The sequence below is a fragment of the Achroia grisella genome, unplaced genomic scaffold (genome assembly GCF_030625045.1).
Source record: "Achroia grisella isolate CSIRO2021 unplaced genomic scaffold, CSIRO_AGI_Agris_v1 utg900, whole genome shotgun sequence".
In the NCBI taxonomy this organism is placed as follows: Eukaryota; Metazoa; Arthropoda; class Insecta; order Lepidoptera; family Pyralidae; genus Achroia; species Achroia grisella.
In genome coordinates, this window is record NW_026713059.1 from 5,493,111 (window position 1) to 5,565,199 (window position 72,089).

At 31.6% G+C, this 72,089-nt stretch overlaps 1 protein-coding gene across 1 annotated transcript; it reads right to left on the reverse strand.

Moving 5' to 3' along the window:
* Positions 1-5,725: 5,725 nt before the first annotated feature.
* On the reverse strand, positions 5,726-47,224 carry LOC131853192 (carbonic anhydrase-related protein 10-like). Its single transcript, XM_059204020.1, has 11 exons — positions 47,002-47,224; positions 43,236-43,473; positions 28,022-28,072; positions 23,502-23,638; positions 22,173-22,364; positions 16,755-16,850; positions 14,812-14,878; positions 13,360-13,514; positions 7,294-7,425; positions 6,831-6,879; positions 5,726-6,654 (listed from the first exon to the last, which is right to left on the reverse strand). Exons 2-11 carry the CDS (start codon positions 43,297-43,299, stop codon positions 6,632-6,634), a joined length of 966 nt encoding a protein of 321 aa, XP_059060003.1. The 5' UTR covers positions 43,300-43,473; positions 47,002-47,224; the 3' UTR covers positions 5,726-6,631.
* Between the last annotated feature and the right edge of the window lie 24,865 nt (positions 47,225-72,089).

Genomic DNA, 72,089 nt, shown 5'->3' on the forward strand with positions numbered 1-72,089 from the left:
GTTTCTATTTCAATATCAATGAAATGGACACTATAATAGAACGGTTTTTTATACTTTTAATGGTTGATAATATTGATAATTTGAGATTTGTTGTTCTGTTGAAAATCAAAATTGTTTTAGATACTCTTAGAGCTAGTAAGTACATTCTAAGCCACGATTTGTTTTCTAAGTGACCGCAGTAGGAAAAATGAATAGTGATTATTTATTACCTCTTTGGTTACATTAAAACATCCTTGTACGAATGCTTGTAGCTTTGCCCGTTGTAAAGTTGTAGTATTGTGTTGTATACGAGTGTACGTAGTAAAAATATTTTGTAATAAATGTGGCCCACGTTGCATTCACCACAACGTTAGCTACTGACAATAACTACTTTACTAGTTATGACTATTCAAAAGTGCTTAAATTAAGTTTATTTGAATAAATGATTTTCTATTCTATTCTATTCTAACTTTGACTATCCCATCTGAGGTTAGAATCGTAAAGATATTGTTATAGATTGTACTTTGTTTATAAGTTTAAGTTAACCATATTTTAACGGGCATTTTTAACTGTTGATCTTATAGTGAAACTCTTCATATTGCCTACATATATGTTGTATACAAAGTGGCAGCGAGATAAGCTACAGCTGTCTCTCGTATTTTTTTATTTGATATTGTCATTTCCTTCTTGGAGAGTTACTTAGAAATGAAAATTGACACACAAAGATTTTTTATGTCCTCCTGAATTGAATGCGCGATCATCGTTGGCAATTGGTTGACCAAGTCAGGGTAATCAACCACTAGGCCACGATGCTCTCTGAATAATGGTAATAATAATATCAATATATTACGTGACATTGAGCTTTGTTAAAGTTAGTAACCGTTATTGTTGTACTAGTGAAATATAGTCGAGTTGTTAATCGAACAGCGGGTTACGACACATAAGTAAGTACATAGAGTGGGGTTGAATAATTTACGAGTGCAGTAACTTTGGCCGCGACGGGCTACAGATGCGGGGTACATATATCAAACAGACCCGAAGGTTACAACTTCAATAAAACTTCACTGAAACTTATTCAAACGCGTCGGCCGGTGAAAGCTGTTTTTAACTTCTGCCCTCGAGGGTACGGCCGTACAAATAAAGAGTTAGTTGAGGTATGAAGGAGGATTACTTTTTCGATATTTCAGATAGTGTTGTCAATGTAAGATAGTTTTATTTATGTATAGGATAAATTCTGTTGCTTTACAAAATTATTTACAGAAATAATTTGACTTTTACATTAACGTGCTTTAGTCCCAACTCTCAGACTAGAATTATGCACACAATGTGATGATTTTATATTTTTATTAAATAAAAAATAAATTGTTAGTTTTATCAAATTCACTGTAGATAAGTTAAAAAAGTCTAATAAAAATGAGTTACTGAATTAATTGACATATTTAATTTAAGTAAAGCAAATGTGAGTAAAAATAAAAGTCTAAATATTTATTACACTAAGAATCTCTTCTTCTTACTTGGATTTTAAATACAATCAAAAGAATATTCAAAAGTTATAACTCTCTTCGAAAACTTATTTCTGCTACATATTTTCGACCTCCGTACGTTATCAGCAACTATAGTTACTTCGGAATTTTCCAATAGGATATTTGAATAACTTTCCTTTGAGGTATTTATTTGGCTGTCCATTCTACGTATATTTTAATATTCCTAAGTTATTCATAAGTTATAAAATCTCAAAGGTTCGACTTGACTTCCATCTAACGAAACGGTAAGGCTCTGAACGAAACTTTAATTTCAAATTCTTACTATCTAATCTGAGCTTCTAAATGTAACTAAATTTTATATAAGCACCCACATATTTATTATGTAGAATGTCATAAGCAAATTCTATGACATTAAATTATCTTTCAATTAATCATTACATAGTATATAATATTACATAGTTATATAGTATAAAACGAAGACTGTCGGTGTTTGTGACTATGTATGCTTATATCTTTAAAACTACGCGACGGATTTCGAAGCGGTTTTTTTAATGTATATAGTCATTCAAGAGGAAGGTTTATATGTATAATACATGTACACCTGTGCGAAGCTGGGGTGGGTAGCTAGTTAATTATAATGAACAGAACTGACTCAAATTTTCAGCACAATTAATTAAAAAAATATTGTCAATAAAATTCACGGAGGGAAGATTTTTATGGGTAGTATTTTTTTTAGTAGATAATAATGGAATGGTGCATCCGCTTGCGCTAACGATTTACGCTGGCACCAGTGGAGGTAGAATGAACATGAAGTCAGCTCAGTTAGCTTATTATGACAAATTCACAGGGAGTTTATCACGATAGTTTACAGGAGGAACCGCGTGGAGGTCCAACTGTCTTGGTACACTGCTAGCAATTTTTATCACATTAGTCCACATCACTAACAAACCCTTTGCGCCCTATAATGACTATTAGTTTCATTACTGCCCATGGCTACTATGAGGTCTCCTTGAAAAAAATGTTGTTAATTTCTGGTTATTTTAGTGCGGTGGACTAGCAGACCTGACATGCTTGTCCTCTAAGATGTCCTGGTGCACAATTGAATAGAATTGTCGTAAAAAATAGTGAATAAGATTTTGTAATATCACTAACATAGTCAATTATATGTTAGTAACTTGACAGTAGTTCTTACAAGTATACAAACAATACAAGTGTACAAGTGCACAAGTTCCACAACATATTTGCATAAAAGTCCAAATGGCTTCTGTATCTGTTCGAGCGTGTTGCAATTGCTATGAAAAGTTTTAACTCCAACCACTTGAATTAGAAATGGTTGCCAGCTGCGTGTATTATACCATTGGTATACGAAATTATTTTAAGAAAACATGTATTATCTTTTTCTTATATAAAATGTGCTATAATTATTATATAATATGAAGTACTGTATGTATTTAAGTGTGTTACAGTAATACGTTGTTGTACGTAGACAGGATGTTTTAATGGATGATAGTAAACTGACAAACTGTACCTTGTATAATTGATGAAATCCTATAAAAATAGGAAATGTTCGTGCAGTGCTTATTAGATAATAACTTGACTAATCAGACAATGACATAATTATTCTCTTAATTAATTGGACGTACTGCTGATACGGTTTATCTTGAAGTATCCAGATAACTATGTCTAAAGTGCATCACTTCAAGACAACTGTGGATAAATTAATGATTTATTTTGTTGTATTTACACTTGTTAGGCAGTTCCAAGGCTTCTGTGACAGAAAATAGTAACAAATATTTACGAAAAATTAAAAATATTCGGCTTAAATATCTACATCTAAAAAAATTTAAATATTGTTGGCAGAATAATTTACAGTCCAGTAGGTTTCAATATTTAAAAACAAATATCTAAAGATCCCCTCAGTAGATGTTAATGCATATTTAGTAGCAATTACAAAGTATACATAAATAGAAAGTTTTTGACATCGGCTGGATGTGTCAAACATTTGACATTTGAGCCATTCTGACTTCAAATCTGTGTCATCGTCTGAATATAAACCAAATAAACTAGACATTGAAGTACATTGCGCTCACACTCGAATTGGAGTGCACACTCAAGACGCGCTTCGCGTAGAGTGTTTAGCGGGCTGTGTAAACATGCTCTCCCCCTGGATTTATAATACGTGAATTGGTTTAACAAAAACATTTTTATTATTGCAGTAAAGGTAAAATATTATTCAGCTTCCTTGCCAAAGAAAATAAAAGATAAGACATAGTAAAAAGTATCTACTCTATTACGTCATTTACTTCTGCAGTAAAGGTCTAACTTTGTAATTCATATAGCGTGAAGAAGATTATAATTTTTTTAAAGTAACCTTGCTTGTTATTAATTAAATTTTCATTGAAAGTACATATCTTCCTCTTTGCGATGTACTATTTAGCTTGTCTATTTTAAATTAATCTCAAGTGTTGTTACTCTTTTAGCACTCTTTCAAATTTAATTTTTACCTTTTTTACAACTATAGTTTGTAAAAAAGGTAAAAATGTCGTTACGTTTAATAAAATAATAGTTTACTACATTTGTTATACTATCATTGTGGTAGCTACCGATCAATATTAAGGATTTTACTACTACGCTAATTAGGAATAGGTAGGTACAGGAACCAATGAAAAGCCTAGTCGAATATCAGCCGCTCGACAATAATAAGTTGCCTGACAGTCTAACCCAAAAGTTGACTATAACTGACTAACATCTCAATTTTTGTGCAATTCTGAATGTTCACCAGAAAATTAATAAAAAAAACTGTTTTATCTTCACACGTATTTCAGTTCTACGTATGCACAATAATTAAACTAAATTTATGTATGTATCTGAATAGCATTTAGAATGCAAGTCATTTGAAGTTTATGTTTCTATGCTACTGAAGTGACAAACAAACTTACGTTATGTAATGATATATGAATATATAGGTTTATAGCACAGCCCGTATTTATCTGGATTAGTCAACGTACTCTTTGCCTTGTACCTTAATAATTCTTTCGAAAGAAACGAATAGATAATCTATATACAAAAAGAAATAAGACATTAAAGTATAAATGGAATTACATACTGTAAATTTAAATGCTATTTATTATAGTTAAAACTTTCATTTAGTAAACTAAATTATATTATTTGTATTAAAGTCCGAATTGTTAATTGAACTTTATGCACAATCACCTATTAGTTGTCAACCTACAATTCGACATTCAGATGTGTCTAAGCACGTGTAACATTTTCAGAGGAAGACTACTCTCAATTATATTATTTGTAACGAACTCAATTTGTGTAAGTCTATTAACGACGACCGTCGGAAACTTTTCCAATAACGACAACTCTGGTTCCTGTGCGGGAAATGGAGCGATTTATTTCGCTGTATCTTAATCTTCAGTTTATATATCGTTTAAAGGAAAACAGTATATTACGTTTCGTAGCAGGTATATAATTTCTAATTAACTAATAAATAATGTCTTTACAAAAAAAATCTATTATGAGAAACGTTTTGGTCATCGAAGCATTAAGTGACGTTTCTGTAAACCACACCAATACTGTTATTTATACAAACCATACTAGAGGGCATGTTACACTAGACTTGACTCGAAATATGTCTAAAATATATATCAAGAAAAGAAAAAAAAATATATAATTCATATTTTTATTTTCTAGGCTTGTATTCCTCTGATAAGTTTCAAAGTTTAAAGTTAAGATATTAAAATTTGGGTATTTAGAATAACATTCGAAATTTAAATCTTTTACATAGGAGAAGAATAATAGAATCTTACAATACTATGGCTAAGCTAACATAAATTGCTCACTTATTTTATTTTCATTCTACTGTATAGGAATAAAATTGTTTAATATTAAATACAGCAGCGGCCACAGCTTGGATAACCAATAAAAATAAATTGTAATTTTCATTTCACCTTTATATTGTATGAGTACAAGTCCCCAATCTAAAGGTAAAGGACATTGTGATGGAACTCGATTAAATTAAGTTACTACAGCGAAAAAGAGAGCAATTTCGATTCTCATAGAATTCAAATGAGCTTTTTATTCAAACATGAGAATGGAGGAAACACTAAAACAGATGGTTTCATTCCATTGCATTAGAGAAACGTAAACGCGAACTCTTGATGGCTGACTGCGTTAACATGTAAAATATCCGGCGGAACATTATGTATTTTATCTTAAAAACTAATAGAAATCAATAAAAGAATGTTTTGGGGAGATATAATTTATTCAAATAATAATAGTTCTAATAGGACCTTAATAAGCCAGGCGATATACATTACAGGATCATGGAAATTCAGTAACATTACATTGGTAGCAGTAGTATGCCTACTTAACGACATACCTCTTATTAAAGCTATAGATGTCATAGAGTTACATTAAAATACTTAATTTCGTTTAGTATTTATAAGTACAGTCATAAAAGTTATCTAGTTATTCTAATTTACGTAATCTTATAATTTGGTATGATAACATCTCTAAATTCTGTTATATATTGAACATTATAACACATAGCCGTAATATGAGAAAACAAAATTAACAGATATGTTTTTATTTCAACCACTAAGTTCTATTCACAGGAGATAGATATGTACGTATGTAACTACATATATATAAACTAAAACATATTCTGAAAAGATTGATATAATAATACAATAGAGCTAATTTTGTAAAGGATACAAAACCGTATAGTTTATAATAATTTATATTATTGGAAATAGAGTAATTTTATTTAATTGTACTCTCTATTTAATAATACTACTTCATTAGGTACTAAGTACTGACAGCGAGATCGACATTATAGTTTAAACAATCTATCCGAAAATATGTATGTATGTCCTACCTAATTAGAGGCCTTTATGAAATATCAAGTGTAACATCTAACTCGATTAATCATCACATTAAATTTTCTACCGGAAGCTACTCATACTTCAGCGCTATCCAATGCCTTACATATTTACTTACACTTACCTACCTAGTATTAAGTTTAGCTCCATTTGTCATAAGCAAGATATAGTCATAGAACTGTACAAAATATATTTACAATTACTTATCTTTTATTAATATCTTCTACGTAGCGACTATTTAGTGTACATGAATGCCTACCGTTTCAACTTAAAATTTCTTCAGTATTGTGTCCAGCTTTTAGCTGCAATATAAAAAATAAAAGATTAGCATAATAAATACAACTTTTGTCAATGTGAAAATGTAATATATATACATTTTAATGTTGGCGAAAATGTCAATATCAATTTGCAATTATTTTAATGTTTACAGTAGGATACAGTTAGTAATTTGTTAAAAGTAAATGAATATGTATTCTACCTTTATAATGCATGTCTCGATGCATACTTGGGCAAGTCTTTCCAGGATACTGCAAAAAGCATACCATTATTTAGTTGTCATATTATAATAATAATATATATTTATTTCAGACTTATATTTTCTGTGTGTAATTGTATTATTTCAAAGTAATACAATTAGTAAATTATATTCAGAAAAAATAATAGTACGAATAAATTGTCGCTGTATAAGACAGCAAGCAACACAGTTACTTTATTATGTACCTTAAAATTATTTTGCAATTCTAGAGAAAATAATTTTATGGACTGAAAGGGGGTTCTTGTGCTTGAATGTTTTGAAAGTTATAATCATTATTCGAAGTTTGATCGCAGTCAACTGGACCCAATGTATAATAGTATCCTGCTCTTACGAGAAGAGACCACTGTCCAGCAAATGAGACGGTAATTATAATTATTATAATAATGATAAATTAACATGAAATTACCTTGCTCAAATCGAAGTCGATATTGGTTCTCACGGCACGGTGATGCAGGGGTTGCGGTGGCCTGAAGTTGTTACCAAGGGGTGCCTTCGGATGCCGCGCATCTCCTTGCATTAGTCTCCTCAGGCCATGCAACTATAGCAAGGAATAAAAATATTCAATCTGTAAGTACCTAACGGAACTTAGTATGTGCATATATAAAATTGAATAAAATAAAAGAGAAAATCTTTATTGTTTTTTATCAATTTTAATAATTGGAAACTATTGTACTGAAACCAAGTCGCGGTCGAACTCATCAAGTAAATCATGGCAGCCGTTCTATTATGGCAATAGGAATATAGGTTCATAACTCTTATCCGAGACGATGTACCTAGCACCCACCTGCGCTAACGGTTTACGCTAGCGCCCTGCTAGTGGAGGATGATAAGATGAACAGATTAGGTCAGTTAACCCATCGTAACACATTCGCTAGGAATTCATCACGATGGTTTCGTTAGGGAACCACACGGAGGTCAACTTGACATGGTACATTGCAAGCAATGGGGTAATCAGTATGCATTACTAGCAATATCCTTTCCACCCAGTCAGAGACATTTTCAACTTCAATTCAATTTTTCAATATTGTTGTCATGGTAGGCGCATCATTTAACATATATAGAATATAAAATACATAGCCACCATATCACTGGGTATCATAAAAGTAAAATATCACAGGGGGTAAATGTATCATTAACTCTCGGATTAATATGGTTTATTATTGATGTTCTCATCATCAGACAATCTGTAAGAAATATAGATTTATATTGAAAGATTTTTGGTGTAATGTTGGCTAAATTTGAACTCACAATCTAAGTCGCTATAGTAAATCACCGTACTACGATACAAAGTTTCCTGTTCGTATACATACTGATCTAATCTAAGTTAATCGAGTTACAAGTATGCATATAGAATAAGAATATTTAAAGAAAGAAAGAACTAAACCATTTTTTTTTAAACTACGTAATATTATAATACTGTACAATATACACATTTGTATTCTTAGTGGGCAACATGACCGACACTTAGCAGATATTGTGATTGTGAGTTTATTATCGCATGCTAATGCATATCTACTGTTATATTGCATGACATATAATACAAATTAAAGGTTTTATTAGAAATAAGAATGCTACGATGTTACACTCACGTATATAGTAAAGATTTACCCAATACAACCGACGAGACGGCCGATTTCGAGTAAATTGAAATTTCTTCGTTTTATGTGTTAGTGTTGACTGGTGTACGGGATTAACGGGCGCGCCGCACGCGACCACTATCTCATTCCCATCGCTGTTTACGCCGTATTAAACAATTTGATTCTGATTATAGACTCTGCGTTAACTTTGATTTACCCTTAGTCAAACTGTAATTTTCTCTTTTTACGGTTATTAGACGCTATAAACATGTTTACAGAAGTTATTTTGTATTATGACATTAAACATGAAAGTATTACGAATTGAAATGCTACCTCGTTATTAACGTAATTGTTAGTGGTACTTTACTTTAAGAAGCTAGAGCATGCGTTCGCTCAAGTATCCGTGAGATACCCAGCAGTTTCTACTAGCACTTAATTTCCCCACCAACAAACGGAAAACATAAACAATGATTTATAATAACAGCCACACAACGCGGCACTTTCAGTTTACTTTTAACACGTACATAATTCACCTCGGAGTCTTTGTCTAAAGGCGAGGGACGTGAGTTGTTTATTGTAGCGTGAGCACAAATGAAATGTTATTACGCTGGCCTCAACCACGCTCGAATTCATGGAGTTACCTGATACTTAACTAGATGTTCACTTTGGGTATGGCTGGAAAGTCAATATCCCAAGAACGTTTGCTATATTTTTATATACGGAATGAACTTGCAGAATGTGCGTAAAAACATATAGCATGATAAGTATATGATGGCTTATTTAGCAGAATGTTATTTCATTATTCCGTTCTCATTAACTATTGTTTAAGCCATGTTTATTATGTGCAAAACACTAAATTTTTTGACAATTCCTTAATAATACTTATGTATAAAAGGCTATGTATGTGGAGGGTGGAACTAATTATTGTACTTACAGAGACAATTCCAATCGCTTACTATTAATTGAACTAAGTGGATTGTACTTCAACTTTATATACTGTACATGCCCAAATTTCTCACGAAAGTCAAATAATGAATCTGGTTAAAACAAATTAAAAACTCGTCATCACTTTTCAAATATATTAGAATATTTTCAATAAATTTTATTCATTTTCCTTACAGGAACTATTAATTATATCACAATGTGAATGCTGGCAGGCTGTATGTATATATAAAAAGCACAGTTCTTTTTAGAATCAATTAAACATTCAAAGACTTTCTAATATTATTGAATAAATCAATACTTACACCTACAAATCTTGACTTGGGAACTAAATCTAGGTTAATCTATGAATTCTAATGAATAAAGCTGCTAAAACTAGGCTGAGGCTTATAATTTATATTTTAATATCCTTTTCTATTTCACGAGGCAATAAATTTACTCTATTATTAATTCATTCTTCCATTTATCTAATACTACGCTGTTTCCGGCGACTTCCTCTGCTTTTTTTACATAACGTGTAGCCTATTTTTGTCATCCCGATATAAATTAACTTCACGCTAAAATTCTTTATAATCCACTCAACATTTTAAACGTAAAGAAGTAACTAACAGAACAAGGCTAGGGTAAAGTATAAATCCGATCCTGACAAATACCGTGACCAATATATAAAGGCTAGAAACTACTGTAATAAGGTGTGTAGAGGCACAACGTCGCCACATTCATACATCTGTTGAAAATAGTGATCCGGCTAAAGTCTGGAAATTTCTTAAATCTCTAGGGGTTGGTAAAAGTCACAGTTCCAATTCAAATTTTTTCAATATTGATATAGACCACCTTAATAGGCATTTCTGTTCTTCCGCTGTTTTTGACAACAACACTAAAACAAATACTCTAAATCTCCTTTCTACCATACCAACCCTTAATATTCCATGTTTCAATTTTAGTCCAGTTACCGATTGTGATGTTGAGAAGAGCTTACTATCAATACATTCTGATGCTTTAGGTACTGACGGCATTGGGCGTGCTATGGTCCTTCCTATCCTTGATGTGATCCTTCCAACAATGACCTTCATTTTCAATAACTCATTGTCTTCAAGTGTTTTCCCTTCTATATGGAAAGATGCTGATATTATTCCTCTTCCAAAAAAATGTAAACCTTCTTCCTTTTCTGATTACCGACCTATCTCCATACTTCCTTTCCTTTCAAAAGCCCTTGAAAGAATTGTTCATAATCAATATCCTTTCCATAAATGACCTCCTAAACCCTTTCCAATCAGGTTTTCGGGCTGGCCATAGTACGACTACCGCTCTACTTAAAATCACCGACGATATTAGATATGGTATGGAAAATTCGCAAGTGACAGTTTTGGCATTCCTAGATTTGAGTAATGCATTTAACACCGTTGATATCGATGTCCTATTGGCTCGCATGCGTTCAATCAACATATCTCCAACGGTAACTGACTGGTTTCATAATTACCTGTATGGGCGTCGGCAGCGCATACGCGTTGAGAATACCCATTCCTCGTGGTGTCAAACTTCTGCCGGCGTACCTCAGGGTGGCGTCTTATCTCCGCTTCTTTTTGCGTTATTTATTAACTCCATTACTATGCAACTTCATTCCTCCTACCACCTTTACGCAGAACCTCCAGATCTATTCGCAATCTTCATTAGATGATATTGACATTGCCATAGATACGATTACTGCAGATCTGGAACTCATATACTGGTGCAAAAACTTCGGTTTAACACTGAACGCCTCAAAAACACAGGCCATTATTATTGGTAGTCCACGGTATATTGGTAGAATCAATTTGCACCCTACCTCGAATAGTGTTAGGTGGTACCTACGTTGAATATAGTGATAGTGTTAAATACCTAGGCATTTACTTTGATAGGACATTGTCTTGGTCTGTTCAGATTGCTGAAGTTAGTCGCAAGATTTTTGCTGCCGCGGGATCACTCAGGAGGTTAGGCAACCTTTTGCCGGTCAGCACCAAAATTACGCTTGCGCATACCCTACTCCTTCCTATCCTTGATTACGCTGACATCTGCTATCTGGACCTCACCGAAGACCAATTAAACAAACTTGAGCGTCTTCAAAATTTCTGCATCAGGTTTATATTTTACGCAAATATGACCACGTTTCACATTATCGTTCACAGCTCATCTGTTCGCCTTCGCCGTGACTGGCATATACTCTCTCTTCTTTACTCCATTCTTTCTAATCCTGTTACTCCTAACTATCTTAAAGAAAGATTTTCATTTCTCGGAGAGGCACAAAACCATGGCTTGCGTAGTGCATCAAATCTCCTCCTTAAAACTCCTTCACATAGTTCCTCGTTCTACAGTAAATCCTTCTCAGTGCATGCTGTTCGCCTTTGGAATTCTATACCTTACTCCATTCGTAGCGCACAATCACTACCCATTTTTAAGAGCTCGGTTAAATCCCATTACCTTTCCACTTAAATCTCCCTGTATTCCTTCTTGCTATGTGTCTTGTTTCTTTGCATATGACATTGTTGTTTTGTACTTGTATTTATATATTTATATATGTATGTATATATTGCTTGTAATTTTTGTAAATTTATATTTTTATATCTATGTATGTATATATTTTATATATAGTATATATAATGTGTGTTATTTTCTAATATTTATTGGTATTATTATCCTATCCCTATTATTACCTTTATATATATATATTCTTCCATTCTATTCATGCGCCACCTACCACTTTTGTTGTATTTTCTCTACCTAAACTGGAAGAGATTGCTTTAGCGATAAGACCGCCTTTTGTACTTCCATATCTCTTTTCTGTCTAAATGTATTAATTCGATTGGTGCAATAAAGAGTTTATAATAACAGACTTTCAAAATTAACATTGAAATCAAATATATGCCGTTTTATTCCGTATTCGATTAATATAGGTATTTGTATAATTTGTCACTAAATATAACTCTGTATCAATTTTAGTTATTGAGATACCATTACTGAGACTGCACTATACATTTTATTTATAGCATCTCTACATCATAACAACTTGCAATTTTCATGCTCTGTAAGCACATAATTGATGGCTAGGCCATTATTCAAATACATTAAACTTGATGCTTGAACGGATGCTGCCCCTCTATTGTATTGATTGGCATCGACTTGATAAACAATTAGTTCATTGATATCATACGAACATAATACTTATTTGCAAATATAATTTATTTATTTTATTATAATTTTGAAACATGTTATTAGTACATTACATATTTAATTATTACGTTTATTATTAGTACGATAGAGATAATTATAAAGAAGAAAACAGTTACCCAACCGCCTATGGTCTTATTTTATAATATTTTATACCATGTAGTAGATTTTATAATTGTGTGTGTACTCACATTTTGTCGAGTATATTTGAATTATTCTAATGTAATTAGCGCTCATGTTTTAATTAGTTTTATTAATAGTACTTTCCTTATCCGGAAAGTTATTATAATTTAAATTAACGAACAATGGTTTGGTGTTGATCAAATCAACATTACACTAGAGATGCCTTAACATAAGCATTACTCTACACTACATTCTCAATGTTTATCGCAATGTGCTTAATATAATACATATTTAATTAATTAAAGTTAGAACTAATAACTTCAACATAACAGCGACAATAAGGTAATGCCATAACATTTGATTTTACACCCATTACAGTACTTATTAATTTTTAATAAATCTATGGATATATCAGACCGGTGTTAAACCAATAAAAGTGTAAGTACCTACTGAATTATTCATGGAAATACTTAAAGATTTTGTAATATATACATGATATGCGTACATAGGATTTAGAAAGATATTAGTAAATATTTATATTTTGGGGATATCAAAACGGCAATCTTCGATATAAGAATCATTTTCTAAAACCACGGCACCATCAATGTGGATTCGTAAGAACTTACTTGTTGCTTGGTAATGTATATTGGCTTGTTGACAATAACCCACGTTACGGTCTCGAAGCACGCTGGAGCGGTCGTGGAACCGTCATATGTCATATAATATTCGGTGTCAGGCAGAAGACCCCGGACCGACAACTTATTGACTGGCATCTCGGCTCCTTTGAGAGAAATACAATCATTATAAAACAAGATTCAGTAAAGTCATAAATTTTTTGATCTGTGACATTTGTGTCTACTTTTGGAAATGTTTTTATTTTTGTCTAATGTTACATTGAAAAAAATTCAATATGTATTCTTTTGTTTAAATGGTTGAAATTAAAATCTTTATAAAATCATATCAAGCAGTTTACTACACAAATTTTCTTATAATTTCATTACTACTAGCTACTAGTCATATTAACAGTTTGCTTAGAATGTAAAAATAGTGTATATTCAAATAAACTAAATCACTACTGAACGATCATTGTTTACGACTCTACCGTCTCAACGAAACTCAAGAAGTAGGTACTATATATAGCTTCTATGGTTATATGCGAATTCCTAGTGAAGGGTCTTTTCTTCATCTGCTATAAAGCATAATATCTTATCATGTGGCAGATTTAAAGAATAAAATGACGAGTGTAATCTCTGATTAAAAATCCGTATTCCTAAAATATTTTGGGCTATATTAGGCATTTTTATTTATGAATAATCAAGGACTGACCAGCCGCTAGCTATGTGTGGAGTGAAGGATATTCTGTGTGTAGCGAAATCATTAGAAATTCTATTATGATGATAACTATGATAACACCAAAATATGTTTTCATTTTCTATTAGATAGACATATATTGAATTTCCTTGCAGTTTTGGTATTAAACTGATACAGGTATATACTACTTATAATAATACTTTTTAGTAAGACTTTTTAGTTGATAACGATTTAAAGAAAATAGTAGAATTACGAATGCCTATTAATTGAATATGTTAAATTAATGATATTATTATGAAAATATTCTATTGTGTATTAAATAAATGCTATTTAAGGAATTATCGATCGATACTTATTATGATTGCGTAGGAAGTCAGTGGAAGTTTACAAGGAAAGTTAATAGAAACAACACAAAGTTACTCGATAGCTGGAAGCGTAAATACGATTTATTATTACCATTATTTTATAAAAAAAAAATCGTCATTATTATTCTGTTACCTCATCGTTATATTATTGAAATATATTTAATTAATTCGTAATAAAGATAAAGCCAATATTTATTCGATTATTTTTAATTGTAAGATACAAGTTATTGGCACATTTTTTATACAAAAATAATTAACGTACATATTAATTTAAAAATAATCATACATTACTAAAATCTGGGGCATTTTTAGAGAAGTTGTTGCTGAGAGATAATTGATTAGACAACATTATGAAACTCGATTTTAATATCGTGTGTAAGGTTTAGTTTTTTTCAAACTTACCACCGTATTTAATATTTTCTAATTCCTCCGTCAGTACCCGTAATTCTGGATTTGATAAATCACCAAGCTGCAATAAAAAAACGAGATGATACATAAGTGTAAATGTGCCTACAAATGGATCTCAGATTAATACAAAATCTTATCTTACTGAAATGACAAAATTAAAAAAAAAATTGTTTTAATTTAATTTCACAAAATAATTGTTATGCATATTCACGATTTCCTCAAAAATTCTTGAACTAAATTAATTTATATTATTTTTGTCATTATTTATAAGTATTAATTCTGAAAACATTCATAGTTTTCTAATTTTTAATACATATTTATTTATGACAGCTTTAATAAACCAGTATCTTATCATCATGACTTTACAAATTCAAAGCACGGATATAATTATAAAACCATGCCACTTGGAGCAGTTTCTCAAAGAAAACAAATAAGTATAGAAATATATTCTTTAACTGCCATTAAATAATACCCAAATTGGTGGTCCAGATAAATACAGATAGAGAATTCCATTTTCAAGATTTGAATTAACTTTTTTATTAGTATCGATTCCGTGATATAATTAGTATAAGTGCCCAGTTCTAAAAACTTTTAGTACGGTTCACGTAATACAAGCAAAAGCTTTCTCGACTGAGAACTTTACTACTACCTACGGACAATATTAAATATTTATAACGTACGAAAATAACAATTCATTACATTACAGTACCCAAATCTAAACGGCACTGGATTTATTTTATTATTTATAACTACGGTGATATTTTTTTATCACCGCCTATTATTTATTGCCAGTATTATACAAAATATTAGTAGTTCTTATTATTTCAGCTTACGTCAACAATACACGTGCAAAATATAATGAACGTGTCGGTAAACATGTCCCTTTTGGGACAATATCGGAGGGATAAACACCCTTCATTAAGAAAGGTCATAAAACGATCGAATAGATCCGACAGTCGGGTCATTCAGGAAATATGTATTAGTTATATATAAATTTACAAAGACAGCCATTATTATGCATTCATGAATTTAAAATATCCTAAATCTCCAGTTTTAGACACATTTAACATTGCTAATATTTTGTTGGCTGCCTTACACACTGCCTGTACAGAGATGTTTTATACAGCGTAATAACAAAATCTGTCCCTTTACTTTGCATTAAACTATTTGTGTTAGCCCCTAAATATAATTCACACAACAGAGAGAAGGTTAGCCGGCAGTTAATTTAAACTATAGTGCGTTGTTGTGTTAATCCCTCCAAGTGACTGGCGATATACTTTGCTACCATCATTCATTCAGTTCTTAATTTGTACTAATAGCTTTAGCGGCTAATCCAATGGAGCGCAGAAAATTCCAATTTCCTTAATTAACTGCGCTCAGTTTGGTCGGAATAAGGTTGCCGGCTATGAATAGGTGCGGCCGCGTTGATAGCACTCCATCTATAACATCAATTACGTGAAAGCGCAGTCGCGAATTTATAAAAATTGCAAATCACTTACGGAGCCATCAAATCACTGACGCGCCTTCATAAAATTATTTTTATAGTATCTTTTCAAACGATATGCCTCGTCATTCATTTTTGTATTAGATACAAAACAGTATTTATATTAAATACCTGCCGAAGGAGATTTGTGTGCACGAAACACGCTTTCGAGAGTTCCCGTGAGCATCTTCAAAACCCTAATTTAGTGTCTATATTACATAAGGAATCCCCATGTATTTTTAGATTTCGATGATTTAGTAATATTGGCTTTAATGCACAGCCAATATTACTAAATCATCGAAATCTAAAACTGTGGTGACAAAAATATTATGAGACTAATGGAGAAGTAAACTGTGTAGTTGGCAGAATAAATCGTTAATTTCTGTACACACATAAAAACCTTATCTTATTCAAAATCGGTTGAAAAAATTGAATTAAAGCTAATAATATTTACCTGTAAAAGTAAAGAGATTGAAACAATTCCTTGAGCTTTGTGTAGAGCTTCAGAGAAGTTCGAATAAAGCTGTGAATTGAAACCAAATATTTGAATCTGAAACAAAGGAATGAGTAATGATTATTACCTATATTTGTAAGTAGAAATGAAACTTAAATAAAATTTACGGGCATATTAGAAGTAACTAAGGTAATAAAAATACAGACACTTTGAGAAAAATATATGTTAGTATAATCCTTTGCAGTTTCTTTCTTTCAGAGTTTTTATTTGCTGTAATAATATAAAATTTATATCATTACAGCAAATAAGAACTCGGCATCCCACTAATGAATTAAAATTTGACCTATATATAACCTATATCGGAGATGTTGATCAACGACTTACAAAGTTGAAGTGGGCAATGAAATTATACTTAGCTTGGAGAAAATGGTAGCGGATCAAGGCCATCACAGAATAATAAGTATGTCACTATTACTAGTGGTTGGTGACGAAGTGAAGATAGTGGACATCATTTTATGAGGACAAGTCAGCACAGGACCATAATAAGTGGAGCAATAAAAAAGTATAGTATAGAGCTGTCACTAGAAGAGAGCATAGTAAAGAGAGATAGAACATGAGGATATCCAGGTTAAATAATTATTGTATAATATTTATCTATACATATAAATGAAACTGAAGTGTCTGTTTGTAATATTTAAATAACCACTTTTATTACATGCATATGAATATAAATACGGGACATACACAAAATTAACATTTTTTACAATTTTTGTCTGTCTGACTGTTTGTTCCGGTTAATCTCTGAAATGGCTGGACCGATTTTGACGGAATTTTTTTTCCAGGTAGCTGATGTAATAAGGGGACTCTTATTTTAGAAAAATAAAGTTAAATACAGCTAGTATACAATATTTATATTAATAATTATTGTATAATTATAAACTAACTATAGATTATTTATTTAATATTTTTACACTTATCGGAATGTGTTATAGTTTTCAAATATTACTTTACGTTTAATAATATAAGCACATAACGGCAGCCAGTCGACAATAGGTTATCTTATCCTGAATTATACATGCGAAGACTTTTGTTTTCTTGTCTATAAATAAACTCTATCAATTCATATGCTTCCAAAGTGGCAATATATAAAAATCTAAGATATTGTGTGAATAAACCGAACCACACAAGAGTAAGCACATGAATTCGGATTTAACGTGGCTGCGTAAGAATTTGTCACATAAATAAACAGGAGGCACGGTTGAGTTGGCTCGCAGTCGTTCGTCGGGATTACATTTGGGATTTGAGCGTCTCAGGGTGGCGGGCGGCTCGGCGCGACGCGGCGCGACGCGACGGGCGCGGCGGCACGGTCCATGCGTGTAAAAACATCTGTTACGCTCACTTCAGAGATCTCCAAAGAAATCTGCGATAACATTTTAACGCGCGTAACGTGTTTATTCGGCGTTTCACTACTCTATATTCTCGGGTTTAGATTACTTGCGTTTTATTATTGTTGAGTTTAGTGATCAACTCAATAGATTTATTTATATGGAACATGTTAGCCACTGATGTTTACATTTTTTATTTAGTTTTTTTCCGTAACCACCCAATTAAGATAATAGTTATATTTAAGAACTTAGTCGTTGTTCTTTTTAAAGTAATTCTGTTGACATAAATATTTATTTTTTTAATATGCTATATTTTTTTCCAGAAACTAACAAGTAACGTCATGCAAATTTTTTTTTAGTAACTAACATGTTTTTCACAGTATCTTTTATAAAATTTACATGAAAATGTTCACTTAAAATGCTTATTCCTATAAATAGAAAAAAAAAACAGATAAACAACTGTATATGACGAATGTAAAAAGTTAACAGGTAAGAAAAGTATACTGGTACCTATGTACTAACTATATAGCTGTAGTTAATAGAGAAGTACCTGTTCAACGGTTGATATATAATTCTGTGTGTAATTAATTACAACACGTATTTGTTATTCATGAGTGCATATGCAAGCAATTACAATACCTATATTGATCTAGATGTTTACTCAGTCGAACTTTAGTAGAACGGCTATATTATATTAAGCACAGTACTGTTTGACTAATTAGTTTTGTTATGAGCTCGTTGTATATTAGAAGTCAGTTAAATTTTAATTGACTTATCGTACTTGAAGGTACGAGTTGAATCATTATATTTTATTCAAATCAAAAATCATTAATTTTATAGGACACTTTAGCAGCTTATGAACGTAAAACTTTTGTATTTATATTTTTCCCTACCGTCCAGTATTTATATACTACTAGCTATTCGCCCCTATTTCACCCAGGTGTACATGTATTATACATATAAACGTTCCTCTTGAATCATTCAATACATTAAAAAATCATTCAAAATCCGTTGCGTAGTGTTAAAGATTTTAGCATACATAAGGACGAACAGTCAGCGACAGCGACTTTGTTTTATACTATGTAATTTAATTATCCACAAAAAATAATCACTATATTTATAAAAAGTAAATTAAGTTAGTAAAAAGTAAAGTTTAATAACTATATCAACATTATATATTATTTACTCATTAACAGGTTTTTAATTATAAGTAACTATAATATGAATTTATCCTAATTATTATAATGACAGCTTCGGTGGTCTAGTAGCTTATCCCATTATTTCCATAGTTGCGGGTTCAATTCCCCGCACGACACAATAATTGCTATTCATGAGTCTGATAGTTTATATCCTTCTGGCTGTTTTCCGTGTATGTTATATATATCCGTATTCACAGAAAAAATATCTACAAGTATTTATATTAGTTGTCCAGTATCCATAATACGTGCTTTCCTTAGCCTGGGAATAAATGATCCTGTTAATTATTCAGGGATATTATTATTATTTATTATACTTTAGTTAGATTCAAGTAAGAGATAATTATTTGTACCATACAGCTTACCAACTTTTTCATTTTTTCTGCCACTAATTGTTCAAGTGTCACTCTATTACAGAAAAGTATTAAATTCATCTACCCATTTTCTTAAAAGTAAGTGCAAGAAATGCACTGTAATATAAAATTGTTCAAAGAGAAAAGCAAACGCAATGTGACAAGTTTCAGTTGTTTTTAAGCAAATGGAAAGATATAAATTGTAGCACTTTGCCAGTGTGGAACAGTGGAACTCGATATTTATCTTTTCAGTGGGTATTTGAAAAGAACATTTCTTAGTGTATACATATCAGTCATCGTTTCAAGAACTAATCTAGTTAAGTATGCGCATAAGTATGCGGTTCATTGTCATTATCAGTGTTGAACAAAGGTCTCCCCAAAAAATTTCCACAACGATCGGTTATGTGCTGCTCGTGTCCAACGCCTTCCGATCTTGACCAGATCGTCGGTCGACCTTGCTAGAGGCCTACCCACGCTGCCTTTTCTGGTTTGCGGTCGTCACTCGAAGACTTAACTGCCCCAAAGGCATCTGTCCCACTAGATGTGTGCCTATTGCCACTTTCGTTTCGTTTCACAATTCTTCGGACTAGGTTATTCTCATTTCTGATGCAATCACGCAGAAAAACTCCAAGCATAGCCCGCTTCGAGTTTCTCTGCCCGAAGAATTGAGAATCTCCATTGCTCTCTGAGTGACTCTGAGCTTACTTATGAGGCGTGGTTAGCGACCACGTCTCTATACCGTAAGTGATCACTGGCAACACACATTGGTCGTAAACCTTCGTCTTGAAACACTGCGGTAAATTGGACGAAAAGATGTATAGGAGCTTACCGATCGCTTCTCATATGCGGCCCATCTGATGGTTATCAGACTTTGAACATGTCTCTCTTTCATACCCGTGGTACCGTAAGTATTTAGCTTTATATAGATAGACTTTATACAAAGTCGTCTGCGTTGGTACCTCTATCCCATATGATCACGATGTGATGTCGGTGCTGTTCTTATAAATAGACAACTGCCACGACGACGGTTGACAGTTACCAAGTGGATTTCCACTAGTGGTTAAAACTTCTCTCTCTCTCTCTTATTATTTTATATCTCTTTTTTATAACATTAATATGGTCTGTTCATTAATGTTCCCGTCTAATAAATTATTTCTTTCTCGAACTTCAAGGACATAAGAACCACTAAATACATAATTATAGGCCAATAAACCAGCATCATAAAACATCACCCAATAAACGAATCATCACTAAGAAGTCAGTAATTTAAACTGATACATCAGAATGGTATTCCACCAACCCTTATGGGCCGCAAACCCCCAGGGGTGTCGACCTTACGCACTTTACTTAGACGTATACCAAAATGCGGAACATCATGGTAATGATTAGATTAATAGGTGTAAGACGTTCTCATGCTGAAGACATTGTCCAAAGCCTCTTTGTAACTTAAGAGGAACTTCTTACTAATAGAATGGCAACAAAATATGTTGCCATCATATCACTAAGAAGTTTCTATAGAGCAAGAGCCCACGACGGCCAGACATACGTCTTATTAGTAAATCTTAAAGTTCTTGTATGTGTGTCCCCAACACAGGTAAGAACGATCCCCAAACATGAAACCAGGATCGTGGTTCCTTTGGCAGGTAACAGGTAACAAAGGTGTGAAAAATGTCATATCAAATTCCACCATATTTTCATATATTGTTCGTAGCATTATTATAACTTGTGCTGCTCATTGCCAGACACTTAGTGTGGTTCCAAGCCCCCGCCGGATCCCCCTATACCATACTATTTATAAATAAACTTACGTCATTTTAATAAAGCTGAACTTTATATATATTATTGAGAGAACTATTAAACTGAGTTTCCTAAATTGCAAGACAGTTTTCTTGGTTCCTTATCCTACCAGACTCATTGAAACCGTATATTCGGCCTAGTCTGGCCGTCATGGGCTCTTGAGCTACTACACACACAACAAAAAATAAGTAAGTATTATGTAAATACATAATGCTTAGATAATTTTTGGAGCATTGCTGAAATATTATTTTAGCAAATTTCGTATACTAATTCCATCCATAAATAATAATAATAACATATACTTTCAGATTTTTTACCTTTGAGTTTCAATAAATTACGATTCGAACTTGGTAGAGAAAATATATAACGAAAAAAGTTGAGAGCGTTGTTAAAATATATGTAAGATTATATTTCAGTGAAGTAAGCAGTTTGATATTAACATTTTTATATAAAATAACGTTTCTAAGTTCTATGTTCTTATAACAATATTCAAATAGTTTAGTAATGTAATACTTAGTTTTGGTATGTACCTATATATAATATATAGTTAGTTATTTAACTGTGTTTATACACGTGATTCCATCTGTAAAGTTTCCAGACAAGTTTATGTATATTAACTGTTACTACGAATGTACCTGCCATACAAAATTTGCGTTGAGATGATACAATACAACACGTACTACTCACCTCTGCAGGAAATGAATAGCCATTGATGGCGTGCTCTGACCCGAACTGATCGTGCAATCCGTAATGTATATGGATTTCATGGAATTGGTACTTGTAGGAGAGCGGTCCTCCAGTGATGTTGATGTGATGTCGGGTCTCATTCTCCACGGTGAAAATTACAGAGTGGCCTGTATTGCTTATTAATCCATTTATCTAAAACAAGAATAACAGTTAAATGTAATAAAGCCACTCCTACGTAATACTCTGTTGGTTTACGTTTAAAACGTAATAAATTAAAAAGTTACGTAACACCAATATTTGTAATTGTCTAAATACAGCTTAAACAAACGGACGCGGATTCATTTACAGAGCCTCACATTTAAACTCATTAATGATTAAAAAATATTGGGGTAGAATTTTATTTTCACAACAAAATTAATATCCTATACCTACCACTGAATGTAATTTGAATAAATTTATTTGAAAGAGTAGGTAACTGAGTGTTGTATTATTATTATTATTACAAGCTGATATGAAATTTATTTGTTTTATGCTATGAATGAATATAAAATCGTGAACATATAAAATTTAAAATATTGTTGCAGGAGTGGAAATATTCAAGTTCTTATACAATACGCGACTAAATAGAAGAATTCTTATCATTCATAATTCTTATTTCTGCTATAAAGAAGCTTACTTTGGAAGTAGTATTTTGGTTTGAAAAATTACATCAATTCGATAGTACCTAAAAGGTACGAGCGCAAGCATAATAATCTAAAAGAATAGGAATGTATGAAATGTTTTTCAGGGGCGTCACCGTATATTCGATGTTTTTATTATGTCTACGACTGTAAGAAATGATGAACCACTTTCAAATGGAAAACTTATCGCATCTATTATAGATAGATAAAATTTGTTCGTACATAAATTACGGTGAAATAATAGTTTATGTATATTATCATAAGTTAAATTAGGAAAAAAGTTACTACTTTCAGTGGACCCGTAATCAAAATATTTTACAATAATCTCGAAATATCGGGGAGCTTACTAAAAGATTAATACTTTAAATTATTCGACATACATCTGTACAAGTAAATAAAATTAGAATGTCTGTTTGTAATTTCAAATTAACAACTTTCATTGTATTGGTATTTATATGTTGGTATTTGAATCAAAAAGCAATTTTAAAATTTGTCTGATTTCTAAATACGCAGTAGAAATCAGATGGATATTTTAGAAATTTTATTTATTTATTTAAAAAAAACGTTTAATTCCACGCGGACGAAGTCTTGATAATAATACATTTATAATTAAATTAAGATAAGATTCATTATTCATAAAAATACTTACTCTATGTTTATCTATGTGCAAAGAGCGTAGGTTGGGGTCGAAGAGTAGTTTGTCTGGTTCCAAATTGACGGGTGACTGTCGCCGTCCCTTGTTGCATAGCGACCACTCCGGGTTTATCAAGCCCCAGAACGCTGGACCTGTTGGAACAAAGTTATGTCTAAATTAATCTATGAATAAATCTTAACAAATCTACAAACTCTACTTAGACAGTCTGATTGTAGTCTCAATGTGTATAATACTACTGATATATTTACATTATATAAATAAATTATCATCTAACGTATTTTGTTTCTTAAAAAACAACGGAATACTAATTAAAAAATAAGTTTATTTTAAATAAACTTGGGAATAAATTCCATCACTTGGAAATTCGACTACTTTTTCGTATTAAATAACAAAAAATCGTTTAGTTTCGGTGAAAACAAAACTATCAAATTTAGATCCTCCTGTTTTTAAAAATAATATATTTTATTCTTAGTGTGATGAGTAAAGAAATGTTGTTTATTACGTATGTGATTTAATAATTAATTTTAATAATAATACTGTAAGTCCTTCACGATAATACATTACTAGATGCGTTATCTAAATTAGTAAGTTAACTACATAAAACAAACACGAAAGCACAAAACTAAACAAAATTTTACACAAACGGATATTAACGCTCTACGAGAACTACCTAATCATCTAATCGGAATAGCTTTCGCCGTTGCATTGTTTCCATTCATAGCTAATGAATATTAAATCGGCCGGTTTCGAACACCATTTCCATACCGCTTCATTAACTTGTATGTAGGTACTTTAAATACTAAAGTTACATGTATTCGGATAAACAACGGACTATGTTTTATGGACGGGCATGCACACGCTGTTCATTATTATATGAAATGGAACAGAAATTCCCTGTTAATTATCGCTGTGACAATGGCTTATAATAAGCGAACACGTCGCATTTGGTTCGTACCTACATCAATTAATACATATTGTGAATTCAATGGGCAGTGCCCATTATACTTGGATAGGTACTTATCTATGTCAATTCAGAAACTGACGTTTATATTACATAACAATTAAATATAAACATTTTGTATCTGGAGGAAAACTTTGTAAATTTTCTGCCTGGGTACGTCAGTCTCACTTAGTTCAGCCGTCAAGCAGCTTGCATTGTAGTTTGTGTTTCAGTCGTATTGTGAGAAAAGTAGCTGAAATTAGAGGATAAGAAGATTGATTTATTTCTCCGGAATAGCAAGCATCTACGGTATAAAGAGCGTACTATATTAATTGTTCGTCATTATTATGTTCATAGTATCTAAGGTTAGCAGACTGCTAGCACTTCCCATCAGTAGGTCCGAATTTACTAAGAAGACTGTTCCAAGTTAATATACAGGTTTTTACCATAAGTATTTCTTACATAAACAATCAAATGAAGAATGGATTTCTTAAATTAAAATCCTAGGAATATGTTGACCCCATCAACACATTCCTATACTACAGCTTCACGTTATTGTAAATTACAGTAATGCGAAGCTGCAGTAATTAGCAAATTAAGAATAACAATACCACTAATCTAATGTAATTAATATCCCCAGAATAAACAAATTTCTATTTAATTGTTCAAGACTATAGCCCTTCTATGTACTATAGGTAATCGAAGTCTATTAAACATGAACATGCTATGGGAAGCAATAAAAACCAATAACTATTAGGGAGGTTTATCTGAACCCTGAATGTAAACAGCGGTATCCCGAGGTATTTCAATATAGGAGCAAAGTGCTGTGCAAAAGTAGCCAAAGTACTTTGGATCGCGTTCACGGTTTTATTATTTATGACCTTGAAAATTGCATGAGTAAGCCGGCGCAACGGTTGTGGTCACGCCCACTTTATGGCCACGCGTTAAGCGAATTTTCCATTAATGCAAAATACTTTTTCGCTTTTGGCATTACTGTTTGTGAAATTTCACCAAAATTGCAAATGCACAAAGGCATTCTTTTGTGGATGTAGGTAGGTAGATAGTTAAATCACAGTTTTTTTACAATATTTTATAGTGATTATTATATGGTATTCCTCATTTTAATATGGTATAAGTACAATAAATTAAGGAACTATATAATATACTAACTAAATAAGTTACTTTTATAAAATTTTATGTTTAAGACAGTCTATTTTATTTACTATATTTTAATATTAATAATAATCAATATTAACGTACCTATCTAATCCCAAACAAAACAGAGCTTGGTGCTAAACAAGTGACACAAATTTTCAAATTTCTACGAATTTGTATTTAATAAATAAATAATGTACATAAAACATCATAAACAATATGTAGAAATACAACATATATCGAACATAAAATACTAAGTTTGTATTGAGCGGAGGTCGAACCCACAACCATACTCCAAGAAAAGTATGTTAAAGTGGATTAGGTACTACACAAAGGTCGTATAAAATGATAATATAATCTTCTGGCTTAATTAAACAAGTGGATAAAACCACAACATTGGCCCTACTAATGGGACTATGTGTTTGAATATTGCAGAAGCCTATTATTATGTGATGTTGGAAACCTTAAAATACTTAGCCTCGGACGAAATAATAAAAATATGATAAAATTTCATATAATAACTCAATTTGACTTTCTCGTATTTTTAACCGAAATCGAAATCTCGTACAAACATGTAGAAGGATGAAAATATCCGCCTAAAAATTTGATATTTGTACGAGAATTCTTATACGATTGGCATTCCCGGGGTTATATTAGGCTATCGACGTCGAAAAATCGAATGGCTTCACTAGAGTGCCGACTACGTTTTTAATTAAACAAGTTCGGTAGTGCAGGCTATTGTTATTTATTTTATAATATCTTAACGGCTTTAAAAAAAACTACAAAATGATTTATATGTTTATATATTTCACTGTATTTTTTGTATCTGTTACCACTGTTGATTAATATTATTTCTAGAGACAAAGTTTACTCTTGCGTTAGTGTAAATAATAATGTCGGTTTTTATGGTAATTAAAATTTATTTATACACGAATCTGTCGGCAAAATTAACGGAATTGCACCTAATTGTTGAGAAAGTTGTCTTTGCTGATATTTAAGTATTTGGAACAACAAAAATGAGACCGATCTATTTAATAGTAGAACAGTGCCTATCACATTAAAGCTTCATACAGATATCACAACTATATTCCTACAAATACACAGCAAGTAAGATGAACTATTTCTGTTAATGGCAGAAAAAATAATCGAGATTAAGATAGATACTAACAGAAATAACTTTTTTTTAGTTCTTACATTTATTTAGAGATATAATAATATAATAACTTTGTACAACTTCCACTGGTATTCCATCTGGTCCTACGGCTTTACTGCTCTTCATACTTCGCACAGCTTGTTTTACTTCTTGTTCTTATGGCATTGTTGCCATATTACTAACATTAATTGCTTCACAATAGCAAGAAACCTAATAGTTCCATACAATGCATAAAAGAAGCATAAATAACAATAAAGACAAGCACGTTTCTAATACTTCAATTGATATTATAATAATGTCGGTTTTTATGGTAATTAAAATTTATTTATATAGAACTGAAGAAAGATCGCAGATCTATTTAATAGTAGAACAGTGCCTATCACATTAAAGCTACACAGTCAGAAAGACATCGCAGTATATGTATAAGTAACAGAATGACAAGATACGACACCTCACAATTTGGTTCGCAACGTGGGTAATATGAATGCATGATAAATCGCCCGTATAAATTCCGTGTCACGTAAAACCGGCAAAAATGTTATCGGCACAGAGAAATTGATACGGCCCACAAACGAATGTTATGCGGCGGTCTTGCGGATCTATGGTGCATTGATTTTTTTTAACCACATTCCTGTTCTATTAACTATAAGGGAACCTTTTATGTGTATATTTTGATCCACTGATCAAACTGATGATGAACTGAACTGACAAAACTGATGTACTTCGTTGTTTCATTGGAAAAATAGCGCCGTATAATTTTCAATTTACTTTTGTTTTGGAATCCTACAAACTTAAAATACTGAAATTGTTGTTATATTCAATATAAAGATATGTTAAAAATCTAATTTTAATAAATACTTCATTGCAAACATACCTGTTTAATGTATTTTAATATTACCACAATATTTAGAACAAGTTATTTCGTATTGGAGAACATTATGTGTGTTCATAGCGTGTTAGAACGGATTCGGATAAAACTCGGTGTTTTATCCGAATCCGTTCTAACACGCTATCTACGTCCATCTATCTAAAACATGTAAATATGCTATTTAAACAAAGAAATCCAGCATATACAGGTTTAACCATATATTTATAACAAAAAATAAGACCTACGACTTAGCTAATAAAAAATATATAACATACAAGTTGTGTGCAGCAAAATAAACGCTTTAATAACAAAATACTAAAAGTAAGCCACTCGTACTTCAAATGTGGATACATTAACTTCAGTAGCATCTAGAATATTCTAAATTGAACTGTACTCACCTGAAATACCGTCGTAGGTCCACCATTCCTCCCAGCTGACGGCACTCACGGCTGCAATCAAACCAAATCTAATTAAGTCTGCACACCTCTCATTATGAACGCTACAGTCAACCCTACATATTGCAGTAAACTATATTGTAGGCAAAGGTCATCGACTTTTGTAATCGTTAGTCAAATAAAATAATTAAATCAAATAAACGGTTAGCTATTTTAATAACCTCGGTATACTTATTTTTAAAATAACTGGGTTTTAGTCGACAATCATTTATAAAATATATCTCTCCCTAAATCTGTTAATATGAAAACTTACATAGTAAATACTGAGATTATTCAGTGATAATATTGTATGAAAATAATAAATCATAAATTATTTAGATGTGTTCGTTCTTTAAACTATTATACCCAAAACGAAATTTTCACATAAGTGTATAGGTATATATATATATATATATATAATGAACTTATGTGACTATATATATATATATATATATATATATATTTATATAAGTTCGTTATAAGTTATTATTAGTTTAGCGATAAAAACATATATATTGAAGAGAAGCTGTATGAAAACCACTGATGATACGTATGAAGGTAGACTGTCAGAATAATACATTAAATACTATTTCAGTATTATATTAGAATTTTATTATGAAAAATATCAAAATATAATACTTCTATTTTTTGTTTGACAGAAATTAAGTGAACAAAAAATACTCAAGCCTTCTTAAAACAAATCATTTATTCCAGTGAGCGGTTTATTTTCAAGACGAATTTGCGAAAGATTAAAATTTATAATTTGACTGCCTAAACCTTACTTAATTAAGATTATGAAATTATGATACTCATAATATTCCAAGCAATTATTTCAAAAACACTTAGCCGAGAATCTTGCGCGGTAATTATCTGTGAAGTACATTTTCCTATAACAAGATTTTTTTCCACTTTCCGAGCGCTCGGCAATATAATTTGAGTGTTTATGATAGAAAACATTGTAACTAATCTATATTCCTTCACGCTACGTCCCTTGTAAGATAGGTAGAAAGCGTAAAGAGGAATAATACTTTGTTTTATCTTTATAGTATTTAAAGATATAACACTATATTATAGTGTTATAAAGTTAATAAAGTCATCTTCTCATATAAGAGAAGAAAAAAGTAACAAAATCTTTAGAAACGTTATAATCACCATCAGCATAAATAGCAATATTTGTTCCATTAAATAATTTATATTGAATCTTTCCATCATTACATAGTATAAAACAAAGTCGCTGTCGCAGTTTGTCCCTATGTATATGTATGCTTAAATCTTGAAAACTACGCAACGGATTTTTCATATATATGATAGAGGAAGGTTTATAGTGGCGAGTACTTAGTTTATATATAAAAGCCAAAACGTAACCTGCACTTTTGAATATTATTCTATGTTCTCAAAATAATACATTCCTGTACTTATTTTTAAGCCGACACTTTCAAAACTTACTAGTTGTACTGTGTTACAAACGCTAACGTCGGTATAATACGTCTGCCAGCTAATTGCTAAACTAAAATCAATAATAATATTAATTATTTCAGTAACATAACAGACCAATAAACAAAGCAACGATACCAGAATACATAAGTATTACCAGAACTGTGTACTCGAAATACACCTATACGCCGATCTCGAAAGTTACTCGATACACGCCTGATTTATGTTTTTAATTTAAATTTTTGCATTCGCCAGGCGAAGTTTGCCACGGACGCGCCGCCTGCATCACAAATATATGTTAGCTACAGTGGAGTCGAGAGATCGTTTCCAGTTTCCATTCGATACAGCTTGAGCGAACTGTCGACTTTTAATCTTTTAATGCTACTCAACAAACTTCAGCCTCGTGGAATACGTTAGCTTTTATCCGAAATAACATATTGAATAATATTTTGTGTATTTATGTTTGTCTTATGTAGTTGATATATTTACTTTAAATAAGATTGGCTATTAACTATAACTGTCGTTTTGAGAACAGGGATAACATTAACCGAGCTCCGGAGGCTGCATGGACACTAAGTAGAGCTCAGTGCGGCTTAGAGCAACTTTACCGTCGAAAACGGCACCTGAGGCATAGCATCGCCCACATTGCGCCCAATCTATGAATTGCTGAACTTTGCAATAGGTGCAAACCCTTGTGTACGTCTACCAATCGGCTTAGTATCGTTCTTTGTGTACATAAGCTATTTACAAGATTTTATGTCTCAATAATGTTCGATTTGAAATCAATTACGAGTAAGTATATTATTAATGTGTAACCTTTAACGTAACAACGTAACGTAACATTATTATTATTCAGATTAAATTTAATCGTAAAATACAATAATTATAGGATCTAAGTAGATTATACTTTATTTCTTTTTTATACCTATATAAAAATAATCGGAAAAATCAATATAATCGAAGTGAAACGAGCGATGAGTGCATAGTATCTACTCTAAAGGCTTCGGATAAAATCAAAACAATTGTAAAAATTTTTCCAACAAAAGTAAATTTCTTAAATGAAAAAATAATATCAATTTGTAAAATAAGCATACAAATATCTGTATATTCAGTTGAATTATATTTAGATACAAATGTCACATTGAATTCTTATGCATTGTTGCATTTTGCAGACGCGATTCCTTCGCGGAGCTGGAAAGTGCTCGCCCGAGAGATGCCAGTCAGCGTCTGTTGTTTAGTCTTTACTCCCTAATCCCCGTACAGGAGTGCCCGGGGAAATTTCATGTTTGAAACATTTACATTTATATAAATCTAAGAGATTATTTTATTCAAATTGTGTACATCCAAATTATATTATTTATCTGTATTATTCTATTACTGTTTGGAATATTACATACTTTTAAAGGATAGCATACATAAAATTATATAGAACATGGATTAGCCTAAGAAACTTTGAAGTTATAGTCATATTACACATATATTGTAATGAAAGCAAATGCAAATTTTGTTATGCGGAAAGTTAAGCAGTTCCTGAACCACTGCACCGTTTTAAGAAATTCTTTCACTGTTTAAACTATATATTTGATTCAATTCGACATAATCTTCTTCATATAATATATTATTATGTTTGTAATACTCAACTTAAAAATTGGATATGTTTAGAGTATGACAAGTATTATTGACGGCCTCGGTCATTTAGCGGTTTAGCACACCGCTTTACTTCCGATGATCGCAAGTTCGATTCCTCGCACGGCACAAACAGTGTTGAATACACAGAGTATGGTTGTTTGTGTCGGTCAGGGTGTTTTCTATACATATTATGTATGTATTTACAAAAAAAGTATCTATGTATTTATATCAGTTGTCTAGTCCCTATAATATAAGCTCTGCTTAGTTTGGGACTAGATGATGCTCTGGCGTGTGAACTGTGTACAGTTTATTATTATTATTATTGTAATTAAAACTATTTTTTTAGTACTTGATATTTATGTAAAGTTTGTGATTTTGCTGGTATATAATAATATTAACTTTATCTGGCTAAGTAGTACAGATGCAACATGCAGTCTCGTATCAAAATGAAAAAAGAGATCAGTATTTGCAATCACAGTGACATAAAGTGTGATGTAATCAACAACACTTCACCGATATTGATGTCGCAATCAAAATGTTGAAAACGTGAGCAATTCGCTACCGACGAACTCCAGCACAAAGAGCTTCAACCATGCATCGGAAATGAATCAGTTTCCGTTTTGAGTGAGGTAAATGATATTATCTATCTTTCGTATTCATTCTAAACAAGACTCTACTAGGTATGGGATACGGTTCAGTACAGCCGTATGGGCCATATCACAAGGAAACGCATTACTTTCGAGGACACATTGCAGGTAACCATTCCTTGTAAATATAGTAAGGTTCACAAATTTTCAAGAATCAGTAGCTGTAGTTTAAGTGTGGAATACTTCTGCAAATTTACCAATTCAATGACTCCCAATTAAAAAGAGCGATTGCAATAATTGTAATAACATCGGCATATGAAATAAATAAACAAAATCACGTGGAAAATAGGCAATTTCACGGTGCATTTGGCGTTCTTTGCGAGGCGTATGCATGAGCAATGTGCAAGGATACGCCGCCGCACTCGTACCCACTACTCGTCAGCGCCCGCATCACAAAAGCTTCGATCACGCGAATAATTTTAATTTAATTTCTACCATTTGATAGTTGGAATGTATCATTCACAATTATATTGATACCTACAAATTCCACGGCTAAAATATGACTATTAAAATTTTGCCTTTGTCTCTGTGCTGTAGGTAAATATATGTATGTCGTACCAACAAAATAGAAACATTTACGTTATTGTTTAAAAAATATTATTAGAATTATTTTTATATATCAATATATATTATTACAATTATGGTGAACCGTGCAACTTCGTGACCATCAGACTTACTTGATATTCGCCCAATTCACATAATATCCTTTTAAATTATAACCTATGTGTTATTCTAATGTATAAGCTTAAATTTCTTCAAAATCAATTCCGTATTTTTTGCGAGAGAGATTATCCATCCATCCACACTCACAAACTTCCGCATTTACAATATAAGTAAGATACCTATATTTTTAATTTTAAATATGATTTCTACTAAAATACAAGCTCAGTATAGCAATGTTAGATCTTACAGCGAGCCATCGCCTTTAGAAGTCACGTCTAGTGCCGCATTTATCTTGACACACTATATCATAACTGAAGGATTATTAAATTTAATTATCATTAAATTTATTTTTATCTGATTTCAGGGTCCTCCATAGAAGGACTAAAAACAATACATTTGTATGTAGTTCCTTAACAATGACAACTTGAGACTTAAATTCATACGTCCGTAAGTATTCGTTGACGGACTATTCCTTATACTGTGGTGCTAATATTTACAATGCAAACTATTTACAAAATAATAATAGCAATCTACAAAGTAAAATAAACAGAATAGATATATTAATTATTTAATTGTCAAAATATTCAAAGTGAAGATTCAACTAAAATCTTTTTCAAATCGTCCTTTTCATTCACGGTTGGAACATTAACAAAAATAAATTAAAATCTTACAAATTACACTGTAGCAATATCACAGCATCTAAATACTAGCTTTGTATTCGCATTTAACTATCTTGACATTATATTTGGAATCTTAAAAAGCTGTCACCGACTATATCTCATAAGGAAACTCGTGACCGTAACGACACATGCAAGTAATTTGCATTATGATGCCCCGTGTATCCAGTGTACAAAAACTGCTATATTCCTCATACTGCATCGTTATTATTGCATAATACAAACAGGCAAGCATTTCATAGCTCATGTTCTGATCCAATACACTGTACAACTTGAGTTTATTTTCTGGGATCATTGAATATCTACTCAAGCATGACTTTATTTATTTTGCTATTGTGCGGAAAATAAAGGGCATTGTTCAAACTAAATATTATTGTAGTATAACATAAACTATTTACTAAGTACCTACTTAGACATTGAGTTTGCATTCATTGCGTCCGAAGTTTCGAATGGTAAATCAACACATGATTGTAATAATGTTAAATTTTAACACAATGCGAATTGTTCAAGTTTTGAAAATTAATCTGAAAGCATTATTAGTTAACAAAGTCTCTGACTTTAAGAAGCAATGGGAATGGAGAACTTATTATTAACGCTACATTTTGACCTCGGTGGTCTAGTGTCTAGTTTAGCACACCGCTTTACGTCCGATGGTCGCGGGTTCGATTCCTCGCACGGCGCAAACATTTGTATTTATGAGTAGGTATGATTGTTTGTATAAGTCTGGGTGTGTTCTATGTATAATATGTATGTATATACAAAAAAATCTATGTATATGTATCAGTTATCTAGTACCCATAACACAAGCTTTAGATAGTTTAAAATGAATTGTCCGTATGAATTGGCTAGTTTTTTACCACACTTACGGGCGGAAACGAAGTAAGTGCAGTGTGTGTGTGTGTATGTATGAATGTGTCTGTATGTGTGTGTGTGCGTGAGTGTGTGTGTGAGTGAGTGTGACTGTATTTGTACTTATTGTATGACTGTCATTATGTCCTTTTCATCTATTGTTTTTTTAAAATTGAGGTTTTCTCAAAAAATTGATAACATTATCTTCCGAAGTTCTTCAATAGACTTATATAATAAGACCTCACTTTATCGGTTTATAAGTATGCAAATAATGGTGAACGTAGGGTTTTAAATACATTTGTCTCACCTATTTCATGCTCTTTGGTTAACTGTAGGATTATATCTACAACCCTATATCCATTTTTTTTATACTATGATGGTGGCAATCAAGCGTACGGCCTATCTGATGGTAAACGGTTACCGTAGCCTATGAACGTCTGAAACACCAGGGGTATCGCGTGCGCGTTGCCGACCCTTAAGAAACCTTAATATACCCTTCTTGAAAAACCCCATGCTGTAGTCTCGTGGGAAAACCTCGGCAGGAAGTTCATTCCACAATCTAAGTGTACGCGTGAGGAAACTCCTCTGAAACCGCACTGTTCGGGACCATTTAGGTTCCAGCGTGTGGGGGTGAACGCGCAGGCTTGTCTTAGTAGGATTGAATTGAACTAAGTTCAGTCGCCCCCAATCGGAGACTCTGGTAAGAGTACTCTCGATTTCAGACACAAGCTGTTCGCGGTTTGCCTCCACAATGGAAAGAGGGATATTAGCACGCCCGTGTAATATGCGTCCCCCGTACTGTCATCCGCATAGCAATGAAGGTTAACTGTGGTTAGCAGATCATTGATATGCAGCAGAAACAGTGTCGGGGAGAGAACGGAGCCTTGCGGGAACCAGCGTTAATGTCCATGCTATCGGAGCAATCACCGTCTACCATGGTTTTGATGCATCTGCCAGACAAAAAACTAGCGACCCATTTGCATAATCCCTCTGGAATAGAGGGATATGACGATCGCTCAATAGATCGTGATCCTCTAGGTATCCAAAGAGCTGTGTATTAATTACACGCTCCATCACCTTGGTGAGTAGAGATGCAATAGCGATAGGCCTGTAGTTCGATGGGTTTGATCTGTCGCCCTTTTTTGTCACAGAGTGCACAAGGGTGGTCTTCCATGATGACGGAAATTGCCGAGAGGAGTATGAAAACGCGAAGAGGCGCGTGAGTACGGGACACAACTCAGGAGCACACTTCTTTAACACCAATGCCGGTATGCCGTCTGGGCCATTCGACTTGTTGACATCAAAAGACAGTAACTCTCTCCAGACTCTCCGTTGCGTTACGGATATTTCCGGCATAGAGCTACCACACCATGGGATGGTAGTAGGTATGGTGTCCCCAGCGTCTAGAGTCGAATTTGAGACAAAAAGAGCACACAACAAGTCGGCCTTCTCTTTTGTACTGAGTGCCAAATTATCATCCGGCTTCCGTAGTGGTGGTAAGGACGACTGACAAAAGTTACCTTCGGCAGCTTTGGCAAGCGATCAAAAGGCACTACTTCCAGAAGGATGTCGTGCAAGTCGCTCACCAATTTTGCTGACGAAGTCGAATGTGGCTCTAGCAATTACCCTCTTACTAAACCTAGAAGCAGCATATCTAAATATGGCAATGAAATTACGGAATAGAGAGGCCTTACTCATTAGTCCTAGGAAATATTAACGTATTTTGTGTACCATGAGTACAACAATGTTTTCTGTAACATTTGTTTCTAATTCATCTTGGGTCTTTCCCTTCGATCTTCCGCCTACTTCACCGTTAGTTGGTCTATCTGTATGCGATATATATTTTGGTATTATTGATTATTTTTTATATCATTTGTTATGATAGATTCCTGATACTAAATATGCACAATGTATAATGCACACAGAAGTTAGTAGCTGTATGAGTGAGATTAAAAAATATATATAATCAAGGAAATTAAATCCTAAGTAGCGCTGTCACTCACTTTGCATTATTGTGTATCAAGCAAAGCAAAAATGTTCATTCAAGTATGATCTTTAACTCTATTATTATTATAGCTACAGAACACAAACATAAACAAGCGACTGTTCAAGTTATTATTCATAACATATCAAGGAACGCAAACTATGCAATTTTTTCACTATTGCATTTCAACTATAAGTACGCAATTGCTCAAATCATTTTATATCATATAAACTATCCATACCCATATTAATTTCTTAAAAAGTAGGATATGTTACTACTTGTAGCAATTTATGCTATACAGAAAAGAGGAGATAAATGACAGTGCAGTTACCTCAACCAAACACCATGAACTTTGTATTTATGCAACCTTATGATATTACTGTTACCAGCTATTATATATTTCGATCAGCTGGTTGCCATTCTAGTTAAATAAAAAAATATTAACATTATAGCTCATTCGTAACCATTCGAATGAAATTGAAGAAAATAAGCAGTAAGAAAATAAATAAATAAAATCAAATGATGAGTCAATAAAGCCCCTAGTTAGGAAAAGGTAACTAGAGAATGGAAGCAACTTAATATTATCCCAATAATACGTATAACAAATGTACAAATACATAATTGAACCTGAATAAGTTATAGACGGTTCATAAGTGCTCGCATCCTAACGTACAGCGTACAGGGAATATGTAGGTACATTTTGGTTCACAAAATAGAGACTGTCAATTGTGACTACTGTTATTGAATTCTACTTGCAAAATGCGTTACAAGTCGTTTTGTTCCAGAAAAAAAAACGTTTAAGGGATCAATATCACATCGAAATTGTAAAATATTTGGCAAAGGAACATACGTTATACACGCAAAAGAAAATACAGTGTGTTTAAAACTGTTAAAAATTATATGGCAATTTATTAAAAACACTGAATAATTCAGAATTGTAAATATATTCTGTACTTCTCAAAGATTGACCTTCAGTATTATGTCCATATTTAGTGCCATAGCTTATTGGGCAATAAAGCAAATACAAACAAATTTACGTTACGACTGTTATTTCTGTAATACCAGAGGCAATCACAACTCTCGATGTTGTGGTGAACCCTATTATTACTCGATATATTTTATTTTTTCTTTAAAACGACCTCATAATTTGACGACCTCTTGATTGTATTCAGGGTATGATTTATACTAATAACAATACGCTGTCCAGCTCTTAAGCAAATAAATTAATTAACTAACCACTTGACCTAACTGAAATTTAGCCAATGGAAGAACATACTCTAATTCGTTCTCAAAATTATTACTCCTTATATCTTCTTATAAAGAATAATATAAAACTTTTCAAATCTAGTCTATGAATCATTATGCATGTAAAATGTCATAAGAAAATGGATAAAGTGTAACATACGATGAAATTGGGGCTATATTGTACATTCTAAATCTCTAATGAGAATATAGTCTTTGTACTCCTTATTTTTATAAAGAATAGTCAAATAAAGATTTTTGACAGACAACAATTTATATGTATATAGATATAATCGCTACATATAGAGCGATAATTTCGACATCAATTAATAAACCCACACTAAGATACTAGTAAAAGCTGGTTTTATAAATAAAATAATTGAACATAATTTCTTTATAGTGTTCATAATTTTTATTCCAAAACTAAAACGTAAATATAATATTTCCGTCAATTACACGCACGCCATAGCATTAATGATTATTGAATATAATTATTAGATACTATTTCTTTTATAAGACAATTTCGTAATGTAAGTATATTATGTTTAATGTTATATTTTTATTTCAATATATCTTTCTATTTAAAATTGTTCCTATATCCACATCATTCCCCTAAATATTGGATATTCATTTGTTTAAATCGGTTCGCTAATTTACTTTTTCATTACGAATGTGCTTTCCACAGATCATGTATTCACAGACCAGTTATTCTACTTATATTCTTTTTATTATATATTTTGTGAGTGTCATATAAAAATGGGGGGATAACTATAGATTTATACAATGCGAGTTCTTTATATTGGCTTAAATTGCTATTAGCAGTAGGCTAATAACAATTTAATATAATACTTGATTAATCTGTGATTCTAAATTTAGATTAAAAAATGTTCTCTCTACTTATTTCTCATTTTTATATGTGATCTATCGTTATTCTTAAATAATATATATATATACATGACTGTAATTTTCATAATTAATTATGCATACATATATATTAATAATTAATGTAATATTAGTTAAAAAGGAATGTTATTCCAGTAATGATGTCTGGTAATAATTAAAATATAATGAAAACAGAGTTGTTGTCTCTGGTTAATTATAATAAAGCTCCAGTAACAGAAGCGTAGGTAATTTTAGTGTAACGTTAGGATAATGCTCAATGAAGCAAAGTTAAATTAAAGTCGTATGCGGATTTGCCGTCGGTCTCTCGAGCAAAGGCCGGCCACACCTGCTCCAGACTTACTGAAAACAGAATATTGCTGTATGGTTATAGTACTGCATCTACATATTTTTATTTACATTCAAATGTAAAATTACTAAATGAGGCCGATCCAGCCCAGTGATCTACTGTCCAATTTAAACCCAATCGTTATTATAGTTTAAATCTGGCCGACATAAAGAAAGTTTTCGTATCAATTTATATCTTGGATTGCGCCAAATAAGAAAGCCAAAATTTCTTAACCTTATGAATAAGAAAAATATTCTTCATGGTAAACTCCAAAAATATGACACTTTTTTTTTTTTATATCATATATTGAGCGCGTTTGACCGCAATCTCACCTGATGTTAAGTGATGATGTGGTCTAAGCTGTTACACGCAAGCTCAAATAATACCTATTCACTCTTGACTTAAAAGATCCAATGTTGTAAGAGGCAGGAAAAATAGACGCTGGTAGAGAGTTCCACTCCTTAGCTGCTCGCATAAGGAAAGATGATGCAAAACGGTTAGTTCGAGCAGCTGGGATGTCAATAGTGTAGGGGTGGAGTCGCTCTCTACGTCTTGTTGTACGTTGATGGAACGGTGCTGGAGGAATGAGGTTGTGCAGTTCTTGAGCACATTCGCTAAAATGGAGCCTATAGAACACCGATAGACAAGCTACTTTACGTCGGTGATTAAGACTTTGAAGCCTCTTAGCTACAAGTAATTCGTCCCCGATAAGTCTCCTTGCTCGTCTGTCGATTGAATCTAGAGCGTCAAGTTGGTACTGAGCGGATCCATGCCATAAGTGGGAACAATACTCCATGCAAGATCGGACCTGTGCTTGGTATAGCGTTAAAAGCTGTCCAGGCGTGAAGTATCTCCTAACCCTTGAGAGGACGCCCAGTTTTTTTGATGCCGTTTTAGCTCTAGATTCAATATATGCCCCGAAATTTAGGATGGATGATATTGTTAAACCTTGAAGATCGAGATGGTCAGAAACCGGGACAGATGCATTTCGAAAAGTTGGAGATAGGTTAAAGGGGTTCTTTTTAGTGGAAAAAAGACAAGCTTGGGTTTTTGTAGCATTAAATCTCATGAGATTAGCATCACCCCAGTCAGATACCGTCTGTAGCTTCTGATCTATTCGCCGAATCAAACTCTGACGTTGGGAATTCAACTCTGCCCCCCCCCCCCCCCCCGGCACTACTATTAAGCAGGTACCTATCTGAAATAGTACTATCGTCAGCATACCCCAGGGTTTAAGCACATCATTCATATATAGCAAAAATAATGTAGCGGAAAGAACAGACCCCTGAGGCACCCCGGCATTGATGTTAAAGAAGTCAGAAGAGCAGCCGTCAATGACTACCCTTATCGAACGATCTTTTAAAAAGTTCGAAACCCAGCAGCAAAGACTATTAGGGATACCAAAGGAGGGAAGTTTGCTTATAAGTCCATCGTGCCAAACCCTGTCAAACGCCTTGGAAACATCAAGAGATACAGCAAGAGCTTCACCATATTTCTCAATAGCTTCTCCCCATTGATGCGTAGCGTACACTAAGAGGTCGCCAGTAGATCTGTTTTTTCGAAATCCGTACTGTTGATCACTGAGGAGCTCATTGTCTTCTAGGTACGTTAAGAGATGGTTATTTAATATACGCTCCATAACTTTACAAATTACGGATGTAATAGCAATGGGACGATAGTTAGAAGGGTTTGCTCGATCACCTCCTTTGGGTACCGGTTGGATATTTGGAAGCTTCCAGGAGATGGGTACTATTCCAGTTGAATAGGACAAACGGAATAAACGTGTCAGTATAGGAGAAAGTTCAGCTGCGCAATTCTTTAGTACAATTAAATCACATCTAATTGATAGGTATGTATAATAATTCTTAGAGGAAATTCTCTATCCAAAACTCATATGTAGCTATTACTCTATTCAAATAACTTAGATGTGCAATAAATAGGCCAAATAGTTAAGTCTAACTACCTCTACACCTAGACAGTGAGAAACAATACGTCAGGTACTGAGTAAATTTTGCGTTTTCCGACTTGATTTCCAGAAAACAAACCTCCCAAACATATTTGAGAACACTTTCTAATGTATTCCTATGCTACATAACTATAATTTACACTACTGTCTTTTAAAAATCTAATCTGTCATTCAAAATATAATCTGCAATACCTTATCTAAATATACAAATTGATAATAGACAAATAGAAGGACTAAGAAACTTTTCTGAAATGAAAACCAAGTAATATAGATGTATTGAATAGGAAATCAGTTTAAGCTTAGAACACGGAATGCATTACGGTTGACACATGAGTTATGTGATATCCCATAGGACTATCTGAAGTGGTAGCAACACACCTGTCTATTCATAACTACATTAAGCAGATGTAGATTTATTGGTATTTGACAGAAACAATAATGTTAAGTGCTGTTGGAGTTTGAGAAGCTTTTCCTTTCGTGCACGACGCACCTCTTTATATATTATTTAGGTATTTTCTCTATTATATTATATAGAAAAATATATTTGTGATTTTTACTCTTGTTCTGCTAACTATTATACTTTTGTAAATAAAATTATATTATTTCTTTCTAAAACCCATGTTTGCATAATTATATTTACCAGCCCAATAATACAGTCCTTCATTCACATACTTCCAATTATAATGTTAGTTAGGATGAACATGAACTCTTATATAGGTAGAGAGGTAAGTAAAAATATGTGAATGAACTACATGAAAGATGGTGATGAACTATATAATGCGAAAAAGTAATTGAGTGGCTAAGAGTTTCACTAAGCTTACACAGTTAAGGATTTTACCAAAAATTCTCATAAGAACATAAGCAAAATATTTCTGTGCGAAAAATTATAACCCGAAAACAATAGATAATGTTATTAAAGTATGTAAAGTCTATGCATAATCAAATCACAACACCACTTGTTACTAGTACAAAGCACTGTAATACCTATCATGGCTTTCACTGTTGAAATGGATTCCGAAAATCCCGGCTGCAAATTTAGGTCGATATCTCGTCGATACTGTACATCTACTGTAACTTCTATTACGTAGTACTGCTAGGTACGTAGTTACGTAACTACCATTAGATATTTGTGTGATACGCACAAATTTTAAGAGCGCAATGGTTGAACAAAAAATCTGTGTGATAACTTCTATCGACTGACAATTGTTCCCATCACAGAAAACTGTGATGGGAACAATTGTAAATAAACAAAAAATAATTCAAGCAGGCAATAATATAAGCCATAAGCCACATAGGATTCAAATATACTCAGCGAAATGTTCGTTTGACAGGTGTTGTGTTCACTGACGTCGACTAACGTTGATAGTGCCTCTGGCTACCTTATCTTTAATAACAGTTATATTATTTTTAATATATTTAATTAGATATAAAAAACAATTGGTACTGAGCCGTATTTAGAATTAATGTAAAAAAATTATAATAAATTCTTTGACATTTCCTCAAAAATGTTGACATAAACTTCATTCACCATTGCCTTTTTCTTCGATTTAAAAGGTGTGTAAATAAAGGAGCGAAACAATAGAAGGAGAGCAAACAAGGTCATAAAGCACGTCACAAGAACGGGCCTATATATATAATCAGCTTAGTGATAAATTGGCAAATAGCACGCGACCGACGCAGCTGCTTCCGTTGTTGCCGACGGGTGACGGCTTCGCTTGTCTTTGCTTCGTTCACCTAATGCCGTATTGTCGCCATCGTCCGATCAAAGGAAATATTGGCCTGACCTACATTGTCAGTAAACATCGAGTAACGAACATACGAGTAGAACAAAGAACCTGACTCTAATTGGTGGATTTCTCTTGCACGAATAAGCTCTTTCCTGATAGGTACTTAATATAGTTTTTAAACAGAATGAAACGTACCTCCTTAATTAATGATTCGTGAATTTACTACATACATTTATCGACTGCCGAAAAGTCTCAATTTGAGTGTTTATAAGCCATGACTGAAAATATTTTTGCAACAGAAAGAATTTAATCAACAGTAGCATCTAATACTCATGCATATTCTACCTGCTTCTATGCTAGTCATAACAACTGCTGGTGAAACACTTTAAACATATCTATACATAAGAGTTTACAAAATAGTGACATTAGTACTGTAATACGTAAAAGTATATGTTTATGCACCTCTCAGATAGCTCCATGCTTTCCTATATGTTTCACATCTAAGAAAGTGTGACTAAGTACAAGAAAAATATAACTTATAATATTTGTATGTGTGTGTATACTTCAAAACTTATTTTCTAAATACTAGAACTATTTCTTATTATATCAACGCTAAATAGAAATAATACCTATTATTTTATGCTATGAATTAATTTTCATGATACTTAACCATGAGTACACTAACCGTTGTAAAACACTAATTACAAGATTGCATGTTATGCCTTGTATTTTCTGAAATTATATAGAATTTCAGATGCGTTATTAGTTACTATATTTTTATATTATTAATTTCTAAGTTATGATGTACTACTTAATTATTATTGAAAAGTTCTATTTACGTTGCTGAAATATCATATGTTCTTTTTTATGTTTTTTCTTTAATTTGCTTAATTTTAAATTGTTAAGGTCTTATGTATTTATTGGACACTTTTCTATTGTTATTAAATTGTCATTAATGTTAATAATTGTAGTCATGTAAATATAATACAGGAGCAATATAATTATTTTGTTTTTTTTTTATCAGTAACAATTTATTTATTCTTTAATGCACAATATAACTTGTACAAAGCGTGTGTATATATTATTTGGTTATATATTATACTTTAAGTATAATTTACTACATTGTGCTTACCTGTAAAGGAGAACAGTATCTGCAATAAAGCCGACACTATAGCCGCTTGAAACAAGTTGTGCATTGTCTATGACACGGTCTCTTTCGGGCCCGACATCGGATTTGTCTATGATACTCTAGCACTCATGAACTCTTCTTTTAGTCTTTTTCATTTTAAAAATATAATTTTATGGCAGTAAATATTATTAACTGGATATCAAATGCTGTCTCGTAACCATTCCATTTATAGTCATTGTATCTGTAACAAAGAAATATGTATTTTATATTAATAATATTTATTATTAATATATATAATCTAATGTAATCACTATCATAGTAGAGTTTACTATCGATAACAAAAAGAATAATTAAAAACCGTTTTGATTAAAAACCAGTATCCAATAATAGAGTTGAAAATGTCCTAAAAATCTGACTTAAAGACGACTGTCGACTGTCGACTAAAAGACAGTTATCAAAATTGATTTAGAATATTCAAAGATGACCCATTTTACATATCGCAGAAAAATAATATAAATACATTTTATATAGTTTCCAAATAATTAAAACCCCAGTTACAGAGCTCACAACGTGAGTTATCCATGTGATATCATACATAACAATAGTGAGTTCTTTCTTGACGTGGTATAATAAATGCGCTTATTCCCATAGTTCTAGTCGCATTCGACTGTTTATTTCTGATCAAAATGTTATGCTTATGTTATGTTTCTTTTTGATAATAGAAATTTGATATGTCGCGCTGTGCTATGTAACATTCGAATGTGGAGTGTTGGTTTGTGCGCCTCATCGTATAAATAAGCGTAAAGTGGTTCGATATCACGCGAACTGGTCGTTAACCCTGCTTCATGGTGTACTAATGGAGAAGTGAGGGTGTCATTGCGACCGCAACAAAACCACTTCAGCACACCCCGAATGTCAGCTAAGAAACTATAATTAACGTAAGTAGATAAAGTTATACGAGTACATGCCTACTAAAGGATTACTAGAGGTATATTGTTAATATGTATTTCACAACTGTTTATTAACGCAAACATTTAAAATGAAATAATTAATGATTAACAACTTTCTTACTTCAAGATATGTAATTTTGTTAGTATATATTGTCTGGGTGTATATATACACTGAAACTTTTATTTGAAAGAACAACTGGAAATTACGATTATCAGTAGTATCTTAAAATTCTATGTTTAGCAAAAACATAGAATTTTAAGAGTCGATTCTTCCAGTCATAATCATAACTGATATAAGATTTCAGAGTATAAGAATATGGCCAAAAGAAGAGGTTTGGAATTACAACATGTCCAATTTTAATGTAATTATCATTACCTATACTTATAATATGAGTTCGATCTACGAGAAGTTTTAGAAGAGAATTAATAAATTTTAATAATGGCCAATAATAAGGAAGCTGTAATTAAAGGACATGAAATAAGTTTCGTGTTGTCCTTTCATTTAAGAATATTCGTCAGAATCAAATATTTCATCCAAAGAAAAAAAACCGCGGGGTTATGTTATTTATTTTGATTCCACAGTAGAAATATGAAAAACAAATTAACGACCTCGGTAGTCTAAAGGTTCACGCCACATTACTTCCGGTGATCGCGGATTCAATACCTTGCACGATGCAAACATTTGTATTCATGTGCATAAGTGATTGTGTTAGTTGGGGTGTTTATGTATATTACACTACCCTATCCATAAAACAAGCTGTGCTTAGTTTGGAACTACATATAATAGATGATGCTGTGCGAATAGTCGCAGGGTTATGATTATTAATGTTAAGTAATTTTTGAACTATGAAAAAGTTTCTCGTAATTGTATCATGGAAAATATATTATAACTTACTATCTTGTATGATAAGAAATTTTATATAATATTTTTTTTAAAATGCTCTTTAATAATGACTCTTAATAGAAGAGCCATTATTCAAATAGTAGATGGATGGGGAGCATTGCGGACTGGGATGTCAATGAAAATATTTTTTGAAAAGGTTCGCTTTTTCAAAGCTACGTCGTCGTCATATTGAATGCGTTTTAATGAAAAAACATGCGCCGATTCGCAACAGTCAAGGGAATTAAAACCTCCCCACGCGGTGAGGCGAGGCCCAGCTCGGCTGCAATCCCGAATGCATCGGTCAGAATGGAATTTTCATTTATTCAAATATTATTTTTAAAGCTCAGATACATCATACGGTTATATTGTTAATATGTTTCCGTATATTTATGGGCGCTTGCGTTTTGTGTGACCTCCATAACTAATATACTATGTAGATATATTATTAGCTATTTCACCCATTAATAACTTTTATAAAAAATACTTTACTAGCGAGCATCAAGTATGTCTGAAAGTTAAGAACATCCATTATAATCTGTATCTAGGATTAAGATTAATATATAGATCACTACACTTATTAATTTTAGTGTTCGTTGATTTCTTTTGATGCTCTTTGGAGATTTTGTTAATACGTCTTTACATTTAATTACAGTTGTTATTTTTTTTATCATTATAGTTTAGTTTATTATTATAGTTTTTCATATATTACCTATTATAGATGTTTGGTGAAGTGTATTAATAACTTTAAACCTGAAATTGAGTTCGAATGTATGAGTGCCTATGGCAAGACGGATCGAATAGATGTATGTGGGTCATTTTATACGAGAAAAATTTATAATATCAGCTCTTAATATATATAATTCTTATGTTTGTCACCTAACTTCTCTGACCGATTTGTATGAAAATTTTTGCATATGTGCTTTATCTAATGTGCAACTGGGTGGTGTAAATTACAATCGGACTCGATAGGTGGCGCTGCTATCGGCATAACACCAACTTAGATTTGCGAAATGATTGTCAATGTTACATTCTTTTAAGCGGAACTTATTTATTTCTCAGTAGTAAGAATGGTAGGGATGAAGTAGGGTCCGAGTAGTCAGGGTAGAGTAGTAGAGTAGGGTAATATATATATATATATATATATAATATAATTATTTTACGATTTTAGATTTTATTAACACCAAAACCCGGCGACATATTTTTTAAACTAGATAATTTTTTTAAATTCGATAATTTTTTTTTTAAATCTATAAATATTTTTACTGCAGATTTTTATTTACATTTGAAGGTGTTTTTTTTTATTAATAGATATATCTATCTATCAATTTTATTAATAGATATATCTATCAATTATATATAGGTATATTTAGAACTAGTTAAAAGCAGTAAAGTAGATTTTTTTTAAAGATTTTGTCCTTGTGAATAATCGCAAGGTTAAGGCAATCTTTAAAAAAATCTACTACATTAAATAAAGTTATTTATTCTATATATTATACCTAAATACATGATTATTCACGGAAGCACTGCAGAGTTACTGCACAAAAACTGTATATATCAGTTAAAAACTTGTATTTTAACCAAATTAAATTCCTGTGGCAGAATACTATATCTAATACAAAAATATAGATATTAATTTAAATTTGATAATAAAAATTTAAACTATTATAATTTATTATTTTTAATTAGTTTAGTTTCTAGGAAAGATAACAAAAAACTATATTTTGTTAATATCATAATTCATGCAGCTTGTTTACGTACTTTTTTTAAGTCCGTACATTTTTTTTTTAAACATGTGTCTGGATACCAAATTAAAAAAAATATTTTTGTTCTTGAAAATATATCCATTTACTGTTCTGTTCCAAAAAAAAAGTAAAACGAAATTATTTTAATTATATTTCAGAACACATTACAAACAATATCTCGTTACAATACATACTTGGAGAAACAAGTGTAGAGTTGTCGAAATATCACTTTTCTGACATGTTTATAAACTTCAACAATTTAACTTATTATTATTTTTCACGTTTTAATTAAATTATTTAAATTCTTAGCAGAATCTGAAGATTATTATGTTTGCGTACTGAATTACGAAAGTTGTCGAAAAGTTCCCGCCATTTCGCGCGAAACCCTAGCGCTGAATCCGTGTTCACGCCAGCATGTGCGCGATGCGACTGAAGGCCTATTTCCCGATGACCTATACATTCCTGGTTGCGTACCTTACAAGTTTTCTACAAATTCGTACTCCGAGAAGATCCTAAATTCTTTTAACGGACAAAGAAATAAAGACCTTAAAGTCTAAGGAGTTTAATATAATTTCGTAAAGGAAAGCAGACATTTACGTCATTAATATGGATAAAGGCTTTCAAGGTGCTTATACGGAGTTGCGAAAGGTATTAAGTACCGATATCTAGTGACGGGATATCCAACACTATGATAAAGCAATTAGATTCAGTATAAAGTACTAGAAATGGAATGAAATGCAGGAAAATGTGATATTTTTTCCGTGTGCGATAGAGACAGATATAGTTTTTCATGATAAAGGGAACAACCTACGTGGTACGTAGTGGGGATGATCTTAAAATGTTCTTAGAATATCGCGAGAATGAATACTATGATACAATGAAATCAAATATTTCATTATTATTATTAACAAAGCTTTACTGGCCTCGAAGGTAATATAAATAAATTTCTAAATAATGCTTTAAAATATCTAAAATATAAACAAATAATGGACATAACTACATAAAGACTCATTCATAAAACATTAGTGCTGGAAGCAGACTCTCAAAGGACCTAACTCGAAGCAAATGCTGTTTATTTTGTTAGGAAAGAAAGCCTGTACACAACACAGAGAACGCCACATGTCAGGCCATGAATAAAAGAAGAGCTATGTTTCAGACTTTCAAAACTTTCAGCTAGAATTTTTCAAAGCAATACCAACATTTCGCGTGTTGTATAAGTCAGTCGTTAACGTGGGTAAACGTTATACTTAGTTATTTATCTTGCAGAAGGCATCTATTTGTACATAGGAAGCTTGCTGAAGAACACAAGTACATAGAATTAGTTCTTCGACATGACTCGAAAAGTGTTTTTAAATATATTTCCCTTACTCCTTAAGTAATTAAAACTGTTAAAAGATAACTAAGAATATTCGGGTTATGAGCACAGTAAATATATTCTTTCGAAAACAAGTTTTAGTTACAAGCAAATGTAAATCTATATTCTAGCTATTGCGTATCTGTTATTATGATTTTTGTTTTTCCAGTCTAACTCTATGTTTATACTTATTATGTTACATCTAAGAATACCTCCATACCTTTAAAATCATGTTATTATGTAGTTACCTTTTGGTTCACCATTCTTATAGTTATTTTTGCACTTTTTTAATGCTCATTAAAGATTATAATAACAGTTTCAATTCATTAGTACATTAATGTAATAACAAAGCTATCACTGAAGTAAATACTATCGATTGCAGCAATAAACATAAAAATATTATAGTCTATGCAGTCTATAGAAAAGATAAAAAAATAGTACGAATGTGGGTCTTATTCTTTTTAAAGTCGGTTGTAAATGTTGGAATAGTTCGAATTTTGTAAAGAAATTTATGAGTTTTTGTTTGACCCTAAATTTGCGCAATAAATTATGGTTTACTTTGTCGTTTATGAGGGCGGCTGCAGACATAACCCTCGCGGAACATGTGTAACAGATTGCGGCAATAAGGGAAATTGTCTTTTTTATGAACGCCACCGACAACGTAAAGTATTCACGTGACGAACAAGGTGGTGCCATTTAGGGAGCACGTATTTTTTAATCCTAATATTAAGTATACTAAGCGTTGAATAAATAATATAGAACCCATGTATAGTAGACGGTAAGGTCTAATTTACAATAACAAAACATTGTACATGTTCACGCGTGAAACTAGTGAAATAATTCCAGTGTAATATAAATTAAGTTCTATTATATGTTATGGTAAATTTTCTTTTCACATGTCTCGTCTCATTAATCATGTGAATGCACAATTTATATGAAATTTCTTTTTAATAACCACTTCACTTTATAAGTAAAATAAAGCTTCATGAATTAAAAAAATGCTAACTTTTGACTTGGTATACACCTTTATGACTAAATTAAACGTTTAGTTTAGTTTTGAAAAATAAGCTTAATTAATATATGTCTAGATTTGTATATGCATTATATTTATGCAAATAATACATCCCCTAATGCAATAAAGAGTTAATTAATTAATAATTAAGCTAAGAGATTAACTTACAAACTAATTCCAAACTTTAGTTCTCTTTAGTAAAATCTACATCGCCGCTGTCGTCAGCGTTAAAGCTGCCGCGGCGCTTCTCTCGCACAATGAGATTAGTTGCACAATGCTAATTTTATTACAAGAATTATATCTATACAAAAATATTTTGTCTTAAAAAATAGTGTCATAGGTAGGTCATATAAAAGAGAGAAAACATTATGTTCAAGCTCTTTACTAAATTATATTTAACTCCTATATTTTATAGAAAAAGAAATGTCAAGTTTAAATATGCACCGCTCAGTATCATAGGCGATACAATACAATACCTTTACGACAGAACAAAGAGGCAGTACACAAATAAATAATATACTTATTTAATATTAAATAAAATATACCTATCTACAAAATAATATTAAATAATACCTATTGTAGACTGGAATTATAATAATGTTTAGAACACATAGAATACTGAAAGTAGATGCTTATAACAAAGAATTTCATCCGCCATTTGTCTTTTGGACCTGAGCAACGCTGCAGCACCGCGGTGTCCAGTGTGAACTGAATTCGAAAGTTAATTTCACGCTATATTTCTCCTACTGTAAGAAAAGGTCCTTATTTTAAAGCGCTTCTGAATTCGAAATGAAAATAATTATTACATGTCTACCCCAAACCATACCATAAAAAAATAAATGGATATAAATACGATATGTGTATGCGGTTTAAAAAGAAACAATACCTAGAACATATTAATTTCTGAAATATGAATTGATTGAAGTGCTTTTATACCGTCATCGAATAAATATAATATAATTTATTAATTACACTTAATTGTATTTGCGATAATTACCATCTCAAGGATAAAAAAGTATTCCAATTTTGAAAGTTTTGTGTTATGTTTTCATAACTCTATAATATAAATCAGTTAGTAAAGTTCGAAGCATTATTAACTGATTTATCATACCATATTTTGCACAGTAGCAGAATACTAGATAGATGTATTATTTTGCACATTAATAGTTATGTACCTTTAATCTGACATATAATTTATGTGATAAAAATTACGTAAGTTTTATCCATCCATGCATAGATATTGCTGTTATACCAAATTGCCAATCTTATTATATAGGTATAAAGATTTTTGTAATAAATAGCTCTATAGACAAATAACTCTATAGACATTATTTTAATAGTTTAATTATTTCATTTGGTTTACTACTACTATTTATTTACTCCATAAATTTTTAATACAAATCTGCCCAACATTAAAAGAATTTTGTTGGACAATTTATATAACTTCCATTACCAGAGATGACGCTCCAGTGGACATAGCTATAATAAACCCAATTAATTCGAAATACAATGGTAGGGCAGTTCTGCCACTTTAATTTCAAAGTAATGTCCAATGTCCGTCACATGGTCTCCTCTGAAATTTCGCGTATATATCAATAGTATTATGACTATACAATCTTACGTTGACTATACAATAAAAGTGACATCGAAGTATCCGTCACAACACCAATTTTAACATTTATCTGTAGACATTATCTTGGAGAGCAGCCTGCTATACGAAAGTTGTGCGCCATTATTTTCTTGACGTATTTCACAATGGTAGAGCACAAACGTGGCAGCATTTTATCCCGCTACAAAATTCACGATGCGTCCAAGTTAGGTAACATTTAGCGAGCGTCGTACCTTCTAGGTAACTTCAAATGCACGCAAGCATGTTTTAAAAATATATTGTAGACATATTTGTGTAACTATATTAATTAACAGAAATGTAATAACGATAGAAAGAATATATGTTTATTAATTGAATAGAATAGAATAAAAAATAATTTATTAAAATAAACGAATATTGAAGCACTTATTAATAGACATCACGTTTTTTTTTCAAGCAACCGCTCATTCAGTAATCTGTCTCGTGATCTTTTTGTGATAATTTGATGTTGTATTAGTTATTACCATTTACATCATTATTAATATACATCAGTTTTTAATAGCTACTTCAATTCCTTTTTCAGATTATTCAATCTTTGAAATTCAAACTATCTTCACATCAAATTTCATTAGTATCCCTTTAGTAGCTAAGTCCTGAAAACGTAACCGATAGACAAACGTTAAGACATACAGACATATATTTTGTTGTTTTAAGTTATGAAACCATGTTATTATGTGATGTTTCGAAAAATACACTTTTGCAATGAAATATTGATTTTACGATTAGCCTAAAATATTTCTTTAGATATTTTTTTGAGGGCCAACTGAATCGAATTTAAAAAGAAAATTAGACATTAAAGCTAAAAATGAACAAGTAATGTACATAATATATACGATACATACCCACATCTATGATAAAACGCCTTCATTCAATCATAAGTGTAATTTCCACTACAATTTCAATTTCCTCAAGTCAATCAAATCATGCTTTCCTGATATACAACCATTTGATATTTAATTAAACTTTATGAAAACCGAACAAAAGTGTCATTTCTCCAGATGAAGGGCGATTTCGACCTGTCATATAACCAAACATTCAAGAGCCCGTATTTTCCTTTTTCTGGAAGATTGTGACTGGTGGTTGGGCTCTCAATTCACTGGCAACAAAATGGATGTATAAGCTAAGGTAGCATGCGGGGAGATACAAAGTGAAAGCAAATAGACGATACGGCCGGCACGTTTTTATTTTGTCTGCCACGTAATTGAATTTTATGATCCGGTCGATCATAGCGCTACTCGCGGCTGCTCTAGATTAGTTTACCTATGCAGTTATAGACAGTATGCATTCAATACATTCTAACTTAGTAGTTACTTTAAACACATTATGGCAACGTCCTCGATTCACACATTTGTGAAGTATTATTGTTTGTATCGGTCTGGGTATTTTATATGTATATGTATATAACATATTTACGAAAAAATTAAATATTTATGTATTTGTATCAGTTATCTAGTACCAATTATCTTATCTGTGCTAGTACCCACAACACATGCTTTAGTTAGCATAACTTGGGTCTAGATGGCGCTGGGAGAATTAACCTGAAATTATTATTATATTATATAATGTGTGAAAGAAAAACAGCAATATGTTATGTCAATCGAAGTTATGCCGAAGAGATCTACTAATAAACACACTTTAATATTAATAAATAGACAAGTAAGTAAATAAATAATTTTTATAATATAGTCAATTAAAAAATTAATGTGATTGATATAACGCCAAAGATTTGCTAAAATGAAGCGTCAATAGCAGTTATATTAAATAGTTTTCAAAGTCAGCTTATTTCGGTTAAAGCTGATTGCCTAAAATAATTGTGGAAATGGTATCCACGCAGATAATTTTCTTAGAGATCTTCCTTGGTTGTAGGTCTTTTATGCGTTGCTCATACTATACGAACTTAATTATTAGGTACAATTTTAGCACACAAGCAAAGTTTTGTGGGTTAGAGAAAAAATATGAATCAACACCTGCCTCCTCTCACACGTTTTTGCTAGATTGCTTTCGTACCCAACCAAGTAACGGGGTTTTTGCGTTAAACCGGCTGAAAGATGAATTGTTTGAATTGAAAATCCCGCCTCGGTTCTTTCGGATTTTTTCAATGCATTATGTAAGACTCACAAGTATGTAACCTAAGTAAATTATTTTAATATATATAATTCTTCTATATGTGTATTAATCACTGAACTCTTCATGATGATATGGAGAAATGACGTCTTTGTCCTACGGAATGATTAGGCATGGTACTACGCGCGTGCCATGATGACGATGTCCATAGTACTGTTATATACATGTATATATGATGATTATCAGAGAAAGCCCAGAGATTTTTGTAAGAATTAAATTAAAAATACACTCAAATATTCAATTTATTTTTATTTTCGATTGCGATAAAATACCCTAATATGTACTCGCATTTATTATTATAGAAGGGAACTTTAAATCTGATTTGCAAAGAGAATACTCACTAGCTACATGATTCACAGTTGTTATAACACCTTATGTGTGGCCAGAGAAAACAGGCATGAGTTTTCTTAAAGTGTTAAGCTACTTCAGTCCTATAAATATTTGATTTATGTAAAACCTGAGCCTGAACTAACAACAGACTTTATTTGCAATATAAATTCAACTAACCTATCTTCTGTTAGTTATATAGGAAAAGAAGTTCAATATAATATCAATCTTTATATATGTTATTTACTTTTATACTGTGGCTAGTAAGCCACAGTATATAAGTGCAATATAGTGAGTATAGTATAAGTGATATAGCTTTTATTGATTATTGGCATTAATTTTAAGATCAGGCAGTATGTGAGATGGAAAACGACTTATTTTATAATATAGTTTACATATTATAAAATAAATCGTTTTTCATCACTCAATCAGTATATATATGCTGGTAATGCGGTCACTAGTTGGGATAAAACTAAGTTAATTTTGATGAGTTCTCGATTTGTTTATTTTATGTTAATAATTATAAAAAATATAAAATATATTTAAATTAGTAATAAACATATACAAATTTTTGGTTATGGTGAAGGTATCGGTAATAGATACTTATCTTTATTAAATTGTTTGATTATTGAAATATAATAAGCAAAGGCACCTAATGCGGTATAGAAATAAAAAAATATATAAATTCCGTAATGTACCAGATAGTTCGCTATGTTATATCGCTTGTTTGTTCTGTAGAAATGTATTTTATATATTTGAGTCTTTGAATGTTTATTACTGCAAATCTACAAGTAACCTATTAATTAATGAGAGTTAATTATTAAGTTATAACAAATCGATCTTCCATAACAAGATTAATTAATCAAATACCTATATTAATGAAAATAATCAAATGACAGTGAATAATAAAATACCACGACAAGCAGCCACTACGATAGAAACATAAACGTAAAATAATAAAATGGAAACTCTAAACGCCGTTTAAATATCAATCAGTGTTACGGCGTTTGAGAAATGATAGATTCATTTATAAAGTACAACAAAAGCAGCGTGCACAATGGGCCACCATCACTCAGAAGTCATAAGTATGCAGTCAATAGCTGGTGTCAAAACGCTCTTCGGTTGCTATTCAGAACCGTCTGTTTATAAATAATTCAATATTGGATTGAGTAATGTTGCCAATACTTTATTTAAGGTGTATTATTGGCAAAATGTAGAAAAGCTTTAGAAATAACCTTAGGGGGAAATATATAGACGGTGTTACCAAATTATCTGCATTCTCTTATATAGAACATAGTACTGTATATACATTATAATTACGATGATGATTCGTGATGAATTCAATATCCTTTTTATCATTAATTTTTCTCATACAAAAAATATATTTAATAATTGTGAATATTTCACGATTTCGCTTTGTTCAGATTATGAGCTTGGTAGGTGCCATGAAGAATCAATGAACAACCTTAGTACTTAGGCACTTATTTCTTTATTAGAATTATTTATATGTCGGAGAAAAGTTTTAATATGACTATGACATTGTATATTATATGTATTTTAATAAGTTATTTTTACGACGAGATTTGAACCCAGGCACTACGAAGTCGTGATAACAAACTACTGGGCCATGACGCTCTCACTTACAATATTTCACCACTACTTCCATTTATTGTGGTTATATAAAAGAACCCGCAATTTCCTTGCTTAAAACAAACGAGCATTCCCGTTTATCTTTCGTGCGAGTTGAAGTGGGGTCCGCAGGATGATTTTCATGAGCGGTGAACTTTGTACCTATTTGAACTCTCTCTCTCTATAAACCTTTTTAAGAAGCACACTTGACAGTCAAGGGGCATGTTCAGCAAGATTTTGGTCATATCATTAAAATTAATAAGCAAACACTTACCACAGGGTTTTTGATGTGAAAGGTGGTTTTTATAAAACCTATAGAGCCTACTTTATTTCTAAATTTGTTTAACATTAAAATTGTCTATGCAAAAATTTTAATCATTTTCTTTTACATTACAAGTATGCTTTTATGTAGTCATAGTAGTATACGGTATAGTAACCAGTAGTATACATTTAGATTGTGGAATGAACTTCCTGCCGAGGTTTTCTCACGAGACTACAGCATGGGGTTTTTCAAGAAGGGTATATTTAGGTTTCTTAAGGGTCGGCAACGCACACCAAGGGTGTCACCCTTGGTGTTTCAGGCGTCCATAGGCTACAGTAACCAATTACCATCAGATGTTTACCTGCAGATGCCATATGCGTGCTTGCCACCATAGTAGTATAGAAAAAAAAATACGGTAATTTTACATTAATTTAATACACTTATTTTCGAATAAATGCGAAAAACGTCTAGCGTTTTTGACAGATAGGTTGTGATTAGTATCTAATGAAATAAGAGGTCGATGTTAGTCGCTTCCGACAATGCAATGTTTTTTTCTATTAGTGACGTATCTACACTAGTAGAGCGAATAAAATGTTATTTATATATTAATTTAAGCAATCTTTGTAACAAATTTCAGTAAAATCCATTTTGTCGTTTTTGCGTGTAAGAGATCTACATCCTTATATTTTTTTGCGTTTACAATTTTAAACCAATCATACATAAACTAAAAGTATTACAGGGTCATGTCATTATATAAGTCATTTGAAAAAACACCTATATCTAAATAGGTCTTTTTAGATCACAGGAAGTCCAAACAACAATTTTTCGAATTTTTGTCTGCCTGTCTGTACTATTACTAAATATAATATATATATAAATGTCATTGTGAGAACTCATCTAAGACACAGGCACGGCCTAGTTTAGATGCTAGTGGCACTAATAAATTTAAACCAAATTTAAAACCAATTACTACACAACACAAAAACATATACATGTAATGCAGTTTTCAATGATGTCTAACCTAAATTTAAGTTACGTATGTGTATGAAAAATATATTTCATCGTTTTTTTATATAAGTACACTTTTATATTGACTAAATAACTATATATATATATATATATAGAAATAGCATCTGTAACTAATAAATAACTGAACTTTTAACTACTAAAACAAGTCAGTACAAGGATCTTAGTAAGTACAAAAACAGCAACACCCTCAAAGATTTATTGCGAGGTGAATTCCGTTGCATTCACAAAATTAATGTATTGGAATGTAAACGTTTGTCTGCTGAAAAAGTACAGATAAAAATAAATTTATTTTACTTGGAACGATGCCATTTTCAAAAGCCCTGTTCGCGATATATATAATGTCATTTATTACGAAGTAATCGTGTATCCTACAATTCCTATATAATACTCATATTATTGGTGAAATCAAGAACATCTGTTAGAAATAATACAACAATGAACCAAGTAGTTAAAAAAAATGGAAAATGCAGTTTTTATATTAAAATAGATGGATCATGTAAGGCCAGGCTTGGTGTAAGCATTTTAATTGGGCTTAGAAGAAGCATGTCCTTCTATGGACATTGTTCCTCGTAAGGTTTCATTCTATAGTCCACCTGCATTACCTATATAAATAAATAAATTAAAAATGTCTGATTGTTTCAAATTAACAGCTATACATTACATATGAAGATATATTAGATACTAACATCAAAAATATAATTGAAATATATATATATATATATATATTGGCCCTTTTGTTACCCGGGACGAAGTCACGAGTTACAGCTAGTATGTTGTAAAGATAGTCTATGGTATATGTTATAAATTTATTACATATTTTTAATACTAGATCACACGGAATACAGAGACGGTTAAAAACACAAAAAAATCTTTAAAATATTTTAAGAAATATCACACAAGTACAATTAGTTAAAATCTCAATTGAAACCAAAAAATAAAGTAACATTTCCTTCGTAGTAAAACTCAATGTTATCATTATATTAATAGCATGAACTTCTAACAGTTATAAACCAGTAAAATTATTCTCGTATACATTCAAATACACTATTTCATGAAAATTCTTTTATGCTAAGGGAAACGTAGCGATGTGTGAAGTCGACTTTAAACTGATACAAACATCGTACTGAAGATGGTGGAGAATAGACGTTGGAAGCGGCCTCCAGAGGGAGCGGCAAGTCACCGTAGTGAGGCAACACTTCCGTTGCATTCACTGACACAAAATTAATGTATTGGAATGTAAACGTTTATCTGCTGAAAAGTAAATGAAGTATACAACTTTTATCCATTTACTCATTTTATATGACAGCTGATTCACCTGCACAAGTTATTCTCATTGTCTGACGTCCTGTAGTTTATATAGTAATATAAGGTATATTTCTGTATAAGGTGCAATGACTGAATCCGAAATAGGGAACTTAGAATTATATTATAAAAGCAGCACAACACAATTCCTTACATTTCGCTTAGTATATTCAAATCCAACTTGATAAGGGGCAATCCCACCGCCGTTTCTCAAAATTCAAGTTTAGGTTTCTCGTAGCTCTTTATATACAACAAAAAATCTCTACTTCATTATAATTATTGGTAAATATTACCTATTTACCAATAATTATACTAAACTTGACCTAAATTATTATATTAATAAATTAGTATAAAAATGTTGTATCAACTCATTTCAGTTTTTGTATTACGCATCTCCACACAAAATGTCTGAAAACATAAAGAACACAGCGTGCAGGGACAACCTGTTACTACTTCTGATGGCTTCTTGATGCCTTTATGATGTGTCCACGATGCGGATCCGAATATTCTGTATGTTACATTAAGCACGTCCTCTTTATACCCCATATCATCCTTATTCAACATATTTAAGGTCACGTTTCTACGAGGAAAACACTTTTGGATTCGAATGCTATCGTTGTTCATATTATCTGTGTTACTTTGAATTCACTGAGCGTATTGTGAATGTGAGCATTCAACGTAATTTACTATCTATTTTTAGAACATGATAAAAATAAATTCAGCAAAAATAATTTACAAATAAAAGTAATGTTATAATGTCCCCTCCCCACGACCCCTGTCGCATTTGAACGGGTATCGAAATTACTACAGCCTGAGGAGACACTCGACCCTTATGACTGATGTCTCGGTAAGCTCAGAACGTTAAGTAGAAGTTGGCCTTCAGTCTCTCCATAAGCCCTTCCGCAGGTTTGGAGTCCCTCTGCATTTGCTTTCATTTGCGTCCGGTGAATCTATAACAGCAACATACTATAATTAAAAAGTATATATAATATTAATTTAACCAGCAAATTCACTCGACTAGTTCTATACAAACTGACACTAAAGGTAATGTGTTAATAGGTATAACCCATTAACTGTCCGGTAATGGCACAATACTAAACAATACTAATTATCAACGTAATAAACCTAATTCGATGATGGTAGTAAGTAAGATTAACGCCAGCATAATGAATACAAATTTATTCACCAAATCCAACAATTACGTTGTAATCAGAAATGAAAAAATACATAATTATGAAAAAATCTGAGTTCGAATCTGGCCGATATTAAAAAATTGTGTTAATTTATATTTCAGACTGACTATCCCATGAGCCAAACATTGATAAAAAAAATATCCGAGAGGCGGCATCCCCAATGCTACGTCGCGTCGGAGTCAAATATATCCAGCGTAATCTGTGTATATCAAGTGTCAACGACTTCTATAATTGACAAAGCCTCTAACCAGATTATTTGGACTCTCTGTTCTGATAGTACAGTTATTACATAATTATATATACAAAGTATTTTAATAATATCTTAAATAAAAAACCAAATGTTCTAGGCTTTCTTTCAGTCAGTCAGTATTGATTATGTCAAGGGCACGGGCACTACAAATACAACACAAGTCGGTGTGGACAGTAAGAGGTATTAGTGAGATTTATAATTGTTATCTAACGGCGAACTAGGCGAGGCAGACTTATTGCCAACTCGCGTGCTAGCACCTAATATATTACAATGTCTTAGCCAAAACGTCTCTGTTTGCCACTAGCCCTCTGTTTACTAACAAATATGTTCTTTTGAATTTCTTGGTCAGTGTTTTGTTTTAATTATGTAGGTATTCAGCAACAAAATAATAGAAGTCATTCAATATCTGCAGAATTTCTTATATATCGAGCAGGGATGACAAAAATATTTAGTAGTATTCTTTTTACAATTTTTGGTTTTAGGTACGAATATATTTGCACATGTTTGATATAGCTTTATATAGTAAATTGAAGTAAAGTATTAGTTAAAATTTCTATTTTTTTAAGCTATGTTATGTCTTACTGTCTAAATTTAATATGGATTCACAATATGTAATTTTTACTATTGGAAGTAATGAGTTACGTATTTCATACATTTTATTAATTATTCATTTTTATTTTTATTTTTATCGATATTAACTTTAAGCCTAGAACTGTAGGCATATAATGTATACAATATACATTTCAAAATGTTAACAGTGGTAAATAGTAAATACATGTACATATTGTAAACCCTAATAATCATATCAAAATTGGACAATTATTTAATATAATTCATTGTATTATTTGATAATTAATTCGACAGCATTTTGGTTACTGCTGTATATGTGAATATTGATGTCATACTTATAAAATATTGTAAATGTTGAGGAAAATAACAGGTTTTATATTTCAGGTTGAACACATAAATAACGAGCAGAAGGTCCTCACAAAATTACGGATATTCATAAGCCTATCTGAGATGTAACAAATTCGTATGACAAAAATGATGTGATTATTTATTCAAGCGTCAGAATTTACTCGCCGTCAAGGTGATACATGCAAGTCGACCCATGTCAAACCGGAGGCAGGTGCAATATTACAAACATTTTTATTATTCTCATTTATTTCTCTAGTGGTCAAAGATGTTATTTTAGATACATGTAAAAAAATCCTTAAATTACGACTGATTATAATAATAACAACATCTTAGGACCATTCCCACAGGGCCATCTAGTACCAGGCTAAACAGAGTTTGTGTTACGGGTACTAGACAACTGATATAAATACAGGGGATACACTTTTTTGTCAAGAAATACATATTATTCATAGAAAACACCCTGACGAAAACAAACAATCATATATACTCATGAATACAAATTATTGTACCGTGCAAGGAATCGAACCCGCGACCATCGGATACTAAAGCGGTGTGCTAAACCGCTAGACCACCGAGGCTGTAAAATTATCCAAATGAAATAGCCAACAAGCTAACGACACAACGGATGGTAAATGGTGACTGGCGTCTATATACATGAACAACACAGCACAATGGACATCACGATATCACGTGATGCCGCTCATGCGTTGCCATTCCGGAGAACTAAGATATACATCCTGCAATTCCATTGCCTACGTCTAAACACAAGTTTTAAGCTACTTAGCGGGCCACGCAGACGAGTTTTAAAATTACGTTATATATTATTATACTTTATTATATACACTATATGATATATTTATTTTAGTTTAGATTGTGATAAGTCAAAACATGCACCAATTTAGAATATACTTTAAGGCGAGGAGATCTGACGATAAACACTATTGTAAGTATATTCAACGGTAATTACCATATTGCAATATAAATATTACCCATAGAATACTTTGCCTAATAGTTAAACCTACTTATCTATTAGTTTTAGAATACATATGAATCACATGTCTGTATGTTTGTGTAAAGCCTGGTTAAGATTCTAACGGAAACGTAACTTTGTACGTGCTTCCTAAACTTTGGTGATTTTTGCTTTTTATTTGAAAATTCCCGTTTGAAAAGTTAATTAAACCAGCAGACGGGTCAGTCCCTGAGAGGTTTAATTTATTGCATCGTTCATTACTCCTACACCATGACCCTACCAGTAGCTTGAAATTATTATCGAAATCGTAGTGCACCTAGAGAAATCTCTCTAGGTGCACTAAATTAATCAATTTTTATAATAAATTGCACAATGAGTTAATATCAAGATAAATTACCTACTATTGGACTCTGCTACTTATCTCAACTAAGTATGACGTCTTAGATTCAATATTAACGTCTGAATATGCAGATACGAGTATAATATTATGTTTACAGGGATAAGTATTTATATACATATATATATACTCATCCCTGATTGATGAATATACATATATTCATCAACATAATGTAATTTATTTACCCTTGAATATAATTTCGAAACTTTAGAAATTATTAATATGGTATAAATTTCAAGTACTCGCAAAGCTGTGTTAGTAAATAGATACACCGAAAATTTAATAAGCAATAGTGTACAAGTATAATAAACATATATGTATATATATAATTGGGGTCTTCTAGTCTTCTTTCCTCACTAAGGTCCGCTTTTCAAATGAGGCTGGCAGTGCCACTAAATCAGTAACAAATAAAAGCGAGGCATCCGAAATGGCTCGGGAGCGGCGCAGTTAATTTCACGGAGTATTTGTTTGCTGCAAAATACTACTTACGCCCATCTCAGGAGCACTATGTACCTATTAAAGTGCAAAGAAACCTTTCAGTAATCTATCCTTATATGTATCTATGTATATCCGTACATCTATCCTATCATTTACTCATATGTAAAAGCCTTATCTGTAAACCATACATATATACAGAAACATTTGTAATTTAAAATCAACTCTAATTTTCGGTACAAGGCCTAGTCGTAGGCTGACACACATACTCGTAGCTCCACAAATGACGTACGAAATCATAGAAGTATATTTGACACAATTAGGTATACATTTCAAAGTATGAACAAACTATTGCACTTCTCAGCATATTCAACGGTTTTCAGAATGTTCAAAGATCAATTGTGTGCGTAACGTGATCCACTTGTGCAAAATCTAGTAGTGAGTGAACATGTTCGCAAAGAATGTCTAGCACGTGTATACTCACAAAGTTTTGTGGAAGGAACAGAATTTTTAGTAAGAATAAAGAAAGTGCTCACCAATCCAGTAGATGCTTCTATTGTACTGTACCATTATACATATAATTTAAGAAGTTACATATAACAAAATCCATCTGACTGTTCAGCAAAGCATTATTACATATACATTAGATAGATTCATCTTCAAGTAAATCGTCATCAAAGTAGATATAGAAATAAATAGAATTAATATTTAAAAGAAATACAGTAAAAATTGTAATCTGATTTCTAAATTAATATTATTATTTAATATTATTAAATATTATTATTTTTTTTTATATATACTTGCCAGAATCTTCATAAACTACGCAAAGATACAGAACAATAATAAACTGAGAATATTAATTAAATAAACCAAACTTATAATTCAAACGTATTTCAATTCAAAATGCAACTACAGCCCTTTTTAAACCAAATCCCAAGATATCAATTAATCACTTTCCGCTTGTGGGCATTAAATCAAACCGGAACAACAGTGGTCTATTACCATGACGTTTAAATTTATGTGTTACCTATCGGCCAACACCTTGAAAATTATATTTCGAATAACTGCACTGCGGCTGTGGCCACAGGAAATGGCGTCATTAGCTTTTCTCGTATTTCTTGTACAGCGGACATTTATGCTCACCTTGTAGGAGTTAGCTATTCTTTAGTTTTAGATTTCAAAACAAATAAAAAATCTAAATATAAATTGAATTTGTATAGTCATATTATATGACTATATAAGATCAATTTATATTTAGATTTTTGAAAATTTTAGTTGTTTATATAAGAGAGTAATTTATAGAAGTAATGCACGTATTTGACCAATAAAGACTTAGTCCACGTTTTGAAATTAAATACACGTACGTCCTCGTGATACCAAAAATCGATCCTCACGTTAAACATAAAAAATCAGGCCTACAGACAGTCGCTTTGACAGACAGATTATTTTCATTTAATCTATATATAATTTGCATTTCTACTTAATTTTTGGATAACGAGATCTATCGTATAATAAATTGTTAATAATTACTACAAACAACATTCGTAAAATACATAAGAGACTGTACCTTAAAAATATTATTCAGAGTAATTCACATATTTTCTATTTACTATACCCTAGAATGTTCTTGAAGCTCGGCTAGTACAAAGAGAGGAATACTAACGTTTCGTTTAAAATCTGTCCCTAAAGGTCGAACAACGTCCAATGCCCGCGTTTTATACAAAGGATACGCTAGCGCAATTTCAGTGGATAGGAAAATAAAACGCAGCAATAAATGCAATAAATGTGCCTAACATAAGAATACAAGGACTTTCTAGACGGATATTTTTATGAGAGTCATACACATGCACAACATATTAAAAGGATATGGAAATATAATTTTATATGCTTGGTAAAATTATACCTATCTTAGGTAGTATAGCACTAGAATAGACGTGGATTAAAGAGTCTCAAAATCACTATTGCATGGGCTTTTTCGGTGACATGGTTGTGGTATTAAGAGAAGTAATAGTAGAGAAATAGTGGTGAAAGATATTTAATAAAAATACACTATTCTAATACTATTTTATTATTAAAATATTAATAAGTATATGGTGTAAGATAAAGACCTTCAATCTTTGCAAGCATTATAAATTACAATTGTAATACATGAGATTGTAATTGTAATTTTGTATAAAGCCTAAAGGAATTCAGCGTGGCTCAGTGCCGGAGCGAGCGTACGTCTTCCTGAGTTCCGGAGCACAGATAAACCGCTTCCTCTTCCTGCCCCTTTGCCTAACATCGTGTAACGGACACACTACAAAAGACAAAGTATAAATAGGGACACGTCCATTGCGCCACTTTTCACCTTTTATGTCGCATATATAGATATATTTAAGAAGCTTTATAATTATTCGCACGCGAAAAATAATTGAAATACATAGCTATATTAAATTTTTATTTTAACATCATATTGTCTTTCCGTTCTAACTTAGTTATGTTAAGTGTTTTAATCTTGTGTTTTAACAAATGAGTATTTGTTCTGCTATAAACAAAATGAAATAAGTGCAATCTATTGCATCAATATCACATTCCGTACCTATAATTACTGCATTTATTACAAATAAGGTCTTTGCGTAATACTACAATTCGTTACATGCTACGAGTAAAAAACAAAAAACCTTAACGTATATCTGTATAAATCACAATACAAGTAAAAACTATTCGTTAGATATAAATTCCGATCCAAAAAATCCAATTTGTATTCGGTTTATAGATCTGTTTGACATCCACCAAATGAATGTAGGAACAACCTAAAAAACATGTTAGTGTAGCCGATCACAGCGTCCGTACGTTCGAAGATAATTTAATCTTGTATCACTTTGACGATGTCTTGTGATAAATTTCAAAATTATGTATGGTCAAAAACAATGTGTTCCACATGGATATAGAAATTTATAATAAATATCTGACGATATGACAGAGCTTTCATGAGGACAATTGATTAATAAATTAAAGAACTGGTTACTCCACAAATGTTTTTACTGCTTTTAACTAATTTTTAAGCACCTAATAATGTTTAATCTGACAATAAATGTTTTTGATGATTTTTATTTCATTTTGTATGCCAAATGAGGCAAAGAGTAGGACATAATCACAACTCAAGTAGACTACCTACGGTTATCGCAAAATAAATTTGATTTCATTTAAATTGATCAACGGTGTTCTATTGGAAGAAACATAAACTAACCACAAAAGGGATGGCTATAGATATTGTTGACAGTCGACGTCGTAGTAAATACAACACATGTTATGTCCACATTTTATTGAGTATATTTTAAAATAAAGTAGCAGGGGTTGAGTCAACCGTTGGTTTCCATCAATTTCCATATTAGTAATTATAGTAAAATATAGTAATTATTATTATAAGTTAATAATAATAATAATAATTACTATTATTTATTTTTCTACACAAACATTGACAATATACACAATGTTTTTCTTTGCTGTCAATTAGATTCCAACTAATGACCTTGATATCTAAGTCAGGGTAGCAGCCTACTATGCCGCGACGCATGAATGACAAAACAAATGCTTAACAGTTGAGACTATATACGCATACGTCAGCCAAAGCTGGGTAACACAAAACCGAGCTTAATTACAGCTCCCGCCTCTACCCACTTCATTATTAGACCAATGAGTTAAACGTCGAACTCGCAGCAATAACTAAAACTAAACACGTTTGTAACAAGTTGTTTGTTGTGTTATCAGCGCCGAACCAAACGTTCCCGCTCGCACACTCGCCGCAAACTTACGCCGCCCCTAATGAAAACTTCGTCTGAGGTGAACACCCTTGTCCTATTCCCCAATTTTATAAGAGTTATGTTAATTCTAATAATATTATAAAATTAAATTAAATTTCACATTAATAAATATTTTTTTAAATCCAAATACCGGCACGATAACATTTATATATATTTTTTAATATTAAAAATCAGTTTTACCAAGAATTTTATATGTTTTCATTAGATAAAGCTGCATTTCAATTATAAAGTAAATAAAATATTGATCTGCATTTAGAATTTATATACCAATCTTATAAATTCAAATCTATATCTATCAGTATTATTACTATAGTTTGTATTACTACTGTGTAGAAAATTTCAAGGGGTTACCTTATAAGGTATTGCGATATATATACATATATCGCAATGACACAAAATAGAACTTTGCTTATCGATTTATATTCCTGATTGACTCTCTAGTAATTGAAACGTCGTCCTAATGAATACATAAATACAACACAATCATCATTAGCATATGCTTTTATTTTCCCGGAGCAAATCGTTGTACAATAGGGTCGGAATAAATAATGGGAGTGAGACTTCGATTAGAGTGACTTAATAAATACACGAGATCGATAAATCGGTGGGTCGCTTGGTGCGAATGTGTGCGAATGCGGAAAGTAAATCAGTTGAAACAAATGTAGAGCATCAGTCAACGGGTCGGTGAGGGCGGGCGGCGGACGGAGGGCGTCGTTAGTGGTCGCGGCCTACTGCCATAAATCTCAGCGGCACCTTGAGAACAAGGTTTCTGAAACAATTCTCGACCGTTTACATATTAAAGTATATGTTGACTAATAGAACGAAGAACACATAACATGTGATTAAATAAAGCAACAAATTTTACCTAGTCAGACTTTATTGAAGGCCGTGTGCGATCGTATCTCGCTATTACCATCGCCAATTTTTTATAATATATTTTTTTATAATAGATTGATGAGTGTCATAAGGCAGCCAATTTATAAGATATAAAGGCATTATATCTTAGTCCACGGAAATGGCAACGCGTGAGTGGACCTACGGAAGTCATATAATATCGTGATATCCAGGATGCTGTTCATGTACATATATAGAAACATACACCTACGAGTACACCGTCTGCCTGTTTTCCAATTAAATTACATAATAATAGTTACAGCTACAGTTAAAGTTATATCGATACAGTTAAATTTCAACTGAATGAACAACATACGAATTCGTATAAGATTTCGTATATAGTTCTTATCATATGTATACTGACCAAAACTTGAAGAAGTAGAAGAGAGACGAAGACTTCCTCTCGTTAATCTTATGATTAAGTTTAAACAAAATGATAGCAGTAAATCAAATACTATCAATCTATGTAAACATACATACATACATACCTTATAAATAAGTATCAATTGATCCCTTAAAAAAGTTCATAGAAAATTTTGTGCTTAACATTTTTGTCAGCTCGACTGTCAAACATGTCCATCAAACTCACAGTAATCAAAAATTTAATCGAATATGATGTTACTCCTAAACACATAATAAATATATGTACATAAACTTCTAACATTATACATCGTTCCAATTAACAAAGAGAAACCGTGTAGCGTGTGCATCTGTGTTCATGATCCACCGCAAACAACTGCAACAGACTTTTAATCTCACCTGAGCACCGAACGGACAGACTTGCGGTTACCGTGATCACATGTTCAGAACATGTACTACTTATCGATTCTAGTCCACAAAGCAAACATTAATTTAAAAGTCGAGCTAGACCTACCAGCTGCATTTCAATAATACGAACTCTTTGATTTTACCAATGCAATCTGGGATTGCCTGTTATTTTTATATTGCGAAGATAATAAAACCGAAACCACCTATCAGCTGCATTCCGTTAGAAACCGACATGGCATATTAAAAGCAATATTCAGATGTAGTTAAATTGCTTTTATTACATGTAACATTGAAATCTAATTTAAATTAGCAGGTAGTATCAAAGTAACGAATTCTTAAATACATATATATATATATATATATATATATAGTTAAAGGGCTGTGTTATAATATGGATAATATTATTTCATGCAATCGTTGTTGCGTATGTTCATTGCTTTTGCTGGATAGCTCTAGACTTTGAGCAAAAAATCCATTATACGCTACCTCTGTTTAACATGTAGATATGATGCAGTTTACATAAATAATACTTTTCTTTATTGAAACTTTTTTTTTTCTGTCTACCTTATCTTTATTATAAATTCAGATAATTAGTTTAAATATAATTAATTTGAACAAAGGTATAATAAAAACAGTTATAGAATATCATCAGCTCTGATATATAACTTTTATTCATATCTTGATTCGCCTGCTGTTGTAATGCAAATTGTCACTTGTATTATACTTTTTATTCTACTATTCCGTATGGTGACTGCATATAAAATAACTTATAATATATATATCGCATACATTAGCATAGGCGAAAACTCGTAATAAAACCCTATACCATACCGTATGGCCGACTTGAAAATATTAAGTGATAATATTATTTATTATTTTCAAAGTGCAGTGGTTACCATACGTAATGTTTATTAGACCACTTGGAGCCTTAAGTAAAGATACTTCCCACTTCCCTATACCACAGGACCATATAGGGAGGTATCTGTACATAATGATAGAGTGATTTTTTTAAATAAAGTAAAATACGAAACATAAGCTATAAAATAAATGAAATATTTTGCAGTGTTATTGTGAAACCACAAAATATAAATGATCATTATTTTGTACACATTCCAGTAAAACAGTGTTGTACTAAATTTAATTTATTTTCGACGTATGCAATGAAATATTTTTAGTTAAAAATATGCACATGATATTTAAATATCTATATTCCATATTGAAATGGATATTGCAGAGGCAAGCGGCAGTAAAGTCTCACAATGGGACATATGGCACTCACTAATCATACTTTGCTTTCTGTTTTATTTCGCATTTCCATTACCGTATTTCAAAAGGTATTGACATATGAGGCACTTTTACGAGTTTTGCGCTGCGTTCACTCTACCGTAAATTTAATGCTACTTTGTTCAGTGCCTTAGTTTGAGTCTTGTTTCATAAAAACAATTACGTACATGTTAATATACTCCACTTTTCTAGATTTGTCTCTACAACAAATATCAATTGGAGAGATAACAGCGTTCGTACACTTTATCAGTATATTCGGATTGGGAGTCACGTCCTAACAAATTATCAAATACTGAAACATATATATATGTAATAGTCGTATGTAAAGCGAATTATATAGACAAATGATAAAAATTTGTAAAATAAACTGTTTGAATCAGACCTTATGTAGATAAGACACATAAACAACAAAGAATAAAAGTTCATTTATATACAAGAGTAGGACATCTTAACTACTCATGCCCATCAAATTGTTTATAACTATTGTTTCCCTACCATCTTAATTAGCGAGCAGGTATCAAGAGGAGTATCCAAGAAGTCCTTTAAAATCATATTATCATATTATATTTATTTGGTTGTGTAAAATGTAAAAAATGTCCAAAGCACTTAACATCCCGAAAAATCTGCACATGATCAAGTAGTACTACGTATCTTTGTCTTATATAAGCAATCACTTGGTGGGTCACAAGCTTTACTCAACAGGAGTTTGCTAATAAATATTTAAATTTTTTATTAACTCGTAGTTTCAAAACATTCGTTATTCCATTGTAAAATTTAATATATATGCCAAATGATTAAAGCTGCATTTATTTCACAACTTTATATTAACATTGACTACTAATATTAATCATTAATTAAATAATAATTCGTTGTTAACTGGTTTTCTATTTATTATGCAATAATATTTTATTTAAAAAAATTAGAACGCTGTTATACTACGAGGGTATGATGTTTTTTTTTTAAATTAAGTCATCGTCCCTTTGCTCATCCAAGAGCAGAAATCCAGGCGCAATAGTCGGTACTTATACCATAGATACATATACGTGAGTAAATTTGTATCCTATAATATTATAGCAATAAAAACAGTAAAAATTAAATTGCAGCGACAGTGGAAAAAAAAGTACATATAAGAAGTTATTAAACGAATATTTACCACAAACATGATAATTGCAATAATTATTATGTCATCTACTCGTATCACATAAATGTGTATTTAATGCTAGATACTAGCTTAGCCCACTTTTCCGTACTCGTAACTTTTTATTTCTAACCATTATTCAAATAATAAAACAGACATAAATTTTTAGGTCAAAATTTCCAGAATATATTTGTTGAACAGACAGTTACATTTTGATTATATATATATGTTCATTAGAATTCACATTATCTAAATTATGATAGTACTGGCTAACCAATAATAGTATTATAATTCTTGGAAATGTTACTTTAATCACTTGATACGACCCTCCAGTTTGTTTGTTGTTTCTCTATAGCGCTATCAAAATGCATACTACTTGATTTACCGCCCAAACTTCCGCATTCACAGATTTACAACTACAAAGTACTAATAGATAGAAATTAATCGTAAATATAACAACCACTATATTCATTACTAGTTAATTGTAAGGCCTAAATTATATGTATAAGGGCATTAGTTTGTATTTTCTAGTAGAATTGTAAGATATTTTTTTTTCATATCCTAGACTAAATATATGTTCTGCAACCGTACAATTATCCGAGTATAATTCTTATCTAATTGAAAACTACCTTCTCGTATACTTACAGATATTTATATCAGCAGATTTATCTAAGAAAAACATTTATCAACTATTTGTTATATATTTAAAAATAATTAATAATCATTATATTTGGGTTATTGGAAGATATAAGCTACTTTTTTATGCTGGACAATTAAGTTATTAAGTCGCGGATTAAAAGTATATAATACAAAATTTAAGATATTAGACATTAATAGAATATGACTTAGTAATCCAAACTAAATTATGCTAATTAGTTTCTGAAATTCGTTAAAAGATTCTTTGTTAAATTAATACAAATTAGATTTAGAGTAGTTATTAACTTAAAATTTATAACTAAAGCTATGTATAACGATTGTATTCCGTATTCCAAACCTCTTTAGTCTAAGCAGGTTGTATCACCGGCTTACTTACTAAAGGAAACGGCGCTTGGTAACACTGGCCACAAATAAATACATGTGGCCACTTAAATTTCGAAATTAGAATAAAAAGAACAATTGAAAATAAGAACTGGAATAAAAAGGACGCTCCGTATTTTTAACTATATAAAACAAGAAAATTATATATTTAATTATTACAATATAATTGTTTTTTATAAAAATATACACTGTAAAGTACGTGGCCACTAAACTGTACTACACATCGGGACGTTCCTGAGCAAAGGTGAGTAAGTCGTGTTACATTGCTTATACTTTGAAGTGTTCGGAGTGTGGAAGACGTACTTCCGTCGAAATCGTATTTCTCCTACCTTTTCCATTAATTATTTTTGACTGTATTTCGAAATATAAAGTCCACTTTTTTTTATTTTTACTTTATAAGGATAAGATAGGATAGGATTCGTAATCTAACAGATTGATTGTAATGTTAAGTACACAAATAATAATATCGTTCGAATCCCGTAATGCTATATCGATACAGTTTTCCGGTATATGTCTTATTTTATTCTAAGAACTTTCGGTGTTCTGTGTCTAAATTATGCTGTTATACAGTCATAGATTTGCAGCCGTAATCAGTCTGTAAGTAGTAATTTAATTATTTATCTGTACATATAGACCTATGTATTCTACATGAAAATGCATATCCTGGTTCCTACAGGTCAGGCCATAATGTTAATGTTAGTAATTAGTTACTCTAGTAAAGTACTTTAATTTTATGTTGAAATGAAACTGTTTATCGAACTAGGACACATTATTGCTAATATGCAACCTGTCTATACTTATACCTTAACTGGGTATTAATTTATCGGTAATAGCAGACTGGGTCGGGTATGGTTTGGTAAAAGGCGACCAACCTAAACAAGGTATAACACAATGTAATAAATAATGTATAAAGGCCAAACATGGAAGTTATCCATGCCGTGAGAGGGATCGGGTACATTTTCATGATCTTGCGGTTTATGATATGTGCTAGTTAATATTAGTTTATCGACCCTCCAGTAGCGTTGTGTGCAAGATTTGCAAATACCTGATGGTGACAGATAAATACATTGATTATATTACACTGATACTAGTATTAAATTGATACAAAATGTTTTATTTGTGTATTATTTTTTAGATAACTATCCAAATTTGTTCTATGATGACACTATAGTAATTAAAAAGAAAATAATTAATTACTGTTCTAAATTTCTATTGTTTGTGTATATTACATTATATTTTTTTATTTCTCTATCACTTCTGTAAAATAAAAATCTAAGTTTATATATTGATTATATCCCACGGGTATACCTGTGTAGATTTTTAACAGTAATTATCCTACTGTGTTAACTATCTACTACAAAATTTCAATCGAATCCGTCTGTTTGAGTAAAAAACATTCAGAAATACATACTTTCACGTTTATAATATTATTAGTACGATTACTTTCTGTAAACACAAAATTATAATTATTTATAACTACATATATCTAACTACTTCCGGATTTAAA

Bases quoted from the DNA above. Each gene is read 5' to 3' on its own strand.
- LOC131853192 (XM_059204020.1), bottom strand. From the start codon at position 43,299: ATGCACAACTTGTTTCAAGCGGCTATAGTGTCGGCTTTATTGCAGATA. The intron at 16,851-22,172 runs GTGAGTAGTACG...CCTTTGTTTCAG, and splicing joins GCTATTCATTTCCTGCAGAG to ATTCAAATATTTGGTTTCAA. The intron at 7,426-13,359 runs GTAAGTTCTTAC...TCCTTGCTATAG, and splicing joins TATACATTACCAAGCAACAA to TTGCATGGCCTGAGGAGACT.